At 37.9% G+C, this 72,089-nt stretch overlaps 1 pseudogene; it reads left to right on the forward strand.

The window, feature by feature from the left end:
- The first annotated feature begins 14,775 nt into the window (after positions 1 to 14,775).
- LOC101321774 (large ribosomal subunit protein eL8 pseudogene) lies at positions 14,776 to 45,113 on the forward strand (annotated as a pseudogene).
- The last annotated feature ends 26,976 nt before the right edge of the window (positions 45,114 to 72,089 follow it).

Consider the following 72,089-nt stretch of genomic DNA (forward strand, 5'->3'; position numbering starts at 1 on the left):
ATTGAATGAAGGAATTGAAAAAATTATTTGTAAGTCTTCTGACTTATTGCATGGCATTGAAGAAAATAATGTCAAATATCTTTTATTTTTAACAACTTCATTAAAGTATAATTTATATACCATAAAACTCACCCACTTTAAGTGTAGAAGTCAAAGAATTTTAGTAATTTTATAGAGCTGTACAACCATCATTACAATCAATTTTCACAAATACTTATTATCCCAAAAAGACCACAGTTCCATTTGCAGTCAATCCCCATTCCCAGCCCCAACCCCAGGTAACCACTAAATCTACTCTCTTTCTCTATAGATTTGCCTTTTCTAGACATTTCATATAAATGAATGCTATACTATGCAGACTATTGTGTCAGGCTTCTTTCACTTAGCATAATGTTTTTGAGATTCGTCCATTCTTTAGAGGTCTTTCCACATATACTTGAGATTCTTTAAAGGTGTCTTCATAAAGACATAATAGCACTTATTGACCAGTCCCTCCCATCAAGAAATTTGCACAAACCTCTTAGATAGCCTCATCCACCAGAGGGCAGACAGCAGAAGCAAGAAGAACTACAATCCTGCAGCCTGTGTAACAAAAACCACATTCACAGAAGGACAGACAAGATAAAACAGCAGAGGGCTGTGTATCGATGAAGGAGCAAGATAAAACCCCAGAAAAACAACTAAATGAAATGGAGATAGGCAATCTTCCAGAAAAAGGATTCAGAAAAATGATAGTGAAGATGATCCAGAACCTCGGAAAAAGAATGGAGGCAAAGATCGAGAAGATGCAAGAAATGTTTAACAAAGATCTAGAAGAATTAAAAAACAAACAAACAGAGATGAACAATACAATAACTGAAATGAAAATACACAAGAAGGAATCAATAGCAGAATAACCAAGGCAGAAGAGTGGATAAGTGACCTGGAAGACAGAATGGTAGAATTCGCTGCTGTGGAACAGAATAAAGAAAAAGGAATGAAAAGAAATGAAGACAGCCTAAGAGACCTCTGGGACCACATTAAACACAACAACATTTGCATTATAGGGGTCTCAGAAGGAGAAGAGAGAGAGAAAGGACCAGAGAAAATATTTGAAGAGATTATAGTTGAAAACTTCCCTAACATGGGAAAGGAAATAGCCACCCAAGTCCAGGAAGTGCAGAGAGTCCCATACAGGAAAAACCCAAGGAGAAACACACCAAGACACATAGTAATCAAAGTGGCAAAAATTAAAGACAAAGAAAAATTATTGAAAGCAGCAAGGGAAAAATGACAAATAACATACAAGGGAACTCTCATAGGGTTAACAGCTGATTTCTCAGCAGAAACTCTACAAGCCAGAAGGGAGTGGCATGATATACTTAAAGTGATGAAAGGGAAGAACCTACAACCAAGATTACTCTACCCAGCAAGGATCTCATTCAGATTCGATGGAGAAATCAAAAGCTTTACAGACAAGCAAAAGCTAAGAGAATTCAGCACCACCAAACCAGCTCTAAAACAAATGCTAAAGGAACTTCTCTAAGTAGAAAACACACAAGAAGAAAAGGACCTACAAAAACAACCCCAGAACAATTAAGAAAATGGTAATAGGAACATACATATTGATAATTACCTTAAACATGAATGGATTAAATGCTCCAACCAAAAGACACAGGCTTGCTGAATGGATATAAAAACAAGACCCATATACATGCTGTCTATAAGAGACCCACTTCAGACCTAGGGACACATACAGACTGAAAGTGAGAGGATGGAAAAAGATATTCCATGCAAATGGAAATGAAAAGAAAGCTGGAGTAGCAATATTCATATCAGATAAAATAGACTTTCAAATAAAGAATGTTACAAGAGACAAGGAAGGACACTACATAATGATCAAGGGATCAATCCAAGAAGAAGATATAACAATTATAAATATATATGCACCCAACATAGGAGCACCTCAATACATAAGGCAACTGCTAACAGCTCTAAAAGAGGAAATCCACAGTAACACAATAATAGTGGGGGACTTTAACACCTCACTTACACCACTGGACAGATCATCCAAACAGAAAATTAATAAGGAAACACAAGCTTTAAATGACACAATAGACCAGATAGATTTAATTGATATTTATAGGACATTCCATCCAAAAACAGCAGATTACACTTTCTTTTCAAGTGCATACGGAACATTCTCCAGGATAGATCACATCTTGGCTCACAAATCAAGCCTCAGTAAATTTAAGAAAATTGAAATCATATCAAGCATCTTTTCTGACCACAATGCTCTGAGATTAGAAATCAATTACAGGGAAAAAACCATAAAAAACACAAACACATGGATGCTAAACAATACGTTACTAAATAACCAGGAGATCACAGAAGAGGAAATCAAAAAATACCTAGAGACAAATGACAATGAAAACATGATGATCCAAAACCTATGGGATGCAGCAAAAGCAGTTCTAAGAGGGAAGTTTATAGTTATACAAGCCTACCTCAAGAATCAAGAAAAATCTCAAATAAACAATCTAACTTTACACCTAAAGGAACTAGAGAAAGAAGAACAAACAAAACCCAAAGTTAGCAGAAGGAAAGGAAACATAAAGATCAGAGCAAAAATAAATGAAATAGAAACAAAGAAAACAATAGCAAAGATCAATAAAATTAAAAGCTGTTTCTTTGAGAAGATAAAAAGAATTGATAAACCATTAGCCAGACTCATCAAGAAAAAGCAAGAGAGGACTCAAATCAATAAAATTAGAAAAGAAAAAGGAGAAGTTGCAACAGAAACCACAGAAATACAAAGCATACTAAGAGACTATTTCAAGCAACTCTATGGAATATAATGGACAACCTGGAAGAAATGAACAAATTCTTAGACAGGTATAACCTTCCAAGACTGAACCAGGAAGAAATAGAAAATATGAACAGACCAATCACAAGTAAGGAAATTGAAACTCTGATTAAAAGTCTTCCAACAAACAAAAGTCCAGGACCAGATGGCTTCACAGGTGAATTCTATCAAATATTTAGAGAAGACCTAACAGCCATCCATCTCAAACTCTCAAAAAATTGCAAAGGAAGGAACACTCCCAAACTCATTCTATGAGGCCACCATCACTCTGATACCAAAACCAGACAAAGATACTACAAAAAAAGAAAATTACAGACCAATATCACTGATGAATATAGATGCAAAAATCCTCAACAAAATACTAGCAAACAGAATCCAACAGCACATTAAAGGACCATACACCATGATGAAGTGGGATTTATCCGAAAGATGCAAGGATCCTTCAATATACACGAATAAATCAATGTGATACATTTGATACACTTCTTCATTTTAATAAATTGAAGAATAAAAACCATATGATCATCTCAATAGATCCAGAAAAAGCTTTTGACAAAATTCAACACCCATTTATGATAAAACTCTCCAGAAAGTGGGCATAGAGGGAAACTATTTCAACATAATAAAGGCCATATATGACAAACCCACAGCAAATATCATTCTCAATGGTGAAAAACTGAAAGCATTTCCTCTAAGATCAGGAACAAGACTAAGATGTCCACTCTCGCCACTATTATTCAACATAGTTTTAGAAGTCCTAGCCACAGCAATCAGAGAAGAAAAATAAATAAAAGGAATACAAATTGGAAAAGAAGTAAAACTGTCACTGTTTGCAGATGACATGATAGTATACATAGAGAATCCTAAAGAGGCCACCAGAAAACTACTAGAGCTAATCAATGAATTAGGTAAAGTTGCAGGACACAAAATTAATGCATAGAAATTTCTTGCATTCCTATATAGTAATGATGAAAAATCTGAAAGAGAAATTAAGAAAACACTCCCATTTACCATTGCAACAAAAAGAATAAAATACCTAGGAATAAACCTACCTAAGGAGACAAAAGACCTATATGCAGAAAACTATAAGACACTGATGAAACAAATTAAAGGTGATACCAACAGATGGAGAGGTATATCATGTTCTTGGATTGGAAGAATCAATATTGTGAAAATGACTATACTACCCAAAGCAATCTACAGATTCAATGAAATCCCTACCAAATTACCAATGGCATTTTTTACAGAGCTAGAACAAAAAATCTTAAAATTTGAATGGAGACACAAAAGAGCCCGAATAGCCAAAGCAGTCTTGAGGGAAAAAATACGGAGCTGGAGGAATCAGACTCCCTGACTTCAGACTATACTACAAAGCTACAGTAATCAAGACAATATGGTACTGGCACAAAAAGAGAAATATAGATCAATGGAACAGGATAGAAAGCCCAGAAATAAACCCATGCACATATGGTCAACTAATCTATGACAAAGGAGGCAAGGCTATACAATGGAGAAAAGACAGTCTCTTCAATAAGTGGTGCTGGGAAAAGTGGACAGCTACATGTAAAAGAATGAAATTAGAACACTCCCTAACACCATACACACAAAAAAACTCAAAATGGATTCGCGACCTAAATGTAAGACCGGGCACTATAAAACTCTTAGAAGAAAACATAGGAAGAACACTCTTTGACATAAATCACAGCAAGATATTTTTTGATCCATCTCCTATAGTAATGGAAATAAAAACAAAAATAAACAAATGGGACCTAATGAAGCTTAAAAGCTTTTGCACAGCAAAGGAAGCCATAAACAAGACGAGAAGACAACCCTCAGAATGGGAGAAAATATTTGCAAATGTAGCAGTTGACAAAGGATTAATCTCCAAAATATATAAACAGCTCAATATTAAAAAAACAAACAACCTAATCCAAAAATGGGCAGATCTAAATAGACGTTTCTCCAGAGAAGACATACAGATGGCCAAGAAGCACATGAAAAGCTGTTCAACATCACTAATTATTAGAGAAATTCAAATCAAAACTACAATGAGGTGTCACCTCACACCAGTTAGAATGGGCATCATCAGAAAATCTGCCAACAACAAGTTCTGGAGAGGGTGTGGGGAAAAGGGAACCCTCTTGCACTGTTAGTGGGAATGTAAATTGATACAGCCACTGTGGAGAACAGTATGGAGTTTCCTTAAAGAACTAAAAATAGAATTATGACCAGCAATCCAACTACTGGGCATATACCCAGAGAAAACCATAATTCAAAAAGACACATGCATCCCAATGTTCATTGCAGCACTATTTACAATAGCCAGGTCACAGAAGCAACCTAAATGCCCATCGACAGATGAATGGATAAAGAAGAAGTAGTACATATATATAATGGAATATTACTCAGCCACAAAAAGGAACAAAATTGGGTCATTTGTAGAGATGTGGATGCATCTAGAGACTGTCATACAGAGTGAAGTGAGTCAGGAAGAGAAAAACAAGTATAGTGTAACGTATATATGTGGAATCTAGAAAATGGTACAGATGAACCAGTTTGCAGAGCAGAAATTGAGACACAGAAGTACAGAAAAAACGTATGGGCCCCAAAGGGAGAAAGCAGTGGGGGGCGGGGGTGATAGTGGGATGAATTGGGAGATTGGGATTGACGTGTAAAAACTGATGTGTATAAAATGGATGACTAATAAGAAAAGTAAATATAAACATTAAAAAAAGATTTCATAGCACTTATTTTATTGTGATTCAGTTTCCATTGCAATTCAGTCATCCTCATTGGATTGTGAAATCGTTGGGGCAGGGACTTTATTTCATTCCTTGCAAACAATCGCAATCTAATTTGCTATATAACTGGCACTCAATTAGTGCTTGTCGAGTTACTGAATGAATGATGGAAAAGTTGATTTTTCACTTCTGCCATTTGCTCCTTGTTGCAGATCATTTGCTTGGGAAGCACATTAGGAGACAGAATTTATTGTGCAGATGTTTATTAGGGAGTATCCTTGGAAGGGAGGAGGAGGAAGTGGGATTAGGCCCAGGGAGAGTTGAGCTGTGATATATACTCCGTGATAACTTTAGCCAAACCTACAGGGAGCTCTGAAGCTGAAATGACCTGTGTCAGGGTTGTCCCATGTTAGGTTGAAATGGCCCAGCCTTTATAATTCCTTTCCATTAGTCAGTCACAGGACCTGGGCCAGCATGTGAAGGGTGTGGCCTGGGCCCAGTGGCTTTCTGCAGGAGCTGACAGGACATCCTTCATTGTAGGGGACCTGAGCTGTGCAACTCTGTGTTTACTGAGTTTCTACAATTTTTTCTTACCCAAATCTTAGTTAAGGCAATGTCATAATCATATTCTTCTAAGTGGTCTAGATTTTCTATTTTTGTTATAAAAGATCACTGTAATATATGTTAAATTCTGCTGTGCTGCTAAAATAGTATTTTTGTGTATAACAAATATTTTTTAAAGCTACATTAAGTCCTTGTCAGAAATGTTCAATAATTTTAGTTTAAAATTAAGAACGAGGCTTAAAAGACAAACGGATTTTCTAATCATTTTAGAAATACCCTAAAATTATTCTGTTTCATCTGTTTTGCTAGATAGTTCTTCCCCTGTCAACATATGTGGGAGAAGTTGTTTTAGATTATTGAAACTCTTGGATGAATAATTTATCAAATTGTCAGCAGCTGTTTTTTCTAACAATAGATTTTAATGCATCAGTCATCTTTCTTAAACTTAAAAAACTTTAAAAAATTTGCCGAAAACATATTCATGGGCCTTTTCCACAACTTATCCTGCAATATCAAATTTGGCAGTGGCCTTTTTAGTCTCTCTAAGTACAGTATCAGCACTAAAAGAATTTTTGTCAATATTTAATATTTTATTTTCAAAAAATAAAATTTCCATTTGCTGGCAGCCTCCTGACCCTTTGGCTCCCTTTTCAGCATTCGCCACTATTAGCTGTAAAGTACTTGTAAGCCAAGAAGCGTTGGGCCCCTTTGTTTGGATTCACATTGTGTGTCATCTGGGGATTACTGGAGGATCTCTTGTTGCTGCTGCTGTTCTCATTCAAAGGACTAATAGTAACGATAGAGTGCTTTCCACATCCTGGTCCTTTACTAGGTATTTTCCAGGAGGTGTAGTTAACCAACAAAGAGAAATTTTCTTCTCCTTGGTGCTATCTCAATGGTGATGCCGGCCATTTCCTATTTTTCCAAAAGCTCCATAAATTCTACCAACTTGAGGGACTTGTATATATAGGAAGTTTCATGCGCATTATCTTATATTAATCCTCAAGTCAGCTTTATAAAGACAAGTACTTCAGTTACTCTTTCGATAAGAAAAACATGAGGTTCACAGAAAGGTCAAGTGATTTATCGAGGGTCCTACAATAAAGAAAGAGCAGCCCTCATACACTAAATCTGAGGCCAACTCTCTAGTTATCATGTTAACAAAATTCGAGTTGAGGCAGTCGAGTTCCATTTAAGAAACGTATAAGTAGTGTACTTGTCACAAGCAGAGTGTACACGGAAGAACTAGCACTGGCTAATCCATTGACTGACTTTGAATTGTAATTTAGAGGGTTGTAACGATTATAAAAATAAATAAGTGCATTTTATTACTTAACTCAGTCCTCAATTCCCATAAGATCAATTCTCTTGTAAAACGCTATGATAGGGAGTTATACTTAAATAAGATGGACTGAATGCATACCTTTTTTCCCCTCTGAAAAGTCCACTACAAAGAGAGTAAAGAAACTAAAGGTATTAACTGCACTGGCCAAAAAGACTGGGATGGCATCCAGATCTGCTGTATCCATTACAGGTTCTATTACATCTGCTGGGTCATACAGTGCAAATGCCTGGGCAGCTTGCACGATAGTGTGGACCTGTCATAAAACTTACCTTACTCTGGGCCCCACTGAAACATTCTAAACTAGCCACCTTACAGAGTACTTGGTAAATGATTTGCTTCTTATTCAATATATATGAGTGTATGTTGCTTCCAGAATTCAAACAGTCCTTTAGACGTTGTGCCTCCTTCTTAGTGGAAGAAGATACTAGATGCAATAACTTGGCATCTAGTACCCAACTTTGGAGGATGTATCTCAACTTGCCTCAGACCTCTCAAGCCCCAGAAGTTTCACTGAGTTGGCGGACTGCTTAAATGTTGTTGGATTTATTTCGGACTCTCTGGTTTGCATGTATTTTGCCAGGATATTTGTACTTCCTCCTCGGCACATTCAATCAGCATGCTATCATCAATATGATGAATTAGCATCATCTCTTGTGCAATGTAAGATGAAAAAGTGTCTCTGGACTGGATTATAACATAGAGCTATAGGTTTGATGTATCCCTGGAGTAGTACAGTGAACGGGTATTACTGTCTTGCAAACTACTTGTTGTAGTATATATTAATATAGAGGAGAAAAGCACTCATTAGACCAATAGCTGCATACTTGGGAATAGAGACTGGGTTGATTTGCTCCAGCAAAGAAACTACATCTGGAATATCATATTCAGTTTAAGTTTGCCATCTGATTAATTTTTTTTTAATTGGTTGGGTCTTTGGCTACTCTTTGTTGTGGTGCGCATGTTTCTCATTGCGGTGGCTTCTCTTGTTGTGGAGCATGGGCTCTAGGTGCACATGCTTCAGTAGTTGTGGCATGTGGGCTCAGCAGTTGTGGCTCACAGGCTCTAGAGCGCAGGCTCAGTAGTTGTGGTGCATGGGCTTAGTTGCTCCACGGCATGTGGGATCTTCTGGGACCAGAGATTGAACCCGTGTCCCCTGCACTGGCAGGCAGATTCTTAACCACTGCACTACCAGGGAAGTCCTGATTAAATTTTCAATAATCCACTTCATTCCTCTTACACATAGGCTAACTAGGATAATTGAATGGGGATGTGGTTGGGATCTCTGCATTCTTCCAGAAAGGCAGTTTTGATTTTGATTTACTATTTTGACAGGCAGAGGCAGTTCTAGAGGCTTCCACTTGGCTTTTCCTACTACAATAGCCCTCACTTTTTTTGTCAGGAAAACAATATGGGGAATCTGCCAGTTGATGAGTATGTCTTTTGCAATAATGCTTTCCAGGACTAGAAAAATAACCATGCAGTGGGTTTAGCAACCCAAGAGACCTATTTTGAGCTGCATCAAAGGCAAACTCCATCATCACCTGGATTTCATTGGCCCCTACTCTGGACTTTAATGGACCTTAATCTTATTTGACCTTAATCTTATTTGAGTCCCTGGAATTAACAACAGTTAAGCCTCATAATTAAGCATAGTCTAGTCAGTTAAGTCAGTGTCTAGTAATCTACCCCCACTCCACAATTTTATGAGTATTTTCCTTTATTCAATTTACTGCCCTGTTAAGTTTTTCTGGGTCCCATTGGAGAAGACTAAGAAGAAAATCTATGCAAAGTTTTGGCATTGTATCAGGAGATTTCTTTAAGGGAAACCAGGCTTCCATTCAGAGGACTCTGAGTTAGTGAACTGGGTCATGTCTAGAAACTGGCTACGGCATCTTGATTCTTTTGTGGTGATTCAAGTCAGATTTCTGTTCACAAGGCTAAGAGTTCATCAGTTGTAGAAGTCAAGTAAGACTTCCATGGACTGCCCATATATTTCTGTCCCAAGGACATCACCAATAACTTTGCAAGTCAAACTATTCTGATTACAGCTTCAGTCCTGGTACCCATTACAGGAACCATGCCCACTTTGTCTCTATAGGTTAAGCCCAATCCCCTGGCTCCTGCCATTCTGGAATCCCATCAATCCCATGGAATTCACAAACCTCATTTTTACAGCAACATCTCACTCTTGTTCCTAGCTTAAAGATATCATTCACTAGAAAGCTTTTCATGGATTCTGGTGTTCCCCTCACAAATGTATTTCTTAAAACTCTGTGAAGCGGGGTAACTTCTGGAATATCCTGGGACCATGGTTAAAGTTTAAATAAGTAGGTGATGATAATAATATTACTCCAACATTCTTATTTCCCTAAGCTTTTAGATAGCTTCCTAAATCCTTAGATCCTTTCTTCTTGAGTATACCAAGGAATTTTTGGTATTGCAACTTCATTTAACAGAGGCCACTATTGTCTTCAAGAAAACTATTAGAACCACACCCTGCCAAACTACCTCATTGAATCTAGACTATCTGGATTGTGTACCAAATCAATACATTCAACCCAATCCAATATTTTCAATTTTCCATCATAGTCTATCTTTAGGATCCATTCTCATATCCATTATTCAGGTTTCTTCCAACATAAATTGTAAAAAGCTTAAATTGTTTTCATGTTTATGCAACCTCCAGCTAGCTCATACATTATTCCTGTCGTATTGGAGCTTGCTGGGATATGAATCTGGTTTAAGTCTTGAAACGAGTGGTGGTGAGGGTGAGTCTTAAGGATTATTCCTCTCCCTGCAAGTCAGCTACATTAAGACAGTTTAATATGAGTTTTTAAGACAAGAACGGCTAATGTCCTCAGATAAGAAAGGAAGGGCTGCTCCTCCCATCAAGGGTGGCCTGGTGGGTTTGAGTGTTCAAGGTATATCTTCATATAATCTCATTGTAATTTTCATGTATCTCATTTTAGTTTTCAGAATCTCATCCCTTTCTGATCAAAGCCCTAACCTCAACACAAAAGGCTCCACAAAATTCTGAATTTAATTTGTCCACCAGTAGGATCATATTTTGATTTTGTTTATCAGAAATTGTGGCCCTATAGCTACAGAAGATAAGGAATTTGTTCAGGCAAGTTATAGGATCACGCTGGTTCTTTATCTGAACCATGGCCTGGAAATTTTCAGTACTGAGCTCATCTTTTATTCTTATGCTCCATTTACTGGCTCACTCAGAAGCGATCAACCAACCTCACAGTTTTACACTCTAATTACTACTATAGTATTCTATTAAGTTAGCAATTTCATCTTTTAAGGATGAAAGCCTTCTAATTGGCTTTTCATTCCTGGTGACTAGAGGTGATAGTTTAACAGTCATTTTGCCTCTGCAGATCATATGACTTCCCATTTGCTACAAGACATAGGTCATTGTTACTTTTATTTTAGAATCTAGTCCCATCAGAGAACCACATCTAGATTCTCATCCTTGAGGCTCTATTTCCCTGGAATCAACTCCATTACCAACAACCATATCAGTCAGTGTTCAGGCAAGAAAACAGAAACCTCTCTCTGAATTCTGGATGTAGAATGTTTGTATAGAATCAGGAGGTTGTGGTACTGAAGGAAGAGCTGGAGCAGGTGGGAGAGAGCGATCATCAGTAAAACTGCTACAAAAAGTCAGGGGGCAGGGCTTCCCTGGTGGCACAGTGGTTGAGAGTCCGCCTGCCGATGCAGGGGACACGGGTTCGTGCCCCGGTCCGGGAAGATCCCACATGCCGCGGAGCAGCTGGGCCCGTGAGCCATGGCTGCTGAGCCTGCGCGTCCAGAGCCTGTGCTCTGCAACGGGAGAGGCCACAACAGTGAGAGACCCGTGTACCGCAAAAAAAAAAAAAAAAAAAATTCAGGGGGCAGCTGCAGAGAGTGGGAATGTGGCAGTTAAGATATGTCTGAAGCAGTTGAGTGACACCTGACACTTTTTATACACATGGCAGGGACCAGTCTAAAGCTCATGTCTGTACACACATCTGACCATTCTACCTTCCCAGAATAATCAATTCTGGTACATTTCTTACTTTTATTTATTTATTTTTTAAATCTAAGTATAATTAATTTACAATGTTGTGTTCATTTCAGGTGTACAGCAAAGTGATTCAATTATACATATACACATATTCATTCTTTATCAGATTCTTTTCCCTTATAAGTTATTACAATATATTGAGCATAGTTCCCTGTGCTATACAGTAGGTCCTTGTTGGTTATCTATTTTATATATAGTGGTGTGCATATGTTAATCTCAAGCTCCTAATTTATCCCTCCACCCCCCTTTCCTCTTTGGTAACCATAAGTTTGTTTTCTATGTCTGTGGGTCATGTGATGGCAAGCTCTAACCTGGACCACACAGGATATGTGACTTTGGAGAACATAGCTCTTGACCTTAAATGAGAATGGTAGTGGTGGTGTGAGCTGACAGCAGAAAATCCTGTATAATGTCTAAAGACAAACAAACAAAAAATAGCTGGGATATGAAAATGTTATTTGAAAGAGACAGCAGGATGCTGTGTATGATTTCCTTAATAGAGTGCAAAATGGAGGTAGAATGGAATCTGATAAGGTACTGCTGTTCCTCTTATAAGCCTATTAATACCATTTGGTTTTTTAAAGAATGTGCAAATATTACTTTAATTTAAAAAGAAATCTAGGGCAATAGTGTTAAAGGAATATCATTTTTCAGGTAAATTAGAAAATTTTACTGTGCAGATTAAAACATTCCTATGTAGATTTAAAATAATTTTATAACTTTCAAAAGAAATGGAATATTCTGGTTGGTTGCACTACTATATTTGGTCAAACTTGTCATTCTCAGACCTGGAAGAAACATAATGTCCTCTGATGGCCCACATACTAACTTGGTACATATTGCATATCAAGGATGTTAGTTTCTTTTGGTGAAGCCATGGCCAGAGTAAGCAGCTCTTTGGGGTAAAAGTCAGGTGTCAGTTTTACCTCGAACATGATCTTGGCTGGCTGTGCATAGGGCTGGGTAGAGAAGGGTGATTTCTTCTGTCCATGGCAAATTCTGGATCTGCCAGGGCCAACAGTATTTAGATGGAGATTAAGTGCTAAATGCAGCTGTCAGCTGGAGGTTTTGTTGGAAATCACAGCAAGGAGAGCTTGGCTTTGTATGTAAAGGATATAGAAAGAACTGTATGCGAACTTATTTAGATCCTTAAATGATAACTGCCAAAGATTGGAATATCTTTTTCTTAAACATTCTTTTGGAAGAAGGGATGTTTGGAATGGAATTTATTGAGTTTTATTGTTGTTGAAGGTTTGTTCCTACATATTAACCAAAAGCAGTCCATCCTAGAAATTAGAAGTCTTCCAGAGAAGCAGAATTACATAATGCATTAAACATGCACGCTTTGGAAGCAGATTCTTCTGGTTCAGGTCCCTTGTTCTGCCTTTTGCTAGCTAAATTTCTCCTGAATCATTCCATTGGTTTCTCTTTTTTAAAATGAAGTTGATACTCCCTACCTCACCATTTAGGAGATTCAAAGAACTGATAATGCATATAAATTGCTTAACAAAATTTCCAGTACATAAAATATTAGCTATCATTTTCATGAATAGGTTTAGGTGATTTTTTCAAAATACACCATACAAAAGCATGTTTCTACAATGTGAGGGAGTATGTATGTGTGTACAGTTGAGAACATAGGAAATTTCGAATCATGGCATGACAATATTCAGACTTTTAACTCTTGGTGTTCTTTGAAGGATAGATGATTAGAAACACTGTACAGATGTTGAAAGGCATACATAAACTTATGTAAATAAAGTCTCTTTATTTCTGCAGAGACGCTAACAATGTAAACAGATGTTGTAGAGTTGCAGCCTAAGAGAGCTGTAAGGGGCAATGGTTTCAGCATCCTTGTGTCCCAAGGCACTGAGAGAAGAATGCTATGCTCATAGAATGCTTCAAACAAATGTTACTCTTATTATTTTCATTAGCATCATTATAGGACAAAACAAAACAAGAGCAAGAATAAATATGAGTTCTCTTAGCCCAAGTTTTTAATTTTACTGATAAGTATATCAGACTTACTCAAGGTCACAAAAGGGGTATTCCCTGAGTCTGTAATGGAAAGGACTCTCTATTTCCAGTTTTTCCCTCTACTCCGTGTTGATGATAACCTACTGTATTAGTTTGTTAGGGATGCCATAATAGAATACCATAGAGTGGGGGGCATAAACAACAGAAATTTATTTTCTCACGGTTCTGGAGGTTGAAAGTCCAAGATCAAGGTGGTGGTAGGGTTGGTTTCTCCTGCAATTTCTAGTTTTGGCTTGTAAATGGTCCCACTGTCTCCTCACATGGTCTTTCCTCAATGCATACACATCCAAGATATCTCTTCCTCTTCCTATAAGACCACTGGTTATGTTAGATTAGGGCCTCACCCAATGACCTAGTTTAACCTTAATTATCTCTTTAAAGACCCAAGTATAGTTACATTGGCATTAAGGCTTCAACATATGGATTTGGAAGAGGGGGACATAAATCAGTCCATAATGCCTACCCATGAAAATATTATTTTTCTAATATTGTTCTATGTTCTTCTCCTAAGTTGAAACCTTGCTGGATATGTCTGTGTCCAGATCTATGTTTATAGACGTGTATGTTAAATGTTACACCTAATCATCCCATCCTGGTACTCAGCATTCAGAGATCAGGTCAATCTGCCAAACAGAATAAACAAAAACCACATTTTCAGAACAATTCAACATTTTAATTTCAATTGTAAATTATCAGCAGCTTTGTTATATTTAAGCGAGTAGGAAATGCATTTCAGGTTAAATGGGAAAAGTTGTTATTTATATTTCTTATCAAGGTTTTATCTTGAAACAAGTTTAACAGCAGTGACAAATGCTTCTGTCTAAGTGTTTTCTGCACTCTTAAAGTTTAGTTTTCCAGGTTGAGTCTTTTTTTTCAACTTATTTATTTTATTTATTTGGCTATGTTGGGTCTTAGTTGCGGCAGCTGGGCTCTTCGTTGGGCACGCAGGCTTCTCTCTAGTTGTGGAGCGTGGGCTCCAGAGTGCACAGGCTCGGTAGTTGTGGCAGGTGGGCTTAGTTGCCCTGCGGCATGTGGGATCTTAGTTCCCCGACCAGCGATCAAACCCGCGTCCCCTGCATTGGAAGGCGGCTTCTTAACCACTGGACTACCAGGGAAGTTCCCCCCAGGTAGAGTCTTTATCAGAAAAGAAAAAATCTGGATGGGGAGCATGACCTGCATGCTTCAAGGAAGTATAGCTGTAGATGGAGACAGAGGTTACAGAGATAGAGATGGAGGTGGAGGTAAGGTTAGAGATAGGGATGGAGATGGACATGGGTATTTCATAGATGTTTCTGTGTAGGGTTACACATTTTGTTGTTCGAGAAAACATTTTATTCCTATCCGTGAACCTATATGAAGGCAAAGCCATCTCTTTTCACAAACTTATGTCCCCAGTGTAAGACAACCAATTTACAGAGCCTACTGAGGGCACAGAAGTTTCAGACTCACTTAGAAGGAAATACATGTAAATGGTTGAACTGCTGGGAACCACTTTTTTGCATGAAAGAACACAGCAAGTATTTTCCATAAATGTAATAATTATTTTATATTATAGTTGAAAAGCATAGTGTTTTGATGACTCGATCAGAGCTGACACTTGGGGGCAGATGTGCCCAGGAACCAGACTGGGGCCCTGTCTCTACAGGTAGGCAGAGCTGCTTCTCCTACGATGCTTGGCTCCATTTTGTAGAACAGGAACCTGAAGCCCAGAGAGATGAGTGGTTTTTAAAAATTCAACTGATGAGGAAGTGGTAGAGATGAAATGGAAGCCAGGGAGCTTGATTCGCACTGAATGAGACAGACTACAGACTGCTCAATGTTCAGCATTGCTATTTTTGTTAGCTACCGGGGAAAAAAACAACAACAAGATATATTGTGATAAATTAAACATTACTTGGATTTACGCACTCACATCTCTACAGGCTTGCGGCCATCCTTTGGAGAGTAAGAAGGTCTAAGGGCACCCTACAGGTTTGGAAACAGCTGGGAGAGTTTGGTTGTCCGATATGGCTCTTGTGAAGACCCCACCAAAATGTTTGACCCGGGGATCCATCGTCTTGGGGATAGAAACTGTAAAGGTAGCTAGTGTACATGGGGTAGCCAGCAAGCAAGTGGTCACCCAGTTATGAGAGAGACCACACTTGACCATGGCCCATAATGGGGATCTTCATATTGGCTTAGAGTCCCACCTAAGGTATAAATTACCGCTTATCTCTCGCATAATCTAAATTCATCCCATTGAAAATAAACTTCTGAGAAGGTAACTCTGAAACTGGAAATTCTTTGTTTGGCTATGTTGCAAACCTTGGACATTTTCTCGTACAGAGCTGTCAGGTGGTACAGAGGTTCGAGTCTCTCCTTGTTCATCACATGCCACTAAAATATAAAATCAAAACCAAATTCTTGGGAATTCCTCGGGAGTCCAGTGGTTAGGACTCTGTTCTTCCACTGCAGGGGGCACGGGTTCGATCCTCGGTAGTGGAACTAAGATCTCACAAGCTATGTGTGTGGCCAAAAAAGCCAAAAACAAAACAAGTTCTTAGTATCTTTTCCTGAAATATGATACAATTAAGTGCCACTGATGCTGGTTTTTTAAGTCATAGAAGACAGATCTTTATTGCCTAGGTGAACAATGAGAGGAAAGAAAGAACAGTGGAGAATCTGTGACCACCTAAAGATACATTTTAGCCCTTGGATTTAACCTTCTCCAGTAAAACATTACTCAGAAAGGCAGTTTTTCACAAAGAACGTTAACTGATTTTTTTGCTGTTGTTTGTTTTTCCTTTTTTTTTTTTTTTTCCTCTGAGCCACTTACCCTCTGGTGGAGATGCTGGAGAATAATGAGATAGTCACAAGACAGTTTAGCAATTGGAAGAAGAGTTCTAGACGAACTGTAGATGGGGAAAAATGAGCATCCAGTGACTGGTCAGCTGAACTTGGATGTCATTTTACACACTCTGCTGTTTGCTCCTCTGCACAAGCCATGTAGTGTTTAAATGCTAATGGGATGTCAGTGTTTTCTTTAGTATTTAGACAACAGAAATCCTAAAGAGATATTTCTAAGCCTGCACACGAGTTTCCATAGCAATCTTTGGCTTGGAGTAAAATTAGGATAAAGAACCCAACATAACTTTAAAATCTCAACTAACCCACAGCAACAGGTTTTACCACAAGACAGACATTTCTATTGGGAATACTGATCTGATTAAGTGTCCACAACAGAGAACTTTATTTAGCGGTACCATCTGCAGCCATAATTAGTCTGAACTTGTGAAAATGAAGAGTTTGACAGGAGATATGACATTCATTTCTGAGAAAGAAGAACTTCCTTATTTTGCATGGATGAAAGCACAGAAATGTAATGAAAATGTATTCACTGAGATGCTACAGGAACTCGTTAGGAGCTTTTAAACAGAGAGAGGGAGAAAACTGGAAAATTACTTGCGACTGGAAGTTGAGTTAGTAGCCAGCTGACTTAACACTTCTTCCTACAAGCGAAGCTTCTTTTCTGGTTGGAGCCACAGTGGATGACTTTCATGCAAACCCAGAAGCTAGAACTGCCCAAGGATGTAGAGATGCTAACCAATTATTTAAGCCTCCATGGGCACCTGGACCCCCCAAGATGCAGACACCTGGGCAGTGTTTCAGAGAAACAACTGATGGAGACCCCCTGGCTCTCCAGGTCTTCTTGATTTTTAATGTGCACCTTATCACCTGGGATTCTTGTGAACATGCAGATTCTGACTGGTCTGGGATGAGATGGGGTTGAATTCTGCTTTTCTAACAAAGTGATGCTGGTCCCTACCTTGAGAAACTATCTAGACCACAGGAAATAGGAGAACATGGAGGCTTATCCACAGCATTCTTTCTCACCCCAGTCACAGAGTAGGTCATTTTTTTTTGCGGTACGCGGGCCTCCCACTGTTGTGGCCTCTCCCGTTGCGGAGCACAGGCTCCGGACGCACAGGCTCAGCGGCCACGGCTCATGGGCCCAGCCGCTCCACGGCATGTGGGATCTTCTCGGACCGGGGAACGAACCCATGTCCCCTGCATCGGCAGGCGGACTCTCTTCCCTGCACCACCAGGGAAGCCCAATGCTTTTGTCTTTTATCAGCTTCTTACTCTTTTTGTGGCTTTCTTGCCCTACCTCATTTGATGTTTTTGCCATTTTGAGGTTTTCTGGAAACCCAGGGGATAGAAGGGACAAGAGAGTATGAACAGATTGTAAATGGTGATTTGCCCAAGACCTAAAAGAACCCTCTGTAGGGATACTCACAACCCATTTCTTATCCCTTACCTGTGTCTGGGGACAGACATTTTTGTCCTTGGCTTTAATCCCACATGCCAGAATTCACCAGGATAACACTCTTGACCACTCCTGGTAGAAAGAAATTCTAGCTTTTCTTGTAATATGGAACACTAAATTTAATATATTGTATGCATTAAATCTAGTGTTTGTCTTTAAGATAAACCACTACTTTAGGAAAGACATTCTTTTTCCTTTTAAAATAATGGCTGAACCTGTTATCTAAGACCCTTATATATTAAACAGATAATCTAATTGACCTTCTACTGGATTGGAATTCAGAAGATCTGACCCTTATTCCTTGCTCCATCTATCACTTATTCTGTGACCTGAGGGCAAAGGATTGAACTTTTCTGGGTCTCTGTTGCCCTATTTTAGAAGGTGGAAGTTTGATGAGGCGATAGCTGAAGTGTCCTCTGAAGCTATAATTCTAGAGTCCTAGTAAATAGAGTAACTGAGTTAATAGACTGCAAGAGTAGATTTTACTTTTGTCACCATCGTATATTTTGGGAAATTGTTTAATTTTTGTCCCCTTTAGATTCCACATCCACGTTGAGGGCTTGATTAGCAGCATAGGTAGCTCAGTGAGAGATCAGTTCATTCTGGTCTTATTACTTGACCATTTCTTTCTTAGTATGTTAGAAATCTTCCACTTTGGGGGAGAAATATGCTGGGATAGGAATCATATAGTGCAATAATCTCTGTTAAGAATATTTACTTTTAAAAAATGGCAGCTTTATTGAGATATAATTTACATACCATATAATCCTATAATTTACCCTTGTACAGTGTACAATTGAATGGTTTTAAGCATATTCACAGACTTGTGTAAACATTACCACACTCAATTTTAGAACATATCATCATCCCACAAAGAAAGTGCATACCCATTAACAATCACTCTCATTTCTCCTCAGATCGCCCCATCCCCACCTCTAGGCAACCACTAATCTCCTTTTGTGTCCCTGGATTTGCCTATTCTAGACATTTCATATAAATGGCATCATACAATAGGTGGTCTTTGTGACTGACTGATTTCATTTAGCATGATGTTTTCAAGGTTCATGCATAGTGTAGCATGAATCAGTACTTTATTTCTTTTTATTGCCAAATAATGTTCAATTATATGGATGTACCACATTTCATTTCTCCATTGATTCTCATTAGGATTATTTTCATTTCTGGTTATTATGAATAATTCTGTTATGAACATACATACCTGTGGGTTTTTTTTTACATCTTTATTGGAGTATAATTACTTTACAATGGTGTGTTAGTTTCTGCTTTATAACAAAGTGAATCAGTTATACATACACATATGTTCCCATATCTCTTCCCTCTTGTGTCTCCCTCCCTCCCACCCTCCCTACATACCTGTATATTTATGTGGACATGTTTTTATTTCTCTTAGATACCTAGGAGTGAAACTGATAGGACACGTCATAAGTCTATGTGTAACCTTTTTTTTTTTTTTTTGGCCATGCCACATGGCATGTGGGACCTTAATTCCCCAACCAGCGACTGAACCCTGAACCCGTGCCCCCTACATTGGAAGTGCAGAGTATTAACCACCAGACCACCAGGGAAGTCCCCTTTATGGTTAATATTTTGAGGAATTACTAGACTATTTCCAAAGAGGCTGCCCCATTTTACATTCCCACCAGCAGTGTGCAGGGGTTCCAAATTGTCCACTTCCTTGACAACATTATTGTCTGACTTTTTGACAATAGTCATCCTGTGAGTGTAAAGTGACATCTCATTGTGGTTTTGATTTGTATTTCCCTAATGCCAATGCAAATAATATTGAGAATATTTCCATGTGGTTATTAGCCATTTGTATATCTTCTTTAGAGAAATGTCTATTATTCATTTTCAAATGGGGTTGTATTTTTATTATTGAGTTGTAAGTGTTCTTTATATATTCGATGTACAAGCCCCTTATCAGATGTATAATTTGAAAATATTTTCTCTTAGACTGAAGACTGTCTTTTCACTTTGGTAATGATGTACTTAGAATAACAAAAATGTTTAATTTTGATGAAGTTTTTATTTATTTTTCCTTTTGTTGCTTGTCCTTTTGATGTCATATCTAAGAAACCATTGTTCAAAATCTTACACCTATTGAGAACTCCTACTCTTGGATCGAAACATTAAAAAATATATCTAAAATAATTCAGAGTTCCAAAAACTTATATATTAAACACACAAGTTGAAAAACAATTTAAAGAAGTTTTGACAGAAGGACAGCTGGCCACTTGGGAAATTTTCATATCCATAGGCCATATGACACTTTGACCATTTCCTCTGTCACATCATTAGGCCAGATTGCAAAAACACATTAAAGATGCTTAATTATTTGGGGAACAACTTATCTCCTAAGGGATATAAGCCAGTTGGAAAACATGCTGAGCTCAAAATTCATAAAGCAGGCATCATGTGTCTTATTTGCCTGTGACTGGTTCACACTGAGACTCTATAACAGTATCTAACACTTACTGAATACTTTAAAGGACTCAATTAACTGACGAACAGCTGGATGCTCATTTAATCCTGTCCCTTCTCTCGAAATCTCTCAGACTTCTGTAAAGGGATAACCTATTAATTCAAATCACCAGCATTATATCTCATGGTGCTTTATGTGACCTAGACCAAATGAAATACTTTGAATAAAAACCAAAGTTGCTTTCTATTTTTCAAGTATTGAAAGCTTTTCTTCCTAGTTGTGAATGTATGCTTTGATACCGTAAAAGCCAAAAGTGGGTTTTCTTTACTCTAAAAATGTTATTATAACATTCAAGAGACAACTAAGCATTTCCTTATAGTACCGTCTGAATGAAAGCTTCCTTTGGCACATGCTCTTCCACTCTTTGCTTCGTACCTGTATATTTTACTCATTATAAACACAGTGAACATATTTTCAAAGAGCGTTTTAGGATATTGTCTTTCCAGTACACCGGAGCAAGGAGAGCCTGATATCTACATGGTTAAGAGGGTTACAGATTTGCTAAGTGACTTTGCTCAAGGTGGTGATGTCCTATTTTTAGAGATAGATTCAAAGCGAGAGCAGCGTCTGATGACCTCGTTTGTCCTCTGCATGATCTTTACACACCTTTAGGCTACACTTCCTATCTGCTGAATTTTCTGCCCTCCTCCCCTTTCACAAACAGGGAAAAATATGGCTGTATTCTTCCCTTGGGCTGTGCAATTCAGCCTCTGGCCACGTCTCAGATTTCTTCCCACACTGCTTCCCCCGTAGCTGGCTCTGCTCCAGACACCAAGGCCAAGAGCTTTCTTTCCTCCGAGCTTTTCACTTGCCGTCCCTTCCACTGGGAACACTGTGTGCCTGGATTTTGCGCATTTGGCTCCTTCTTAAACTTAGTCTCAGCTGAACATGACCTCAGGGAGAACTGCTCATCCTAATCGGAGGTTCCTCTCCCTCCCCTTTCTCCCCACTTCACATCACTCTGTCTTATTTTCTTCACAGTGCTTATTTTTGAGAATCTATCATCTAAAATCTGACATGTACGGGGACTTATTTGTTTATCGTCCGTTCCCCCTCTGCTGACAAATGAATATTTCATAAGGTGAGAATCCTGTCTGTCTTTTTCCCCAGTATAAACCGGTACTTACTACCACACTTGGCATAGTAAGTCCTCCATAAATATTTACTGCATGAATAAATGAGTAAAAGTGTATACTTAAGCAAAGCTTTTTTTTTTTTTTTTTTTTCCATACTGGTGTCCTTTCTTCCTTACTCTCCCTTCTGAACTCAGTGAAAGCAGGTTACTTTGGTTTTTATATTTTGTAATAGGTGTGAAAAACAACCAAAAAGGAAAGCATTCGAAAAGACATGGATGGTGGCACATGAGGTTAATGAGTATCATAATGTCTTTGAGCAGAAGCTCTGGTGTTACTCGTGACCCAAAAGCATTCCCTTGAGACACATTTTTCAATACCTCTAGTCAGGCAAAACTACAGTGTAATAGCAACTTTCTTGATAGGTGGATGATTTGCTTCCATTCTGCTTGTATAATATTCTATTTTGACATCATTTCGTGCATCTTCTGCCTGTGTTTGAGCCTGGAAACATTGTCCGATGATAAAAAGAAAGTGTTCTAGTACTTTGATTGTGAATTTGATGTCAAAAATAAAGACCAGTTGTGACTGGGTTGAAAAGGGATTGAAACACTAAGAGAAAGTAGATTGCTCACGCCATTTTATTCTGAAGTTGGATCTCATGAACAATTGAATTGTCACTTCTGCACCAATCCGAACCTCAAACTATATAGTTGAATGTGTTGTCATCCTAGATCAACCGGATCTCTCAGAAAACAAGTTAAATAAATAAAAAATGGAATAAAGTTGGCCTGGCCAAATAAAATGAAAATTGACTCCAAAAGTAAAATCCTTTTTCTTCGAAGAACTAGTTTTCCTTCCTTTCCCTGGGGACATGACTCACTGCCCTTTGAACAAAACAATCATCTTGGCATTCACTTCAGGAGCTCCTCCTAGCACTGAATATTATTCCCCAATCATCCTCTAAGCCTTTTCCACTGTCCTATTCAGTCTCTTCACCAGGATGAGGGACCAGTTGTAAGAGAATTCTGCAGGGGTCTATTTCATTTCAAAGTGGGAAATGCTTGGCACCAGGGAGCACCATGCTGAGACTGAAAAATAAAATGGGAAATTATAGGTCTACATGCCAGGCTCTGGGGTTCAGTTTTTGTCAAGGTGGCAGCTGGAGATCAGGGAACAATTTACCTGCGGGCGGGATGGGTGGAGGGCGAAAGGATGCTCTATCAAGAAGCAGCATGTAAGAGTTTCAGACTTAAGCCATTTATTATGTTCTTGATCACATAGTTTTATGGTTTTTTTGTTGTTTTTTTGTTGTTTCTTTTTTTGCGGTACACGGGCCTCTCACTGTTGTGGCCTCTCCCCTTGCGGAGCACAGGCTCCGGTGGCGCAGGCTCAGCGGCCATGGCTCACGGGCCCAGCCGCTCCGCGGCATGTGGGATCTTCCCGGACCGGGGCACGAACCCGTGTCGCCTGCATCGGCAGGCGGACCCTCAACCACTGCGCCACCAGGGAAGATGTTTTTTTAATGTCTTTATTGGAGTATAATTGCTTTACAATGTCGTGTTAGTTTCTGCTTTATAACAAAGTGCATTAGCTATAAGTATACATGTATCCCCCTATCCCCTCCCTCTTGCGTCTCCCTCCCACCCTCCCTGTCCCACCCCTCTAGGTGGTCACAGAGCACCGAGCTGATCTTCCTGTGCTGTGTGGCTGCTTCTCAGTAGCTATCTGTTTTACATTTGGTAGTGTATATATGTTCATGGCACTCTCTCCCTTCGTTCCAGCTTACCCTTCCTGTTCCCCGTGTCCTCAAGTCTATTCTGTAGGTCTGCATCTTTATTCCTGTCCTGCCCCTACGTTCTTCAGAACATTTTCTTTTCTTTTTTTTTTTAGATTCCATATATATGTGTTAACGTACGGTATTTGTTTTTCTGTTTCTGACTTACTTCACTCTGTATGACAGTCTCTAGGTCCATCCACCTCACTACAAATAACTATATTTCATTTCTTTTAATGGCTGAGTAATGTTCTACTGTATATATTTGCCACATCTTCCTTATCCATTCATCTGTCAATGGACAGTTAGCTTGCTTCCATGTCCTAGCTATTGTAAATACAGCTGCAATTACTATTGTGATACATGACTGTTTTTGAATTATGGTTTTCTCAGGGTAATGCCCAGTAGTGGGATCGCTGGGTCGTATGGTAGTGCTATTTTTGGTTTTTTAAGGAACCTCCATACTGTTCTCCATAGTGGCTGTATCAAGTTACATTCCCACCAACAGTGCAAGAGGGTTCCCTTTTCTCCACACCCTCTCCAGCATTTATTGTTTGTAGAATTTCTGATGATGTTCATTCTGATTGGTGGGAGGTGGTACCTCATTGTAGTTTTGATTTGCCTTTCTCTAATGATTAGTGATGTTGAGCATTCTTTCTTGTGTTTGTTGGCAATCTGTATACCTTCTTTGGAGAAATGTCTATTTAGGTCTTCTGCCCATTTTTGGATTGGGTTGTTTGTTTTTCGGATATTAAACTACATGAGCTGTTTGTAAATTTTGGAGATTAATCCTTTGTCAGTTGCTTCATTTGCAAATATTTTATCCCATTCTGAGGGTTGTCTTTTCGTCTTGTTTATGGTTTCTTTTGCTGTGCAAAAGCTTTTAAGTTTCATTAGGTCCCATTTGTTTATTTTTGTTTTTATTTCCATTTCTCTAGGAGGTGGGTCAAAAAGGATCTTGCTATGATTTATGTCATAGAGTGCTCTGCCTATGTTTTCCTCTAAGAGTTTTCTACTGTCTGGCCTTAAATTTAGGTCTTTAATCCATTTTGAGTTTATTTTTATGTATGGTGTTAGGGAGTGTTCTAATTTCATTCTTTTACATGTAGCTGTCCAGTTTTCCCAGAACCATTTATTGAAGAGGCTGTATTTTCTCCATTATATGTTCTTGCCTCCTTTGTCATAAATTAGGTGACCATATGTGCATGGGTTTATCTCTGGGCTTTCTATCCTATTCCATTGATCTATATTTCTGTTTTTGTGCCAGTACCATACTGTCTTCATGACTGTAGCTTTGTAATATAGTCTGAATCAGGGAGCCTGATTCCTCCAGCTCCATTTTTCTTTCTCAAGATTGCTTTGGCAATTCGGGATCTTTGCATTTCCATACAAAGTTTGGATTTTTTTGTTCTAGTTCTGTGAAAAATGCCAGTGGTAGTTTGATAAGGATTGCACTGAATCTTTAGATTGCTTTGGGGAGTATAGTCAGTTTCACAATGTTGATTCTTCCAATCCAAAAACATGGTATATCTCTCCATCTGTGTCTCATCTTTAATTTCTTTCATCAGTGTCTTATAGCTTTCTGCGTACTGGTCTTTTGTCTCCTTAGGTAGGTTTATTCCTAGGCATTTTATTGTTTTTGTTGCAATGGTAAATGGCAATCCTACCTCAAGAAACAAGAAACATCTCAAATAAACAACCTAACCTGACATCTAAAGCAATTAGAAAAAGAAGAGCAAAAAATCCCAAAGTTAGCAGGGGAGAAGAAATCATAAAGATCAGATCAGAAATAAATGAAAAAGAAATGAAGGAAATTATAGCAAAGATCAATAAAACTAAAAGCTGGTTCTTTGAGAAGATAAGCAAAATTGATAAACCATTAGCCAGACTCATCAAAAAAAAAAAAAGGGGGAAGACTCAAATCAACAGAATTAGAAATGGAAAAGGAGAAGTAACAACTGACACTGCAGAAATGCAAAGGATTATGAGAGATTACTACAAGCAACTATATGCCAATAAAATGGACAACGTGGAAGAAATGGAGAAATTCTTAGAAAAGCACAACCTTCTGAGACCGAACCAGGAAGAAACAGAAAATATAAACAGACCAATCACAAGCACTGAAATTGAGACTGTGATTAAAAATCTTCCAACAAACAAAAGCCCAGGACCAGATGGCTTCACAGACAAATTCTATCAAACATTTAGAGAAGAGCTAACACCTATCCTTCTCAAACTCTTCCAAAATATAGCAGAGAGAAGAACACTCCCAAACTCATTCTACAAGGCCACCATCACCCTGATACCAAAACCAGACAATGATGTCACTAAGAAAGAAAACTACAAGCCAATATCACTGATGAACATAGATGCAGAAATCCTCAACAAAATACTAGCAAACAGAATCTAACAGCACATTAAAAGGATCATACACCATGATCAAGTGGGGTTTAACCCAGGAATGCAAGGATTCTTCAATATATGCATATCAATCATTGTGATACACCACATTAAAAATTGAAGGAGAAAAACCATATGATCATCTCAATAGATGCAGAAAAAGCTTTTGACAAAATTCAACACCGATTTATGATAAAAACCCTGCAGAAAGTAGGCATAGAGGGAACTTACCTCAACATAATAAGGGCCATATATAACAAACTCACAGCCAACATCGTTCTCAATGGTGAAAAACTGAAACCATTTCCTCTAAGACCAGGAGCAAGACAAGGTTGTCCACTCTCACCACTGTTATTCAATAGAGTTTTGGAAGTTTTCACCACAGCAATCAGAGAAGAAAAAGAAATAAAAGGAATCCAAATCAGAAAAGAGGAAGTAAAGTTGTCACTGTTTGCAGATGACATGATACTATACATAGAGAATCCTAAAGATGCTACCAGAAAACTACTAGAGCTAATCAATGAGTTTGGTAAAGTAGCAGGATACAAAATTACTGCACAGAAATCTCTTGTATTCCTATACACTAATGATGATCACATAGAATTTTAATTCTACACTAGCATGTGGGGTAGAAATGTAAGAAGAGAGAAAATGGAAGAAGTATAAGAGAAAGAAAGAGTAAGGTATTAGGGGGCCATTGGTAGACTGAAATATTCACATAAAGGAAGACCGCCTTGTCCCACACCTCTTAATCCAGAAAATGCATTTTCTGATAAGTCATCCAAAACGTATGAGGGAATGTAAGCATACAATGTTTATATTTAAAGTAAATTTCTTCAGTTCTTGGAGGAATTTTCCAATGTTTACAAGAATCACTTATTTACACACCTCTAATTATGTAACTATAACCATAAAGTCCCCTAAATTAATGTAAAATATTTTAATATAATCATATTTAACTTTTATTCATTGTTCATTGTGCTGTTTTGAATGTCTTACTTTTATCCTCAGACCCTCCTCAGAGGGTCTTCCCTCAGACCCTCCCTATGAAGACATAATTTTCTTCCTCAGACCCTCCCTATGAAGACATAATAGGCTCTTTTACTATGTCTGTTTTATAGACGAGAACACTGAGCCATGGTGTAGATGAGGAACTTACTCAAAATGGTAAAGAAGTCTCAGGAATAGACTTGCAGATATGAATGCATTAGAAGATGGAGAACATTATTAGATCCAAGAAATTTGACAGTGCTACAATAGTATTATATAATACACAGTCCGTCTAAATAAGTGGGTGAACTTTGGGGACTTAGTAGAGTTTGTCCTTGAACTTGGTTAGGCACTAGATTTCTTTTTCTACTGTGATTGGGTTACTAGAAAGGGTTGTTTCTTAGAATAAACCACTTTGTCACATTCAGTGAAAAAGTTGACCATCCAGTTTTTTCTTTTAATTTTTTTTTTTGTTGTTGTTTTTGGTGAGGTATACTTGTTGGAAAAATAGACACTCAGAATACCCAGTGCTTGGTCACACCCATTCAAGAGCAAATGGGATAGCTCTTCACTTTAGAAAGAAGGACGTCAGCAGAATTTTCCCAGGGGTTCTAATCCAGGTAGGCTGAGCAGTGAGTGGTTCATTCATACACTTATTCGTCAAATAATGTTTGGATACCTATTATACATCAGACACTCTTTTAAGTATTAGGAATACAAATATGCATAACATTAAAACCTTTATAATTGCCATAGCCTGTTCCCTTAAAGAGCTCAGTTCACTGAGGAGATGAACTTGGAAACAGGAGGATGATCGGAGACGGAAGAATATGTAACGTTACCATGAGGGACTTCCCTGGTGGTCCAGGGTTTAAGACTTCATGCTCCCAATACAGGGGGCATGGGTTTGATCCCTTGTCAGAGATCTAAGGTCCCGCAAGCTGCCCTGGCGTGACCAAAAAAAAAAAAAAAAAAAAAAAAATAGCCTTACCACGAGAGCTGGGGTGGCAATGAGAAGTGGAAAGCATTTCAGGTAGTCTGGACTGTATGGGAAAAATGCACTGATGAAAAACTATGTAAAACGACTAGAGATCAGCTAGAAAGGATTCAGGGTGATTTTGGAGATGACTTATCTATTACTGACACTAGACATAACATTCTAGGGCCCCATCTGCTATTGTCCTATTATATATATTCAAGACAGCTTCCTTTCTCCAATACTCCCTACCACCTAAACAAACCTGGAACAGCTTCTTCCCTTTCCCACAGCCCCTTTGGTTAGAATATGCTATATTCAATCAGGGCTTACTATGACTCAGGCAAAGAGCTAAGCACTTTCATTCGTTACCTCATTCATCTTTAGAAAACTTCTACAAAGTGGTTTTCTTTATGATGACTCTTTCACCAACAATGCAATCCTAAAGAAGAACATTTCAAGATGTCTTAGTTAATAAATAGCGCAACTGGGACTCAAAACCACATCTATTTAACACTAAAGTCTATGTTCTTAAATTGTCACTCTTCTGCCCTCCCTAAGAAGAAGCTAAGCCTTTTGTGATATTTCCTCTTCCAGTCCTTGTAAAAATGCAAATTGTGACTATTACAGGTGAACGATTTCACAGAGTGAGTGGACAGCCTTAGTGTTGATGCTTGGAGAAGGTAACAAATTCTCTTTTCAAAAATAAACATGTTGGTTATTTCAAACCAATTTTATCTGGTTAAAATAAAAGGGGGTGCTCCATAGTGTAAATATCTTTGTATCGCACACCCCAATGAAGAGAAAGGACTCTGATTCCCATGAGTCCTCTTCACCCACAAGAATGCACATGACAATTTTTATCTCATGCTCCTTATTATCTAGTAGATATCATCTATTATTCTGTTGTAGAAACATACACATAAATTACAGATATAAATACAGATAGTCTATTTATATATATATATATGTATATATATATATAGTCTATTTTTATACTATACCTTATTATATGATAGACATATGCCAGAGACTCAAACAGCAATGCTTCACTTTTGGGTTATCTTGCAATTCAAAACCTCAAAAACTATTGAAGATTTGCAGTCAGCAAATCAGTATGGAAAGAAAAGGAGACCTGAGTTTTGGTTTCAGATCTTCAACTAACTAACTCTGTAGGTGGTTACTTTGAGCGTCAATTTCCTAATCTATGGGATGTGGAGAATACACAATTTCTAACGTCTTTTTCAATTTCCAGAGTGCAGTCATTCTAATGGTTTAGCGGTTTCCATGCCCTGGTTGTTAAAAAGCAACTCAGAGGCCTTTCTGTTAGTATAGCTGATGAGCAGTTAATTCTTTTCTTTAATCTTGGCCAGAATGGAGTAAGTCGCTAATGTCTAGTAAATCTGAAAGAATGAGAAACAAGACTGGGTTTTAATGGGTAAGGAACAACCTAGATGATCCAAGTCTGAATGGGTCCGGGAATAAGCTTCCTGGTGGTTAGGAAGAAGAATGAGGACAACAGGGAAAATTATAAAGCTCTGCATACAGTGACTTGGTCCCAGATTGATCCTGAAGCTTCCACTCGGTTGGTGAAACGACAGTGCTGCCTTGAGTAGCCAGACAGGCAGCAACCTGGATGTCTCCATGTGCCTGCAGAGATACTAAGTAAACTCATCCGTGGAAAATGAAAGGAAAATTCAATTTAATTGAATGGCAACTCCCTTTCAATGAAGAGGGAGAAAAGCAGACATCCTTAGGTCTCTCAGTCATATCCTGAGGGGAGGGTTATTTATAATCAGTCAAGGCAGGATTTTCTATCTTTAGGCTTTGGAAAAAGTGCAATGTAAATGAAAGATGAGCCTCCTTTCTGTCACGGGGATAATATATGCTACAGTTTGCAGAAGTTGATGGAGCAGTTTGAAAGAAGTTATAATTGACTTGAGCCAATAGCACACAAAGCACAGCTCCAGCTTCTACTGCTACCAGGTAATTATTTGATACATTTCAGGCTTGGTGAACAATCTTGGGGGCCATAAACAAGTACTGAGTTCAGTCTCATTCTCTGCAGAGCTCACAAACAGGGTTTATCTCCCCTACGTAAAAAATGTTAGACGTGCTTCCTTACCGTGTACAAAGATGTAATTCAGCAGCCTGAGAACACATGAAACTCAGGTTGGTGGCAGATGCTTAAGCAATTTATAAATAGCACCACAAATCCTTCCTTACATTTCAGCCTTTGCATTAAGGTAGGTTCTTGTTATTTTGTGGTGGTTTTAGAAAGTGACTATCATTTCCAAGTTAAGCTTTAAGGAGCACACTGGTCGATCATTTAGTTTAGAGTTCATGTTCAGGGAGATGAATTGATTCACTACTTCACAAACACTGGAAAGAAACAAAATGCTTTGGTAAAAACAGCAAATTACAGACTGTTACAGGTGAGTGATTTCACTAAGTTAAATGGAAAGTGAGTGCCCATGCCTGGTGAGAGCAACAAATTCTCTTGTTCCATCTTATGGAAATGCTTTGGTAAGCAAACATTTAAAATTATGCTTTTGTATATGCTAACTATGAAGAGTCTATCTGTCACTCCAAAATGATTTGAAGTTTACAACATAGGAAATAACAGTAAAATGAATATAGTAGACACAGAATGTGAGAACCAAGGGAGAAAGGAAAACTCAAATGAGTCAACTTAAGGGTCCAGGGAGTTAGTGTGACCAGCGTTAAGTTGGGCACTGAGCTTTCTGGCACCTGGGTAGTGTTTATTCACTGTCTACTCTAGACCCAGCTCTGAACTGGCTTTGTGCTACTGGGGAAAAGCTAAAATGCTATTAACAGCCGTTTAGCTCAAACCTTCTCTCTTTGTCTATGTGTAAACATTTGGCCATTTCACTCTTTATAAACACTTTCACTACAAAGAGTGTGATTGCAATAAACCATGCAGTGCACTAAACACTAAATATGTGTTATTTTAGAAAAATATTTAATTTTTTCAACGGTTAATACATGATATGGCACGACGTTCAAAAACATAGAGCAGCATGCCGCAAAACGTCCCCCTTACTCCTGTATACCCTTACCTACCCAGTTATCTCTCCAAGTACCAGGTCTTTTTTTTTTTTCACTATATTTCGCAGAAGTAAGTATATACATGTGTGTGTCTATAGTCCATTAATTATTTTACACTAATGGTGGAATCTATATACATATTCTGAACTTTGCCTTTTCCATTTAAATTTACATCCTGAGGAGTGCCAACTGCTACCTGGGGAGCTGCCTCATTCTCATTATAAGACTATTATATCATGGTGAGACAGCATAGTATGGTGGTCAAACTCTGAACTTGGAATACGTTTCTCCTGAATTCAAATACCAGTCCTGTCACTCAATATATGTGTCATCTTGGGCATGTTACTTAACTTCTTGTCTCATATGTAAAATGGGATAGTAGTAGTATTGTACAGTAGTAGTATTGTTGGGAAATTATGTGAGGTAGTATATGTAATATATATATGTATATGTAGAGCACTTAGAATAGTATGTGGTTCAACCAAAGATATATATAATTATTTATTCACTTAGACATTTTGAAATTTTTGTATTGATTTGTATTAATGTTCTTTAAACGTTAAGGGCCATACCTTATTGCTTAAAAAAATTTTTTTTATTGAGGTATAATTGACATATGACATTATATTTGTTTCAGGTGTACAAATAATGATTCAATATTTGTATATATTGTGAAATGTTCACAACAATAAGTCTAGTTAACATCCATCACCATATGTAGTTACAAAATTATTTTTTCTTGTGATGAGAAATTTAAAGATTTATTCTCTTAGCAAATTCCAAATATACAATACAGTAATATTAACTATAGTCACTAGGCTGTACATTACATCCCATGACTTATTTTATAACTGGAAGTTATAAACCTTTTGACTCCCTTCACCCATTTCACCCACCCCTCTGGCAACTACCAACCACCAATCTGTTCTCTGTATCTAGGAAGTAGGGGATTTTTGTTTGTTAGTGCTTTTTAGATTCCACATATAAGTGAAATCATATGGTACTTGTCTTTCTCTGTCTGACTTATTTCACTTAGCATAATGTGCTCTAAACATTCAAGACCATAGTTTATTACTTTTCTATATTTTATTTTTGTCTTTATCTTTATGATAATTTTTACCATGTAGACATTTTTGGGTTTATATATTTCAAATAGTCAGCTTTTGCAATTATTTTTCCTGGATTTTGTATCTGATTTAGAAATGCCTTTTCTACTAGTACACACACTGTAATTTCATGGTTCTACTTTTCACACTTAAAATTTGGGTCCATCTAAATTTTATTGCAGAGTGATACAGTGATTCAGTGTTGGTTAGATGGCTAACCAATTCCCTCATCACCATTTACTAAATAATTTCTATTTTTTCTACTGATAGAAATACCCTAAAACAAAATCCTTCATGTATTTGGTTCTATTTATATATTCTTTCTTTGATCTATCGATCCATTCACAATAAGACACTCTAGTAATCCATTAGGCTTTATAATGCAATTCATTAACCTCACTCAGATATTATGTGGATAGTTTTCCTTGTTGATTTTTCTGTATCAACTTTAGAATTTGCTTGTCTGTTTTTTTAAGGTCTAGTCATTTTCTTGGGAAAGTTATAAATTCACAGGTTAAATTAGAAAGAGTTGGTAGCTTGATGACACTGAGTTTTCTTATCTAAGATTATGATACATATTTTCTTTAAGTCTTTGGGTACCTAAGTAGTGTTTTAAAGTTTTCTTAATATGGGTTTTCATATCTCTTATAACATTTGGTCTTTGATAATTTACTTTCTTTTTTGTAACTGTTGCTTTCATTATACCGACTGGTTCTTGTTTTAATATATGATAGAGATATAGCTACCGATACATAGATTCTACTGATTTGATTACTTCTAATGATTTTTTGAGTTTCTTGAGTTTTCTGAGTAAATGATCATATCATCTGCAACTGATGCTACTTGTATCCATATCCTTTCCACTTTTTATACCTCAATTCTTTTTCCATTGATAGTGGTCATCTCAGTTTTCAAGAGGAAATTTTCCACTGCTTCTCACTTTGTGTAATTCAGGCCTTAATTTGATAAAGACATATTAAAGGCTTATCTTTCTCTTACCATCGTTTAAATTTTTTTCTTATAAATAATGGGTGTTGAAATTTTTACTTTTGAACAAATTATTATAGTGAATTATGTTAATATATTTTTATCAGTGAGCCATACTTATACTGCAAGAATAAAGACCACTAGATTATTTTGTATTATTGTACTCTTAATGTGCTGCTGAATTTCCTCCACTAATAGTCTGTTGAGAATTGTTTTGAATACACTTTTAGGTGGGTACTTTTTTGATCATTGCACATATATAAGTTAAATTCCTCCTAGACCTACCATTTTCAGGAGGCTCATGGGAATAAGGGCACTAGCCATGTTTTAGGCTAGCAGAAATTCTTTTATGATGTATAATTTTATATGAGAGTGAACTTAGTGCTATTCTTCCCAATCCCTCAGATTGGTAGCAGCAGCATTGCTCATCATGCAGTGTATGTCTACTCTCACTTCTCCATTGGCAGACCGCTTCCTACAAATAGGGTGTATCTGCGTGATGTCGCTTACTGTCCACTTTTCTTTTATCCTCTTTGTATCAGCGTGGATTCAGGGCAGCTTCCACCTCCACCACAAGTCTGCTCTCCTCCTTCCATTCTTCAGTTGTTGGTTGCTTTCTCAAGGTCTGCATCTTGGTCCTCTCTGCTTCCTCAGCAACCTTGTGTGACCTTCCCTTCCTCTACCCGCCCTTTCCTCATAGTTTGTTCTCTGGCGTGAAAGACGTCTCTTGGTTTCTTTAGCGGTGAATGTATGCACTGTATTTGTCCTCCTGGATGTCTGGTTAACATCATCTTCACCACCATGGTCAAATCTCAAGAGCAATATTTTTATTGTTATTACATCCTAATTCTGACAACCAATGTGGGTGTGGGCACATGACCCTGTGAAAGAAATATTTCCTTTTCCCTGTCGGTATGAGAAGCCAAGGCTCATCATTTCCCCTTTTCTCAGTCATATAATATTGTACATTAAAGAAAAAGATTGCCACATTCATCATTAAACAGTCAGCTCTATCTCCATCTTCTGCTCCTTTCCTGCCCTGGGACCTCTGTCAGGGGAGAAATCACCTCCCCTTGTCCTTCTTCACCACTGATTTGGCTATTTCTAGCCTGCATGCAATATTTATAAGATAAAATGTCAGTGGAATTTGATCTAACTCACCCTGTAAAGAATGTCACCAGAAACTGGACAAATACTTTCTCAGGCCCTTTCATGCCTGGCAGCATCTACATTGTCTGAGATGCACATCCACTCTCTTCCTTTTCCAGAGCTTCCTTATCTTTCAAAGCTCAGCAAACATCCTGTCCTTTTAAAAAGACTTCTCTGACTGCCAAGCACACAGAGAAGCCTCTCTTCTCTGAGTTCTTTAATTCCTTCTTTCCTTTCTTCTATGGTGATATGCTGAGGGAGCTAAAAACATGCATCTAGAGACAGACTGCATGCACTGGAGTCTCAGTTCTGCAACTCACCAGCTGGAGAACCTTGAGGACTAAGCTCTGTGTCCTAATCTAAAATAGAGGACAATTGTACAGTATTTCTTAAAAAAAATTTTAATAATAAAGATGGCTTTATACACTTGTTCTTAGCTTAATTAAATTAACAAATGTTACTGATAGATAGGAAGCATTATGTAAGTGCTAACAGTTATTTATAAATATTTATTTTTTGCATTTAGCATTTAGCACCACTATGTACCAAACACTGCTAGGTGCTTCAGCCAGTGCTTTTTCTTGGAGGAAGATGTGGTTCCAAAATTCTTTTTGATAAATTGTATGGTATGCCTATGTTTAAAAATAACTTTATTGAGGTATAACTTTTGTACAAGAAAAAGTACGTATTTAAAGAGCACAGTTTGATGAACATTGGTAGGTATATACTCCCATAAAACACCACCACAATGAAGATAAAAAATATTTCCATCTCTCTTAAAAGGTTCCTTGAGCCCTTTTGCAGTCCTCACTTTTTTTTTTGCAGTACGCGGGCCTCTCACTGTTGTGGCCTCACCTGTTGTGGAGCACAGGCTCCGGACGCGCAGGCTCAGCGGCCATGGCTCACGGGCCCAGCCCAGCCGCTCGGCGGCATGTGGGATCTTCCCGGACCGGGGCACGAACCCGTGTCCCCTGCATCGGCAGGCGGACTCTCAACCCCTGCGCCACCAGGGAAGCCCCTCACTTTCTTTCATCCATGTCTCTAGGCAATGATCTGCTTTCTGTTCCTATGGATTCATTTGCATTTTTTAGAATTTATATAAATGAAATTATACCATTCTCTTTGTATCTTTTTTTTCCATTTAGCACGACAATTTTGAGATCCACCTAAATTGTTGCATGCATCAATAGTTTGCCCTTTTGATTACTTATTATTATTCCATTGTGTGAATATACCACAGTTTGCTTACTCATTGAGCTGTTGATGGACACTGGATTGTTTCCAGTGTTTGGATATTACTAATTTAGCTGTTCTGAACATCCATGTACAGGTCTTTCTGTGGTTGCTTTCATGTCTACTGGACTGAAACTCCTGGGTTATATGATAACTATATATTTAACTTTTCGTGAAATAGGCAAACTGTCTTTCACTGCCCCTGTGCCCTTATTCTTCTTCCTCATATAACTTACCAATATTTGGCAAATAGATGTTGAAGGAATTCTAGGTATAAGGGGAAGCATGCTTCTGTGGCATACAAGAACAAAGAAAACTTTCCAGTTTTCCTTCATCTGTTAGGTCAAAGCCCAAGCAAATCATGATAAGCTCTGTAAGTGCAAGTTACTGGCCCTTCTCATCCACAATTAAAGCCTATGTCTTTCGGGCAGTGTCTGGTACATGAGAGGCTCACAGAATCTGTTTTTTGAATAACTGTTTGAATAAATGAAATTTGAACAAATATTTATTTTGTGGTCCACCTGTATGTTGATGTCTGAATTTGTTCCTGACAAACAAATAGAGTTGGAACTTGCTTTTAAAAACATAGGTCTTAGAATGATGTATTTATTGATATATGTCCTGTCTCAAAAGATAGCAGTGATACAGAAGCAATTGTGATTCTTACTTTATGTGTTGTCCTTACATTGGCTTGTTTGTGTTCTATACAGATGTGTCTAAAACCCCAGAGTAGAATATAACTTCTTATAATTCTTTTGAAGGCAGTTATTCTGTATATTTGTCCACCATAGCACTGAAGACACAACTAAGGAATTGCTCTAGGTTGTCATTTTATGTTTGCCAACAGATTGACCGGTAATATCTATGATTTCAAGGCTGTCTGAAATTCATTCATTCAACACTTACTTATTGAGTAAGCACTGTATTGCCAGGTACTCTTTTTGGGGATATGGAAACATCAGTGAACAGCAAAGGCAAAAATTCCCGCCCCTACTGAGTTTAAATTTTTGTGTCTGGGGGGTGGCAGGCAATAAGTAAAATAAGTAAATGAAACATCTGATCCACCACATGGCAACAAGTGCATTGAAGAGAAATGAAGTCGGACGGTGTGGTGATGGGGAAGCAAGCCACATAGACATTGGCAGAGAAACACTTCAGGCAGAGAAAGAAGCATCTACGAAAGACTTGAGGTGGGAGAGTCCCTGGCAAGGGGCATCTGGATAACATCAGGGAGGCCAGTGTGACTGAAGTCAGGTGAGGGGCAAGAGGATATGAGCTCAGGTCAGCAAAATCCCAGTGGATGAGGTCAGGTCTTCTTGGTCAGTGTAAATATATCGGGATTCTCTCTGAGTGAGCTGGAAAGATATGGGAAGATATGAACTGATGAGTGACATAATTTATCTTATTTGTTATCATGATCGCTTTGGCTCTAGTGTCGAGAATAGACTGCAGGGCAGAAATAGATCCTTAAGGAGACTGGTTGGGAGTCTATTGTAATTGTCCAAGGGAGAGATAGTTAGGTGGCATCAGCGGAGGAGGTGAGAAGTGTGAGAAGTCGGGTGATGTTTAAAGCATGTTATTGCAAAACCTCTAGACACTGGAGTAGCAGTGTGGAGTGGCCAATGGGATATACAAGTCTGGAGTTCAGGGGAGAAGTACAGAGTGAAGGTCTAAATTTTGGAGTCAGCATGTAAAGATGGGCCAGGGTGATAGTACCAAAGGAATGCAGTAGTTAGGGAAGATGTCCAAGGCCTGAACTCTGGAGGACTCTAATAATAAGAGGTCAGAGAGATGAAGACAAATCAGCAAAGGAGACTGAGAAGGAGCAGCCAGTGAAGTAGGAAGAACAGCAGAGTTTAGAGTCCTGGAAAGCAAAAAGTGTTTAAGGAGGACAGACAGGAGGTCAAAGCTGAGGTTTTAAGAGATATGGGGACATATGTATATGTATACCTGATTCACTTTGTTATAAAGCAGAAACTAACACACCATTGTAAAGAAATTATACTCCAATAAAGATGTTAAAAAATCAAATCAAATCAAATCAAAAACAAAAAAAGCTGAGGTTTTTAAGGATGACCAAGGGATGATGGTATGGAAGGGCCCATGATGAGCAAAGAGAGTGTCCACCCCACCTCTGTGGTTGCTAGCACAACCAGACATAAGATAAAAAGTCTGGTAGCTCTTGAGACAGTGAGGACTTTATTTTTAGTTGCAGATAACTACTACTAGAGTTGGCTTAATTAAGTCAGGGATGAGTCTTATCGACTCCTACCTGCTATAGCGCTAGAGGAGCAAGCAGTGTTTGCTGGGGCTGTCCATACATTTTGATTTAAAAATATGCTGTGCATAAAAACCACGGTGGTGCTTCAACTTATGAATAATACAGGTTATGAGTGCCTGGACAACCTGTTGAAAGGGAGAAGTACTGCATTGCTCCCCAGGTTCAAGTCTTACCCCTGTGGTCATGGACTTCAGATGACCTCTTTTGTCTGGTCAGTTAAGTTACAGAACCTAAACCAGCAAGGAAAGAAGACACAAAATAAATCTTCTGAGGATGTAAAAAAGATTTCCAAAATTTTTATTGAGTGTTCCTGGGATGTTTGGGAGTTTAAGGATCTCATGTCTGTTTTAAGAGATTATTTTTGGAATCATAATGAATTTAACTGTGGTCTTTAAAAAAAATATTTTTGTGCCCTAGAAGATGTATTCATCTGAAGAGTATAAGAAGGTCTTTATTTTTTGTTTTAATATTATTCATTTATAAAATAGCATTTGTGACAGAAATAAAAATATCATCTAATTCTATGTATTTTAATGTACATATCTCAAATAACAAAGGATCTGGACTTCATTGTGTAAGATACTCCCTTGCTCTGATATGGCACCTTTGTTCCATTTAATTAAGTTTTCAAAAAGTTTACACACATCAAATGTGATATGCTACCTATGTTTATAAGATACAGTTCCTGATTTTAATCCTCTCTTCAATTTTAAAATTTAATTGTGAAAACTCCAACATTCACAGTAAACAGAAGTAGTTCAAGTGTATCTTCCAAAATTTACTACTTAAAATGAAAAAAAAAGCATGGAAAGAATTTAAAGGATTCCCAGAAATTGCAAAAGGGTTGCAATTCTATTCTATGCTAATGAATAGCTCCTTGAGGAAAATCAGCTCTCTTATTAATATAATATCTGGCTTGCATCTTGCATAAATAAAAACACAAGAACAGGATAGTAGTAATGGAGAAGGGAAGAGGGAGGAAAGAATGGGGGTTTTCTAGCATAATAATCTCTAACAGCCAAGAAATCTAATTAGAAGAAATGTCATCTCATGAGACTCTCCTCAGGAAAATTCCACAGGAAAAGGCAAAGCCTCATGGGACCACAACAAAAACAGTGAATCAGGTAATTAAAAAAAAAAAAGACAACTAAAACAGAATGCATTGACTGAAGGACTCCATTCAGTCAAAACAGCGATTATCAATGGCGTCTCTGGGGACCATTTATGACTTTAACCACAGGAACTCCATTGCTTAGTTAATATGTTTTAAAAAGCACTCTTTTGTTCTCATCTGCGTGATCAGATTTCTGTTTTTTCCTTTGTTCATTGTCAGTCTGGAAGAAGAGAACATGGCTAATTAAAGACATAAACAGAAGCTAATTCTCATTCTATTACATGAATGAGTGGAATGGTTCCTCCTCTATAGGAAACGCCATTTCTGACAATTTTGTTAGCAGTCAGCTTGATACTAAAGTTGAATGTCATTGATTCTCCAACTAAATCTCGTGTGAGTTTTCCAGATCTGGAAACTGAAGCAATGAATTGAAATTAGGTAGTAACATTGACCAGTGTCAAGAAGTAAAAAATAAAATGGCAAAATTGTAAAATAATAATAATAAAAATGTGACTGAGGGCTTTTGGTGATATTTGTTCTTGTTGTTTAAGGAATCAGTTAGCTACCTTGAATTTGACAAGGTATACCTCGTGTTATCTTTTATGGTACTTTCTTCCCAGATACTATGAGAGGAAAGAGTGGCAAAGGGAAAGCCAGTTTCTTGTTTCTGTTCTGCTTAGTAAAATTTCCATAATTCTGGAGACATAAATTGGCCACTTAGTTGAGTCACACAAATAAGTCTATATAACAAAATAGATATATAAAAGAAAATATTAGGAAAGTGTGAATCAATTAAAAATACACACACACATATACATATATATATATATATACACACACACATACATACATACATATATATATACATACACATATATCTTTGAGTTAGCTGGTTTGTCATATATCATTAAATATATTTAAACATGTAAATGACTCTAAAATGACTCTAAACATGTAAATACAAATGACTCTAAAAGATGTAAATATAAATGACTCTAAAAGAGAATCTGAAACACACACACACACACACACACACACACACACACGATATAGCAAATAAGTAATTATGTTACTGCTATTAGGAACCAAGATTTTCAGTATAAGGGAAAAAAGGCATAAGATGAAAATGAAGTAAAAACTAGTTAATCCTAAATCTGAACTGGAAATAATAGTATGAATTCAGGATACATTTTTATGATTTTTTTGCTTATCTTTGTCCACTAAAAAAGCATGGAAACAATGGTCAATCTGTAGCAAGGAACACCTGTTGAATCCAGATTGTGATTTCTAAATGTCATTTGTCTCCACAAGAAACAGAAACACCATGGAGAGTGGCTGATTCCAGGTCTGGGACATAAAATGGACAAGATAAACCAAGAATAGCATGGCAAATGGCATTATTTTATTCTTTTTTATGGCTGAGTAGTATTCCATTGTGTGTGAGTGTGTGTGTGTGTACACACCTCATCTTTATCCATTCATCTGTCAATGGACATTTAGGTTGCTTCCATGTCCTGGCTATTGTAAATAGTGCTGCTATGAATATTGGGGTGCATGTATCTTTTCAAATTAGAGTTTTCTCTGGATATATGTCCAGTAGTGGGATTGCTGGGCCATATGGTAACTCTATTTTTAGTTTTTAAGGAACCTCCATACTGTTCTCCATAAGGGCTGTATCAATCTACATTCCCACCAACAATGCAAGAGGTTCCCTTTTCTCCACACCCTCTCTAGCATTCATTAGATGGAAACCTTTATAATGGATGAATCAAGCTGACAACACCCGAATCCACTGATTAATCTTAACCTTTAAAAAGTCTTAAAGTCTTGGAAGGGTGTGTGTGGGGAGAGAACACTTAAAAAAAAAACACTACATTGGTTCAAAAAATAACATCCAGAGTACGGAAATTCTACAAGACAAAAAACCTGGTTTCTTCAAATAATAAATTGCACCCAGGAAAACGAAAGAGGGAGAGACTGACAGAATTGAAAGAGACTTATGAGATATACCAAATGCCATGTGTGGAATCTTTTTATCCCAATTCAAAAGTATGAACTGTACAAACATTTATGTGACAATATTCATGAGATATTTGGGAGAAATTTGAACACTGACTGGGTATTTGAGGATATTACAAGTTTATTGGCGGTGATTTTGTGCAACAGCAATACGGTGTTTATGCTTAAAAAAAGGAAGTGCTTTTATCTTTCTATAGGTATTTTCTTAAATGTTTATAGATGAAATGATATGGTGTCTTGTGTTTGCTTCTAACTATTCTGGGGCTATAGGAGAAGTGGGTGGGGGGAATAAATAAAACAGGATTGACAACGTGTTGAAAGTTATTGAAACTGGATGATTGAAATTAATGTTTGGGATTTTCCCCTTAAAGTCTGTTTATGACATCCTGGCAGATTTAAAAACTGTGACTCTGTTTGACTCATGCGCCTTGATACTACGAAGCCTTTTAGGGATTATCTGGGTCATGATTATGTTGCTGGGTGGCTCCATTTTCCCTTTGTTATTTAAGAGAGGCTTTAATGTCAGCTAAAAAATATTGGGCCATTCTAATTACCTCCAGGAATCAGAATCTGTAATTAAAAGAAACCACTAACATTAGCCACAGAAGTAGATGGACTTTCAGAAACAAAGTGTGAATTAGAGATCAACCCAAACTGCCACATACCAGATACTTTCAAACTGTATCCACTTCTTCGTGCATCCAATGCTTGACATGTTAAATTAGGCTTTTAAAGTGTGTACTTTATTTTCATGGATCACTAATGAAAAAACACTTGCAAGCTTATTTTAAGCAGTGATCCAAATTTTGTGGGATAACCATACTCATTTTTCTCTTCCCTTAATATCTGGTCTTTGCAAAGCAGAGCAAGTGAAAGGGATTCAGTTTCAATTCTTCTACAGGTTAACCCCTTCCTGTTGCTGCTGACCAGACCCAGAGTCTAAAATGGTTGCCCTTCATGGACCAGGGAGGATTGTTATCATTCCAGTTATTTTCAGCATCACTGGAAATTATTGGACCTTCTTCTTAAGATGACACCTCTTAAAACAATTACAATCCCCCCATCAGCCAGCATATGCATTCCCACCTTGGTAAGTAACGTGTGATAAGCTTTTTAAAAATTAATTTGTATTTTATCAAAGTAGCAAGCCTATATACTTTCACATGTCCAAAAGTACTAAAAGAATTTTAACAAAACCCAGTGTTTTCCCTCCCCATACTTCCTATAAGGAAAGGCTCGCCCCCCAAAGACCACCAGGAACACACCTGTGGTTGAAAGAGTTGGTTTATTATTCATTGTCATGAGGGAGACCCCACACCATCTGTGGGAAGTCCGACTAAGTAGGTGTTAATTAAACTCACAGGATTTGAGCTTGTTTTAGGTGATTTGAGGGAAGGTTTAAGGAAGTGGGTCTTTGCTCGGGATTGGATGCTATCTGCAAGCAGGGGCAATTCTATGGCTATCATCATAAATTGTATATTGAAGAGGGGAGACTAGAGTGAGGCTAGAGCTAAATAGTAAAGAGGCAGTGATCACTCATATTAAACAGGAAAGGGGAGTTTGGTCATTCTGTGGCTTGAACAATCCTCATGTTCTGTCTGTGTTCAGATGTGATTATGGAGTGGTTTTCTTTTGTTTTGATCCATCACAGGCACAGAATGGCCTTGTCTGATGTTGATGCTCTGTGAAGTTTATGTTCGAGGGGAGGACATCATGCCCGCTAGCTCCCAGGTCTCCTCTCTGTCTCTCTCCTCTCTTCCTCAAGTCCCTATTGGAACATACAGATATCCATCTAGATCATATGTGCATATAATCTCATATTGATTTCCTTTTATGTTAGCTCTTTTACACTGCCATCCCACCCCCACTTCTCTTTACCCCCTTCCTAATAGATTTATATTATAATTTTTAGTTAAATGAATATCCAGTGTTTCTTTGATGCCTTTGCAAATATTATTCATGGTCGGACATCCAGTGGATCATGATGTTTTCCTGCTTTACTTTCTGTCTTTCTTGAGATTGAAGTAGTTGCTTTGTTTTTTTCATTTATCAGGTTGTCTTTGCACTTCTTGCTAATTCTTCTGACCTCCTAATAGCTCCATAGGACAGTTTTCCGTAAGGTCAATGAGATCAGTTGATCTACCCAGACTTTTCTTCCCCTGGAGACTTCTTTGTTCTCTCTGGGCTGGTTTTGCTCCAGGTCTTCTGAACGCTATCATCAGGTTACGTCTTATCTGAACTATTGTCCTTGGAATTTACTAATCTGGAGTTTGATGCTGTTTTCTGGATGTTATGCCTTGCTCTTTCTTGATTTACTCTCTTGGTGTGGAGCACATCCTCCAGTAATTTGATCAGATTAAAGATGGCATCTCTACAGAAGGCATGGAGTGGACAGCCCTCCACATGTCTGTTCCCTGTGTCACACTGCTCCAGGAATGTCTCTGTCTGGGGCACACTTGTCTCCCTGAGATCTCCCTCCACCATTATCTTGAAGACTTTCATCACTTCCCTCCTGGGTTGTATCTTTTCTGTTATGAATCCCTCATCACCTTTTTTTCTTGGTCTGCTCTTTTTTAAGGTGGAAATCATCTTCCAGCAGCCCCTTTAGCAAGAATGTAATGGAAGTAAATGTTCTGGGAACTTGGTTAAGAAAATATGCTTTATGCTACCCTGGCAGATGATAGGTAGTTGGAATATAGAATACACAGCTGGAATTAACTTTTCTTCGGCATTGTAGAGTCATGATTTCATTGTTTTGTTGTTCCTTTTGTTGCTATTGAGGAGTCTAAAGTCACCTGAGTTCCTGATTCTTTGTAGGAATTTTTTTCTTTTCTTTCTAGAAAATCATAGGATATAATAATAATGAAAAAGGTTGAAATATGGCAAGAATTACCAAAATGTGACACAGAGATACAAAATGAGCAAATGCTATTGGATAAATGCCACTGATAGACTTTCTCCATGCAGGGTTGCCACAAATCTTCAATTTGTAAAAAACACGCAATCTGCAAAGTGCAATTAAGCAAAGCCCAATAAAATGAGGTCTGCCTGTACTTTGAGGAGCAGCTCTAAGTTGGCAAGTGTGTGTTGACCTAGTTTTCAAAGATCCACCAGAATTTTTTCAATGTAAGAAATTTAAGAATAATTCAGAATTGTGATGGCATCTTAAACCACCCAGATCACTGATACACCTATACCCTTCTGAGTGGTCCTAAACACGAACTTGACAAGGAACTCGAGCATCACTCATAGTGTTGCCCTTTACATATCAGGACAGGACATCAGCCCCAAAGGGGCCTCACCCGCTTTGTCAAATGGCCTGACCACATCTGGCTGCAGCGGCAAAGAGCTATCCTCTGTAAGTGGCTGAAAGTGCCTCCCTTGATTAACCAGTTCACCCAGGCCTTGGACCACCAAAGAGTTACTCAACTGCTTAAGCTGGCCCACAAGTGCAGACTAGATATGAAACAAAAGAAGAAGCAGAGGTTGCTGGCTCAGGCTAAGGAGAAAACTGCCGGCAAAGGGGATGTCCCCACAAAGGGGCCACCTATTCTTCCAGCAGGGGTTAATACAGTCACTACGTTGGTGGAGAAGAAGCTTTAGCTGGTGGTGATTGCAAATGATGTGGATCCCATCGAGCTGGTTGTCTTCCTGCCTGTCCTGTGGCATAAGATGGGGGTTCCCTACCACATTAGCAAAGGGAAGGCCAGGCTGGAGATCCATTCCACAGGAAGAATTGTACCACTGTCACCTTCACACAAGTTAACTCAGCAGACAAAGGACCTCAGGCTAAGCTGGCAGAAGCTATTAGGACCAATTACAATGACAGATACAATGAAATCCACCATCACTGAGGAGGCAACATCCTGGGTCCAAAGTTGGTGGCTTGCATTGCCAAGCTGGAAAAGGCAAAGGTCAAAGAACTGGCCATCAAACTGAGCTAAGTATACACTATTGAGTTTTCTATACATAAAAGTAAAAAAAAAAAAAAAAAAAAAAAAATTCCTTCAAAAAAAAGAAAGAATAAATTAAGATCATTTGAAAAGGCTAAATAAACAGATAATTGGCTGATCCCCAGGATGTGTGGAAATAGGAAGAAAATATATTTATTGAACAAGAACTATGTGCTCACCACTATGTATAATGTCAAAATGACCCTGTAAATATTATTATCTCCATTTAAAAAGTGGAGAAACAGGCTCTGAGAAATTATATAACTTATTCAAGGTCTTTTAGCTGGTAAAATGAAAAGGGGTGAGTTAAACCCAGGCCTGTTGAGTTTCCAGTTCATTATTTCCATTATACCTTGAAATTGTCCTAGACTAAAGGAAATTAAATTTTACTATGTGGTATAAATTCCACAAAATGCCTGGTAATGTGATATGTTCCCTACCAGGGAAAATGAACTCTTTGATATGTAACTGAACCCATACCCTTTAAAACTGAAGAGAAAACAGTAGAATTAACCAATTAAAAGTATTAATTTAGTTGAATAAATTAATAAATATTTACAGAGCATTTGATATGGGTAAAAGGTAATATAATGGAGATTGTTTCTACTTTTTAATATGTCTTCAAAATGCAAGATACAAATATAAAAGAGAGATGTATATCTAAAGTTTATATTGATAAAAACTACATATTGAACTACATAAGCTATATCAATGTAAACTAAAAATACCATACACAAAAAGGATATGCAAGCTCCAGCATGAAAGGAAATTCTTGATATATAAACCAAAATTAAATCTCAAAGTTCTATCTAGGTTACAAAAATTTATATATATATATATATTTTTGTGTGTGTGTGTGTGGTACGCAGGTCTCTCACTGTTGTGGCCTCTCCCATTGCAGAGCACAGGCTCCAGACACGCAGGCTCAGCGACCATGGCTCACGGGCCCAGCTACTCCGCGGCATGTGGGATCTTCCCGGACCGGGGCACGAACCCGTCTCCCCTACATCGGCAGGTGGACTCTCAACCACTGCGCCACCAGGGAAGCCCTAAATATGTATTTTTTTAATCCTTGGTTTACTTAAGATAAATGATACAATTTTTTTTGGATGATGTTTTCTGGATACACTGTAATAGAATTAAGATATTTGAGTATTATGTCTTGCCTGAGTACTTAGAGAAGAATCTAGATACCCTTCTTCTCCTTCAGCCTTTGAAAATAGTTTCTAAAATAGATAAAATAAAAACTTTAAAAAGAAGTCATGGTTGTAGCAGATATGAAGAAATAGGACTGACCATACATTAGATAACGTATAATTTTACTTGAATGAGTTAATTATACAACATAGGACAGTTATGACTTGTCTGGACTAACACGTTTTGTCCTTAGTTTGTGCAAACAATGGTAGAAAGCACAAAGCCACACTTCATCCCAGTTGGCTTGTAACTACTATTTTCATTTGCAAGAGGGCTATGTTTTTACATTCTTGGCTCTGAAGCCAGCACAAATTATGTTCCTTGTGATTAAAAGATGATATTGGCTATCCTTCCCTCAGCCTTGGGGCCACCTTGTCTGGGCTATAAGCATGAGACAAAGCTAATACTCACTCTCTTTTTCATTTCACCATAACCAACAGATTTTATGTTCTCAGGAGAAAAATGGTAATTAGTCTCCCCACTAAGCTAAAGGATGATTAGAGATTTCACTGTTTGTTTATTTAAATACCCTTGAAATTTTTATTAGAGAGTTCCGATGGTTTTAGATTGAAATGAGTTGTGATGGTTTTTACTCTTGGTTGATGTATTAGTTATCTAGGTCTACCATTACAAATACCACAGGCTGGGTGGCTTGAACCACAGAAATTTATTTTCTAACAGTTCTGGAGGTTGGAAGCCCATGATCAAGGTGTCAGCAGGTTTAGTTTCTTCTGAGGCTTCCCTCCTTGGCTAGTAGATGGCCACCTTCTCACTGCACCCTCACATGGTCATCCCTCTGTGTGTGTGCACTCTTGGTATCTCTCACTAAATGTCCTCTTATAAAGACACCAGTCAGATTGATAAAGGCCCTCTCTAAATACCTCATTTCACCTAAATCATCTCTTTAAAGACTATCTTCAAATATAGTCACATTCTGAGCTATCAGAGGTTGAGACATCAATATATGAATTCTGGAGAACACAGTTCAGCCCATAACAGTTGGAATGCTCGTTTTTCAAGACACATAAGACATACTGGAACAAACTCACTTTGGACCTTTTTGACAAAATATTGGTAATTCCACTAAAGGTTAGTTGGTGAAAATATTTCTGAATATTCTCTATGTTTCCTTATTAATGATCAGATACCTATTCTTTTACCTATTCTTTTGTAGTGGATACAGTCTCCCAACAAGTTTGTCAGTTTTTATTTATACTTCTGCTCAATTCTTTCAAATCCCATTCCACCATTTTGTTAACACTGATTATTTTTCATTGCACTCCTACAGACACTTCTTTAAGATTATATGCATATTACTCTATATATCCCCTCATAGACAGCTCATTCTTTTTATGTTTTATAGCTACGTCACAGAAGTTATTTCCTTCAATGTATAGATATTATCTTTTTCAATAATAAAAACAACACAGTGGATTCCACTTCCATTTAAGATAGAATGAACGTCACTTCCGTTACAATAGCAAGAAAACAATGGATAAACTAAAAATTATACTTTTTAAAAAAACCACCAAAGTATGGACTAAATTTCAGACAGGGCTAAGCCTTTCCTAAAAGAGTAAAGAATAGTAGCCACGAGCTTCCCTGGTGGCGCAGTGGTTGGGAGTCTGCCTGCCGATGCAGGGGACACGGGTTCGTGCCCCAGTCCGGGAGGATCCCGCATGCCGCTAAGCGGCTGGGCCCGTGAGCCATGGCCGCTGAGCCTGCGCGTCCGGAGCCTGTGCTCCGCAGTGGGAGAGGCCACAGCAGTGAGAAGCCCGCGTACCGCAAAAAAAAAAAAAAGAATAGTAGCCATGTTCATACATGACACTTTTGCCTTAGTCCTAGTACTGGCAGAAGCTAGGGAGATACCTAAACAGAGACACTTTTCTGGGCAAAGAGAAATGAGTTAAAGTTTAATTAACAGAATGAACTGGCATGATAGAAGTCTGGAGAAGCATGAGTGCCAAAATAAATCCCTCATTCTGAAAATTCTCATGCTCTGGGAATCTTGCTGATTTCCCAGTGGGGAAATAGCAGGAGAGCAAAAGAAGATCTTGCATCACACCCAAGACTGAAATTTAATCTAGAGGTGAACTGGAACTCACCTATTTCCTCCCAGCTCAAATTCTAATAAGATTAAAGAAATGATCCCTTCAGAAGGCAATAAGGGAAATTCAAGAGTTGGGCTGAAATGCAAAGGGAGATTTATGTACAGTCGGCCCCTCCTATTGCGGATGTGGAACCTACGGATATAGAGGGCCTACTGTGCTATGAAATTTTATATAAAGGGCTTGAGCATTCCTGGACTTTGGTAGATGCAGGGATCGTGGAACCAATCCCCCACAGATGCTGAGGGATGACTGTTACCTCATTTGAAACCAGATATGAACTGAAACTAATTAAAGTTTCGGCCTGTGATGATACTTAAATGGTCAGCCTTCACACTTGCTGGCTGGCAGAGAAAAGTGTGAATTTTGTCAGGGAAAAGCAAAACAAAACAAAAACATACTTTAGTCTCTAGTGTTCCTTTATACAAAATATGTGATATATATTTTTAAAAATATGAGATTTACAAATAAACAGAGACATGTGAGCCATAATCAAAAGGCAGACTCATGGATTTCCTTGATTTTGGGATAAACAGAAAAGGAATTTAAAAATAATTATTATGAAGTGGTTAAAACATTTAGAGGAAAGATGGATAACACAGATGAACAGATAGAGAATTTCAGCAGAGAAGCAAAAATCTAATATTAAACCAAGTGGAAATTCTAGAACTGAAAATTAAAGCATATGAAATGAAGAAGCCATTGGATAGATTTAATATAATTTTGGACAGCTGAAGAAAGGACCAGGACGTCAGAGAGAGGTCAATAGAAAGTTAGAATAAATATAAAGAGACACATTAAAGCAAAACTGGTGAAAACCAAGGAAAAAGAAAAAAATCATAAAATCATCCAGAATAAGAAGTGATACCATGTTCAGATGAACAACAATAAGTATGGCAGCTGGTTTCTCAACAGAAACAATAGAAGTCAAAAGACAGTACAAAATAAAAAATCATGAACCCATAATTCCACATCTAACAAAGGGATTCATCATGAAGATAAAATAGAAACATTCTCAGGCTAACAGAATCTAAGAACATTTATTGTCAACATGTCTGTATCACAAGAAATACTAAAGGAAGATAATCAGAGTGAAGGTCAATGGTACCAGAGGAAAACATGGATCTCCAGGGAGAAACAAAGAGCACCAGAAATGGTGAAGGTTGGTAAGTAGTTAACATTTAAAATGGACCACGGGTTGTTTAAAGGTAAAATAATAAAATGCTGTGGAGTTTTAAAAAAATATAGAAGTAAAATATATGACAGTGACAGCAGAGTGTTCTTACTTCTTAAACTATAAACAGGTGTTATAATTTTATGGTAGAATGTGATAACCTGAGATGTATATTGCAATCGCTAGAAAAATCATTAGAATTATCACAAAATGGTAAATATAAAAAGCCAATAATGAAAGAAATACACAATTAATCTAAAAAAGGGAGGGAAGAAGAAAGGAACAGATAATACATGTGAAAGATAAGGAGCAAATTAGTAAGACAGTGGATTTAAACTCAGTTACACCTGTAAGCACATTAAATGTAAATAAACAAGTACTCCACTTAGAAGGCATGAATTTAAGGGATAGATTAGAAGTTACCCAAATATATGCTCTTTATACCAGAGACATTTTATTTTATTTTATTTTTTTTTTAACATCTTTATTGGGGTATAATTACTTTACAATGGTGTGTTAGTTTCTGCTTTATAACAAAGTGAATCAGTTATACATATACATATGTTCCCATATCTCTTCCCTCTTGCGTCTCCCTCCCTCCCACCCTCCCTATCCCACCCCTCCAGGCTGTCACAGAGCACCGAGCCAATATCCCTGTGCCATGCGGCTGCTTCCCACTAGCTATCTACCTTACTACGTTTGTTAGTGTGTATATGTCCATGACTCTCTCTCGCCCCGTCACAGCTCACCCTTCCCCCTCCCCATACCCTCAAGTCCGTTCTCTAGGAGGTCTGCGTCTTTATTCCTGCCTTACCCCTAGGTTCTTCATGACATTTTTTTTTTTTCTTAAATTCCATATATATGTGTTAGCATACTGTATTTGTCTTTTTCTTTCTGACTTACTTCACTGTGTATGACAGACTCTAGGTCTATCCACCTCATTACAAATAGCTCAATTTCGTCTCTTTTTATGGCTGAGTAATATTCCATTGTATATATGTGCCACATCTTCTTTATCCATTCATCCGATGATGGGCACTTAGGTTGTTTCCATCTCCGGGCTATTGTAAATAGAGCTGCGATGAATATTTTGGTACATGACTCTTTTTGAATTTCGGTTTTCTCAGGGTATATGCCCAGTAGTGGGATTGCTGGGTCATATGGTAGTTCTATTTGTAGTTTTTTAAGGAACCTCCATACTGTTCTCCATAGTGGCTGAACCAATTCACATTCCCACCAGCAGTGCAAGAGGGTTCCCTTTTCTCCACACCCTCTCCAGCATTTATTGTTTCTAGATTTATTGATGATGGCCATTCTGACTGGTGTGAGATGATATCTCATTGTAGTTTTGATTTGCATTTCTCTAATGATTAATGATGTTGAGCATTCTTTCATGTGTTTGTTGGCAGTCTGTATATCTTCTTTGGAGAGATGTCTATTTAGGTCTTCTGCCCATTTTTGGATTGGGTTGTTTGTTTTTTTGTTGTTGAGCTGCATGAGCTGCTTGTAAATTTTGGAGATTAATCCTTTGTCAGTTGCTTCATTTGCAAATATTTTCTCCCATTCTGAGGGTTGTCTTTTGGTCTTGTTTATGGTTTCCTTTGCTGTGCAAAAGCTTTGAAGTTTCATTAGGTCCCATTTGTTTATTTTTGTTTTTATTTCCATTACTCTAGGGGGTGGGTCAGAAAGAATCTTGCTGTGATTTATGTCATAGAGTGTTCTGCCTATGTTTTCCTCTAATAGTTTGATAGTTTCTGGCCTTATATTTAGGTCTTTAATCCATTTTGAGCTTATTTTTGTGTATGGTGTTAGGGAGTGTTCTAATTTCATTCTTTTACATGTACCTGTCCAGTTTTCCCAGCACCATTTATTGAAGAGGCTGTCCTTTTTCCACTGTACATTCCTGCCACCTTTATCAAAGATAAGGTGTCCATATGTGCATGGGTTTATCTCTGGGCTTTCTATCCTGTTCCATTGATCTATCTTTCTGTTTTTGTGCCAGTACCATACTGTCTTGATAACTGTAGCTTTGTAGTATAGTCTGAAGTCAGGGAGCCTGATTCCTCCAGTTCCTTTTTTTGTTCTCAAGATTGCTTTGGCTATTCGGGGTCTTTTGTGTTTCCATACAAATTGCGAAATTTTTTGTTCTAGTTCTGTGAAAAATGCCCATGGTAGTTTGATAGGGATTGCATTGAATCTATAGATTGCTTTGGGTAGTAGAGTCATTTTCACAATGTTGATTCTTCCAATCCAAGAACATGGTATATGTCTCCATCTATTTGTATCATCTTTAATTTCTTTCATCAGTGTCTTATAGTTTTCTGCATACAGGTCTTTTGTCTCCTTAGGTAGGTTTATTCCTAGATATTTTATTCTTTTTGTTGCAATGGTAAATGGGAGTGTTTTCTTGATTTCACTTTCAGATTTTTCATCATTAGTATATAGGAATGCCAGAGATTTCTGTGCATTAATTTTGTATCCTGCTACTTTACCAAATTCATTGATTAGCTCTAGTAGTTTTCTGGTAGCATCTTTAGGATTCTCTATGTATAGGATCATGTCATCTGCAAACAGTGACAGCTTTACTTCTTCTTTTCCGATTTGGATTCCTTTTATTTCCTTCTCTTCTCTGATTGCTGTGGCTAAAACTTCCAAAACTATGTTGAATAAGAGTGGTGAGAGTGGGCACCCTTGTCTTGTTCCTGATCTTAGTGGAAATGCTTTCAGTTTTTCACCATTGAGGATGATGTTTGCTGTGGGCTTGTCGTATATGGCCTTTATTATGTTGAGGAAAGTTCCCTCTATGCCTACTTTCTGCAGGGTTTTTATCATAAATGGGTGTTGAATTTTGTCAAAAGCTTTCTCTGCATCTATTGAGATGATCATATGGTTTTTCTCCTTCAGTTTGTTAATATGGTTTATCACATTGATAGATTTGCGTATATTGAAGAATCCTTGCATTCCTGGAACAAACCCCACCTGATCATGGTGTATGATCCTTTTAATGTGCTGTTGGATTCTGTTTGCTAGTATTTTGTTGAGGATTTTTGCATCTATGTTCATCAGTGATATTGGTCTGTAGTTTTCTTTCTTTGTGACATCCTTGCCTGGTTTTGGTATCAAGGTGATGGTGGCCTCGTAGAATGAGTTTGGGAGTGTTCCTCCCTCTGCTATATTTTGGAAGAGTTTGAGAAGGATAGGTGTTAGCTCTTCTCTAAATGTTTGATAGAATTCGCCTGTGAAGCCATCTGGTCCTGGGCTTTTCTTTGTTGGAAGATTTTTAATCACAGTTTCAATTTCAGTGCTTGTGATTGGTCTGTTCATATTTTCTATTTCTTCCTGATTCAGTCTTGGCAGGTTGTGCATTTCTAAGAATTTGTCCATTTCTTCCAGATTGTCCATTTTATTGGCATAGAGTTGCTTGTAGTAATCTCTCATGATCTCTTTTATTTCTGCAGTGTCAGTTGTTACCTCTCCTTTTTCATTTCTAATTCTATTGATTTGAGTCTTCTCCCTTTTTTTCTTGATAAGTCTGGCTAGTGGTTTATCTATTTTGTTTATCTTCTCAAAGAACCAGCTTTTAGTTTCATTGATCTTTGCTATTGTTTCCTTCATTTCTTTTTCATTTATTTCTGATCTGATTTTTATGATTTCTTTCCTTCTGCTAGCTTTGGGGTTTTTTTGTTCTTCTTTCTCTAATTGCTTGAGGTGCAAGGTTAGGTTGTTTATTCTAGATGTTTCCTGCTTCTTAAGGTGGGCTTGTATTGCTATAAACTTCCCCCTTAGAACTGCTTTTGCTGCATCCCACAGGTTTTGGGTCGTTGTGTCTCCATTGTCATTTGTTTCTAGGTATTTTTTGATTTCCTCTTTGATTTCTTCAGTGATCACTTCATTATTAAGTAATGTATTGTTTAGCCTCCATGTGTTTGTATTTTTTACAGATCTTTTCCTGTAATTGATATCTAGTCTCATGGCGTTGTGGTCAGAAAAGATACTTGATACAATTTCAATTTTCTTAAATTTGCCAAGGCTTGATTTGTGACCCAAGATATGATCTATCCTGGAGAATGTTCCGTGAGCACTTGAGAAAAATGTGTATTCTGTTGTTTTTGGATGGAGTGTCCTATAAATATCAATTAAGTCCATCTTGTTTAATGTATCATTTAAAGCTTGTGTTTCCTTATTTATTTTCATTTTGGATGATCTGTCCATGGGTGAAAGTGGGGTGTTTAAGTCCCCTACTATGAATGTGTTACTGTCAATTTCCCCTTTTATGGCTGTTAGTATTTGCCTTATGTATTGAGGTGCTCCTATGTTGGGTGCATAAATATTTACAATTGTTATATCTTCTTCTTGGATCGATCCCTTGATCATTATGTAGTGTCCTTCTTTGTCTCTTTTAATAGTCCTTATTTTAAAGTCTATTTTGTCTGATATGAGAATTGCTACTCCAGCTTTCTTTTGGTTTCCATTTGCATGGAATATCTTTTTCCATCCCCTTACTTTTAGTCTGTATGTGTCTCTAGGTCTGAAGTGGGTCTCTTGTAGACAGCATATGTAAGGGTCTTGTTTTTGTATCCATTCAGCTAGTCTGTGTCTTTTGGTGGGAGCATTTAGTCCATTTACATTTAAGGTAATTATCGATATGTATGTTCCTATTCCCATTTTCTATATTGTTTTGGGTTCGTTATTATAGGTCTTTTCCTTCTCTTGTGTTTCTTGCCTAGAGAAGATCCTTTAGCATTTGTTGTAAAGCTGGTTTGGTGGTGCTGAACTCTCTCAGCTTTTGCTTGTCTGTAAAGGTTTTAATTTCTCCATCAAATCTGAATGAGATCCTTGCTGGGTAGAGTAGTCTTGGTTGCAGGTTTTTCTCCTTCATCACTTTCAGTATGTCCTGCCACTCCCTTCTGGCTTGTAGGGTTTCTGCTGAAAGATCAGCTGTTAACCTTATGGGGATTCCCTTATGTGTTATTTGTTGTTTTTCCCTTGCTGCTTTTAATATGCTTTCTTTGTATTTAATTTTTGACAGTTTGATTAATATGTGTCTTGGCGTATTTCTCCTTGTATTTATCCTGTATGGGACTCTCTGTGCTTCCTGGACTTGATTAACTATTTCCTTTCCCATATTAGGGAAGTTTTCAACTATAATCTCTTCAAATATTTTCTCAGTCCCTTTCTTTTTCTCTTCTTCTTCTGGAACCCCTATAATTCGAATGTTGGTGCGTTTAATGTTGTCCCAGAGGTCTCTGAGACTGTCCTCAGTTCTTTTCATTCTTTTTTCTTTATTCTGCTCTGCAGTAGTTATTTCCACTATTTTATCTTCCAGGTCACTTATCCGTTCTTCTGCCTCAGTTATTCTGCTATTGATCCCATCTAGAGTATTTTTAATTTCATTTATTGTGTTGTTCATCGTTGCTTGTTTCATCTTTAGTTCTTCTAGGTCCTTGTTAACTGATTCTTGCATTTTGTCCATTCTATTGTCCATTCTATCTCCAAGATTTCGGATCAACCTTACTATCATTATTCTGAATTCTTTTTCAGGTAGACTGCCTATTTCCTCTTCATTTGTTAGGTCTGGTGCATTTTTATCTTGCTCCTTTATCTGCTGTGTGTTTTTCTGTTTTCTCATTTTGCTTATCTTACTGTGTTTGGGGTCTCCTTTTTGCAGGCTGCAGGTTCGTAGTTCCTCCTGTTTTTGATGTCTGTCTCCAGTGGCTAAGGTTGGTTCAGTGGGTTGTGTAGGCTTCCTAGTGGAGGGGACTAGTGCCTGTGTTGTGGTGGAAGAGGCTGGATCTTGTCTCTCTAGTGGGCAGGTTCACGTCTGGTGGTGTGTTTTGGGGTGTCTGTGGCCTTATTATGATTTTAGGCAGCCTCTCTGCTAATGGGTGGGGTTGTGTTCCTGTTTTGCTAGTTGTTTGGCACAGGTTGTCCAGCACTGTGGCTTGCTGGTCGTTGAGTGAAGCTGGGTGCTGGTGTTAAGATGGAGGTCTCTGGGAGATTTTCGCCGTTTGATATTATCTGGAGCTGGGAGATCTCTTGTGAACCAGTGTCTTGAAGTTGGCTCTCCTACCTCAGAGGCAGAGCCCTGCCTCCTGGCTGGAGCACCAAGAGCCTTTCATCCACACGGCTCAGAATAAAAGGGAGAAAAAGTAGAGGGAATTAGTAGACGTATGAGGAAAGAAAGAAGGAAAGGAGGGAAGGAAGGAGGGAAGGAAGGAAGGAAGGAAGGAAGAAAGAAAGAAAGAAGCAAAGAAGGAAAAAAGGCAAGAAGGAACGAAAGGAGGGAGGGAGGGAGGGAGGAAGGAAGGAGGAAAAGAAGGAAAAACAAAAAGAAAAAAGATACAGTAAAAATAAAATAAAGTATAATAAAGTTATTGAATTAAAAAATTCTTAATTAGAAAAAAAAAAAGGACGGATAGAACCTTAGGACAAATGTTGGAAGCAAAGCTGTACAGACAAAGTCTTACACAGAAGCGTACAGATACACCCTCACAAAAAGAGGTAAAGGGGGAAAAATCATAAATCTTGCTGTCAGAGACCACCTCCTCAATTTGGGATGATTCGTTGTCTAAAGGAGGGAAGGAAGGAGGGAAGGAAGGAAGGAAGGAAGGAAGAAAGAAAGAAGCAAGGAAGGAAAGAAGGCAAGAAGGAACGAAAGGAGGGAGGGAGGAAGGAAGGAAGGAGGGAAAGAAGGGAAAACAGAAAGAAGATACAGTAAAAATAAAATAGAGTATAATAAAGTTATTGAATTAAAAAAATTCTTAATTAGAAAAAAAAAAAAAAGGGACGGATAGAACCTTAGGACAAATGTTGGAAGCAAAGCTATACAGACAAAGTCTTACACAGAAGCGTACACATACACCCTCACAAAAAGAGGTAAAGGGGGAAAAATCATAAATCTTGCTGTCAGAGACCACCTCCTCAATTTGGGATGATTCGTTGTCTAAAGGAGGGAAGGAAGGAGGGAAGGAAGGAAGGAAGGAAGGAAGAAAGAAAGAAGCAAGGAAGGAAAGAAGGCAAGAAGGAACGAAAGGAGGGAGGGAGGAAGGAAGGAAGGAGGGAAAGAAGGGAAAACAGAAAGAAGATACAGTAAAAATAAAATAGAGTATAATAAAGTTATTGAATTAAAAAAATTCTTAATTAGAAAAAAAAAAAGGGACGGATAGAACGTTAGGACAAATGTTGGAAGCAAAGCTATACAGACAAAGTCTTACACAGAAGCGTACACATACACCCTCACAAAAAGAGGTAAAGGGGGAAAAATCATAAATCTTGCTGTCAGAGACCACCTCCTCAATTTGGTATGATTCGTTGTCTAAAGGAGGGAAGGAAGGAAGGAAAGAAAGAAAGAAAGGACGAAGGTAAAGTATAATAACGTTCTTAAAATTAAAATTGATTATTAAGAAAAAAAATTTTAAGAAAAAACCATGGACGGATAGAACCTAGGACAAATGGTGGAAGCAAGACTATACAGACAAGATCTCACACAGAAGCATACACATACACATTCACAAAAAGAGGAATAGGGAGAAAAATCATAGATCTTGCTCCCAAAGTCCACCTCCTTAATTTGGGATGATTGGCTGTCTATTCATGTATTCCACAGATGCAGGGTACAACAAGTTGATTGTGGAGCTTTAATCCGCTGCTTCTGAGGCTGCTGGGAGAGATTTCCCTTTCTCTTCTTTGTTCTCACAGCTCACAGGGGCTCAGCTTTGGATTTGGCCCTGCCTCTGCGTGTAGGTCGCTGGAGGGCGTCTGTTTTTTGCTCAGACAGGACGGGGTTAAAGGAGCCGCTGATTCGGGGGTTCTGGCGTACGGAGGCCGGCGGCGGGGAGGGAGGGGCACGGAATGCGGGGCGGGCCTGCGGCGGCAAAGTCCGGCCACCAGCCCGAGGCCCGCCGTGCGCTCTCCCGGGGAAGTCGTCCCCGGATCCCGGGAACCCGGCAGTGGCGGGCTGCACAGGCTCCGCGGAAGAGGGGAGTGGAGAGCGACCTGCGCTCGCACACAGGCCCCTTGGTGGCGGCAGCAGCAGCCCCAACGTCTCCCGCCCGCCTTGGGGTCCGCGCACCAGAGACATTTTAAATATAAAGACATTTACATTGAATGTAAAATTATGAAAAATGTCTATAGATCACGGAAACACTAATCATAAGAAAGCTGGTGTAGCTATTTTTAATATAAGCAAATAGACTTAAAGATAAGCAACACTATCATAAAAAAGGTAACTCTTATAATGATAAAAGGGAACTTCAGCAAGAAAATACAAAAATTCTAAATGTGTTTGTATCAAATAACATATTTATAAAAACTGAATCAGTACCTGACAAAACTAAAGGAAACATATGAAAATTCTACTTGAAACATTCACATCTCAGTAACTGGTAGGCAAATGTCTGTAAGAATTTGAACAGCATTTTTAACCAAATTGATCTAACTGACATTAGGAGAACACTTCACATCCAGAATACACAGTCTTTTTACTCGCTCACAGAACGTTCACCAAAGTAAACTTATGCTGGCTCATATAGCAGATTTCAAATTTCAAAGAATTGAAAACATGCCGATATATATTCTAAGACCAATGAAATTAAGTTAGAAATCAGTATCCAAAAGATAAGTAGAAAATTCCCAAGTATTTGGAAACTTAAAAACACACTTCTGAATAGTCCACGGGTGAAAGAAGAAATCCTAAGAGAAACTTAAAAAGGTTTTAAACGTATGATAATGAAAACACAGCTTGTTAAAGTTTGCTGGGTACAGTTAGATCTGTGTTTAGTGGGAAGTTTATAGTTTTTAGTGCATACATTGGTAAAGTACACAAATCTAAAATCAGTGATCTGATTTTCTACATCATGGAGATATAAAAAGAGGAAATTAAACCCAGTAAGTAGAAAGGGAATAAAAATAAGAGCAAAAAGCAACTAAATGAACATAAAGATGACACTGCAGAAAATTAAAAACAACTACAAGACCAAAAGCTGATTCTTTGAAAAGATTAATTATATTGGTAAACCTTTAGTGAGAGTGCTCCAGGAAGAGAGAGAGAGTGACCACAAAAATAGTTATATCTATAATGAAAGATGGACCTCACTACAGATTGCACAGATTTTAAAAAGAAAATAAGGAGCTGTTGTTAACACCTTCTTGCCAACAAGCTCAACGATTAGATGAAGTGAGCAAATTCGTTGGATCCACTTTATAAAACTAACACAAAAGGAAATGGAAAGATTGAATATTCTTATATGTTGTAAAGATATTACGTTTGCAAAAACCAAATCATTAATTGAAGAAAACTCCAGGCCCAGGTGACTTTGTTAAAGACGAAAATATATCACCAGTAAACATTTTCAGAGACAGAGTGGAAAAACTTTCCAGCCGTGAGGCTAGCGTAACTCTGATGCTAAAACCCAAGTAGAATACTACAAGAAAAAAACATTACAGGCCAACAACCTTATGATTTTAGATGGAAAAAATCCCTTTAAAATATTGTTAAACTGAGTCCAGAAACATATAAAAAGTGTAATATCTTAATGACCAAGTGAACTTTATTCCATCAATGAAAGATCGTTTGTTGTTTTGGCTTTTCACAAGGTTTTTTTGTTTTTCTTTTTAAATATTCCAAAATCCATTGGTTCAAATCACAACACACACATATACCAGAATAAATGAGAATAATGTTCAATTTAATAGATTAAAAACATCTATTTGACAAATTTCAGTACCCATTTATGATGAAAAACTCTCAGTAAAATGTAAATACATAGGAATTCTCTTACTCTGATAATGCATATCTATGCAAAACCTATGACTATTACCATGCTTAATGAGGAAATACTGAACATGTTTTTCCTAAGACCTTGAGCAACTTAAGGATATCTACTCCCACCAGTCACAACTAAAATTAAATTAAATTAAATTTGGGCTGGAGTTCTTAGTACAATAAAGAAAGTAAAAAAACTAAGTGTCCCTCTACAGACGAATGGGTAAAGAAGTTGTGGTGTGTATACACACACACACACACACACACACACACACACACACACACACGCAATGGAATATTACTCAGTCATAAAAAGTATGAAATAATGCAATTTGTAGCAACATGGATGAACCTAGGGATTATCATACTAAGTGAGGTCAGACAGAGAAAGACAAGTATCATATGAAATCACTTACATGTGGAATCTAAAAATAATGATACAAATGAGCTTTTTCACAAAACAGAAACAGACTCACAGACATAGAAAACAAACTTATGGTTACCAAAAGGAAAAGGATGGGGAATAAATTAGGAGTTTGGTATTAAGAGATACACACTACTGTATATAAAATAGATAAACAATGAGGTCGTACTCTATAGCACAGGGAACTATATTCAATACCTTGTAATAACCTATAACATATATATATATATATATCTGAATCACTTTGCTGTACCCCAGAAACTAACACGACATCGTAAATCAACTATACTTCAATAAAAAAGAAAATGAAAGAAGTAATAGGCATAGAAATGAAAAAGGATGAAGTAAAACTGTATTTATTTGCAGACCACATAATTGTATATGTAAAATATCCAAAATAATCCTCAAACAAGCTACTATCATAAGCGAATTTCATAAGGTCCTGTGCTACAAGGTCAATAGAAAGCATGCATTTCTATCATTAAGCAACTGGAGAAAGAACTTTTGAAAATAAAACCATTTACTGTAACATGAAAAAATATCAAATCCTAGGAAAAATATACAGAGAAATGTTACATCTCTACTCTGAAACTACAGAATATTACTGACAGAAATTAATGAAGGCCTAAAGAAATGATTTGGAAGAATCAATATCATTACAGTGTCAATTTGATTCAATGTAATTCTAATAAAAAACCTCAGCACTCTGTAGAAATTGATATATTGATTTTAAGATATATGTAATTCCAAAGGATCTAGATAGATAGACAAAAATCTTGAGGACAAAGAACAAAGTTAGATTTATTCCACCTGCTTTACTGTGTGATTCGTTTATACATGGAATAAAGGAGAAGTCAGAAGAATGCTTAGTTAGAGGAGGGATTTTCTGAAAAGGAAAAAAGAAAGATGAACTTCCCTGGTGGCGCAGTGGTTGAGAGTCCGTCTGCCGATGCAGGGGACACGGGTTTGTGCTCCGGTCCGGGAAGATCCCACATGCCGCGGAGCGGCTGGGCCCGTGAGCCATGGCTGCTGAGCCTACGTGTCCGGAGCCTGTGCTCCGCAACGGGAGAGGCCACAACAGTGAGAGGCCCGCGTACCGCAAAAAAAAAAAAAGAAAGAACATTGTGGGATGAGCCACATCAATTTTCAGTCTTGTCCAACTGAAATTAGCCTTTTATTCCTGTCTTGGACTAATCCAATAATTTTCAATGAAGTAAGGAAATAATGAATAACCACCATAAGGCATTAATCAATAGACAAGTTTTGAGTGAAATCCTTATTCTCTTTGAAACATATTCCTAGATTACTTTCTCTCTGCACTGACTTGGCCTTTTTAAATTTTCTTTTGCTTCAGTATGAGGGAGAAAAGGAGTTCCTCTAACTTTCTGAACCACTTCCTCAACTGACAGTTTCTAAAGCAAAGTAGGCTTTTGTGAATTTTCCTGATGAAAGCCCAACTGAAGATGAGTTTCATTTATAGCAGACTGCTGCTAGCGACCAGCTGGTGGCTGAATGCAGTATTTACAATAGTTATTATTCAGTTTCCTCAATGAGTAAATTAACTTACTCCATGTGCTTTCTCAACAGATAGTCGGGCCAAATATGAAGGCTTCCTGAAAGAGAAGGCAGAGTTTTTTAAGGTTGAGAGGTTCTTGACACATGACAGTTTGAACTATTAGACTTAAGAGTGAGGGCAGAGAGGTAGATAGTTATTTTGAGCAAAAAATATATTTGAAATTAACAACTAAAACTTATGAAATTTACTGAGGGATTATTTTTTAATGTTTTGTTTTTAGAAAAGAGTTTAGCAGAGTTAAAAGTTTATATTGGCCTGCAGCTGTGGAAAACTTCCTTGGAAACTTTTCATTTTTTAATGCATCTCATTGGTGGTGGTCAGATGTTATACATCACCACCAGCACTTTTATGCTTGGTCTGTGCCTATTTGTAGCAATATCCTTAAATCATAGTAATTGGGTACTTTGTGTTTTCCATCACAAGTCTTGTATAAGAGAGCACAATTCCCTTACTTCCACCCATATCTTCCTTTTGGCCATTCTTATCTCAGATTAGACTAGATAACTGCCTCAAGGACATTGTTTGAAAATTTTACTTTTTTTTTTTTGGCCAGGGAATATTTACTCTTTCATACCTTCCATGCTACTCTAATTTTTTTTTTAAGCTATCCAAGCCTATGTTTCAAATTAAGGATCACGTTTAAACATCATGGTAAGTTTTGTGTTTCATTTTTTCATGTAGGATTAATGTTGATATGAATTCTCGTGATCAAATTAAAGGAAATAACTAAATGAAAAGCCTCAAACACTGCTTATCTTGAATCTTAAATAATAGAATCCTTTGACAGATCCCATCTAATTCATGTGCTCAGTGAATTCCAAAAAGAGTAATCTATTATAATAGACGCCGAGTGAGTGTTAGGGATGGTATGTGTTGTAGTATGATTTCAATTTTGCATTTGCAGTACTTGCTAATTTATTTTCCCTAGTGGTATATTGTTTTCTCTCTCTGCACTTTGTCTTCAATTAAGACTGTAGAAAAGCTCCTGTCAGACAACAGGCAAAGCTCACCCTTTCTCTTGGAGATCGTGTAAGAGAGGGACAGAGGTAGAGCAGAAAAGTCAAATAATAACTAACAAAGTAATGCCTTTCGGAGAAGCCCACACCCATCCCCGTGGCCTTGTGCAGTCTGGCATGGGAACATTAATTCAGGGTTGCTGGGACGAAGTGGTTGACTAGGAGCCTGAGATAGGGCTTCTGGGAAATCTTGGAATTTAACATTTACTGACTGCCTGGTGAGAAGGTACAGAGAGCTACAGGGAGATGGCAGACCAATAAGAGTCTGGGCTCAGGAGAAGGAAGTCTCCACTTGTGAGAATTTGCAAGTGGACCACAGAATCCAGCAGTGAGTGGCTCCACTCACAATCTCAAAGGCCAGGAATGACCAGTTCCCCCAGGGCTCACCATTCCAGAGAGCAAACCAGACCAACTGCTGCACAGTACTCACCACAGAGGATCCAGAGAAGACCACTGGGAGGAGAGTTTGTTTGTACCCTTCATTCCCTGCCGCATGGAACCTCAGCCCTACTTTCCACACACAGCCAGACATCATCTGGGGAGGTCAGGGGGAGGAGAGAGAACCGCAAAAGACTGCTTTAGACTGAAAAGACACAGAGAGACTGATTACACATCAGACATTGAGATAGTACACACTGGCAGGTCTAACTTGTTTATTGTCCAGTGGAGTAGGAACTTGTGGAAAATATCAGGACAGTTAAATGAAATAAAGCTACATTTTCTTTGGACAGCTAAGCCCAGCAGGAGTGAATTTATGACCTGCCTACATATAAAGAGAAAACGAAACAAAACAAATTCCCGAATTGGAAAGCAAGTGTCCGTATTATTAATACTATGAGTTTTTGTGCTGAAGGTCAGTAGGATTTTTCTTAACTTTTCTTCTAGTGAGAGGCAGTGCAGCATGGGCTCTGGGGTCAGTTTCCTTCTCTGCAGAGTGAGGCTAAAAATGGTATCTATTTCATAGGATTTTTGTGAGAATTAGAGAAGTTAATGCACATAGAATGTAAAATGCAGCACCTCATTAGTCAGTACTCAATAAATATTAACTATAGTTATTTAGAAATATAAATGAAGCAAATGCTCTAGGAGTTTAGATGAGCGTGAAGCCACTGCAGAGTGAAATGACCCAGGAAGATTTTCTCAGGAATTGGAGCTTAAGCTGCACTTTAAAGAGGGGAAGACCCATGGGGTGGAGTTAGCAGGAGGCAAGGTCCTTCCATTCAATTGAGAGCTAAGACGTAGGGGCTGGAGTAAACAAATGACCTTTAAGAAAAAGACAAGTACTGTAGATATCTAGGTCTTCAACTACTTAGGTACACACTAACTTCTGGAAGAATGCAATTTTTTCCCCACCCGTTTGTCCTCAGAAAGCATGGCAATTCCTGAGATATTTCACCAGATCAACAGGGGCCCCAGGAAGCTACACCTCTGAAATGGTAAGATTCAGGCTGGATTCGCCCTAGATCATCCTAGGCCTTGGGATAACTGCAGAAGTTTCCCCATCCCTGGATTTTGTGGTTCTCACTGTACCCCACAATCTGGAATCTTACCTCTGTACATAAGCTAGGAGGACACGTCCACAGGCAACCACAAGGTCATCTTTTCTGACAATTCAAGGAATGCATAAAAAGGTTAGGAACAAAACTGGAATAAATACATTAAAAATAAGGTTAGGAAGAAAGAGATCTCTGTTGCCTCATGTTTCTTTTTCATCATTTTTAGTCTTTCAAATTATATGCCGGCACATCCTAATGAATATTTATTGAATGAGTGATTGAAGGAGCAGGAAAACAGAAAACAGAGTTTAGAAAACATAGTTCTTCTGAATCCAGTATGTTAAGTAGTCCTCAGAGTCAGTTCAACTCACCTTCATGAATACATACTATAGATATGGTAGATAAGATACACAGAGTTCTGACCTTCAAAGGTCTTTCAGTTTGCTCTGCTTTGGTCTTGGCACTTTAAGTGGAGGTCATCCACACTGGCAATGAGGTCTTTTTTCTAGGATTCAGCCAGGTGACTCTCATTAACCCTCCTGTTCTGCTGCTTCTTGAGTTCATCATTCTGCCCGTCCTGCCATCTTTGGTCTACTCTGGCTCCTGATTCACATCTGCTTCATAATCTTTTTGGACCTATGTATCTCAATTTTTGACTTTGTTTCCTCTGTACTCAACTGCTGCCTTTAAATGAAAACCTCCATCAAACTAATGAGGAGGGAGTGGAGGAAGTCATGCAAAACAATTTTGCAGGACTCAGAGATTGATTGGATATGAAGTATGAGCGTTACGGCATTAGCACAGGGGTGTGGAGCCTTATCGACAAGAGGATTTTAGTAAAAATAAGGAAAGGTGTTGGAGGTGGGAAGAGACCATGGCTGGGGAGAGACACAGAGAGAGAGAGAGGGAGGAATGAATAATAATCTGATGCAGGGAATGAATTATGTCTCACCTCATATCAATCATAATTTACTGAAACTTTTGATATGCATTAATTCATTTCACAACATTTGTGTGAATTAAGAACTGTCATAACTACTTTATAAAGGAAGACGCCGAGGTTCAGTGAGCTTAATGATTCTCTAAGATTCCAGAACTAGTAAATAATAGATACAGGTTTTATTTCACCTTGATTGAGTTGACTAGTTGACTCTAAGCTTCTATCCCTGTTCCAGCATTAAGTTACATATACCCTCCACCAATTCAAAGATGCACAAGGCTGTACTGGAAAGAATTAGGACACCTGGCTTCCTCTTTAGTCTCTGCCTCTAGAATATTTGGTCTTATCAGTTTATGTCTTGCTTTGAGTATGAGAATTCATATGTATGTGACATGGTTGTCCTAGACTCCCTTATCTCCAAACCCTCTTCCTGTTCTAAGAGTCCAAGATTCATTAAACATTAATGTTCAAGAAAAATTATATGTGAAAGAGCCAACTTACAAGACAGGAGAAGGGCTCATCTCCAGGGCTATGAAAGTCTTCCTTGTAGTTCTAACATTGTCAAAATGCTAATAAACTTTAGAAATCCTTAAATAATAAGGAAACTCATGAGAGGTGAATGACTTGTCCCAGATGACACTCCAGGTCAAAGGAAGGACCCGGCACACAACTCAAATCAGAAATCAGAATTTAGAATCCTGCTGTAACCCCTGGAACTTACTACCGCTGTTATATTGGCCATCAACATAAAAGCAGCTGGAATCTATTGATATTTGGACTCTGTTTGGAATTCCTTTGTTTCTAATGTATTCTAAAAGGACTTTTTGAAATCTTTCTTAATAATGCAGGACACTGAAAATGTTTTCTGTGGGCTGTTTGTAAATGTGGGTTGTGTGATACACATCTGCAAGCTACATGGTGAAGTATTTTATATTCTATGCTGCATATTTATCATTTTCTCAATCTGATGTTTTGGAAAAAAAGGACTGTGTACTGGGGTCTCAAGTGTTTGCCGGTGGTGCTCAGCTTGTTTAAATTATCAGATGTTTTTACTAAATTATAATTATCCTTTATTAAGAGCAAAACACTATTTGGCTTGCAGCAAGCCTCATCTGACTGGTGAATCATGAGGACATGTTTTTGTTTCAACAGATTACAGAGAAAGCATTCATTTATAGTCATCATAACTAACTAACACTTTTGGTATTTCCTGATAGCCCTGATAAGTTAAAATTTGCAGCAACTAACAAGGTGTTGATTTAACCAAACTTTAACTTGCTCTAACTTCAAATTATACTTGTTTTAAAAATCTAATGGTCTTTAGAGGTCGTAGTGGGGGAAATAAATCCATTCATATCCTCAACTGAGGAACGGTTCTTTAACTGAGAAAAGGCTTTTGTTTTTTTTTATGAAGACCAGCTTTCTGAGTATATAAACAGTGTAGTGGAAAAAAAAAGACAAAATCCTCTCTAGTCAGCTCAAGTGGCCAAGTGAGTCCTGGCAGTGAATGGACCCCCAAGTCCCAGCCTTTGAACTAACTCTTGTACAAACATGTGTACTTGCAGAAGGCTTTCTATCCTTGTTATGTAGTCTTTATTGCATGCATTTAGTAGACATCTTGAGAACAAACTATAAATAAGCAATAAGTACAAGAGGTGGAAAAGGTGTGAAGTATCTCCCTATTCTTCGGAGGTGAGCTGACAATGACTCCAGTAGGAAGCAATATTGTAACGGGCCAAAGGGGAAGGGAGAAAAAGTCACAGGACACAGCACCATCACAAGTCTGAAGTGCAGATTGATAAACGTTTTATTTTGCTAATAGATCTCAGTTTCTTTAGAAGCACCTATTCTAGCTCAGCAATGACACACTTTTCGAACATAATCTAGGGTAACTTCCATCTCAAGTATCTATTTTTTCGAGTCTACTTCCATCCACTGTTCAATTCCCAGCTCTCTCAGATCTGTGCTTGTATCCACTGTAGTCCCTCTTGTGTGGCTCAGAAAACATCTCATTTAAAAAGAGCTTCTGGCACTCAACCAGGCACCTATCAGCATCCTGGGTGTGTGCTACCACAGACAAAGAACTGTTTCTATTTCTTGTCCCCAGAAGAGTCCTTCCCATGGTTTCCTGAAGAGTTGTGGGCTGGTTCAGGATTTTAGCCGACTTCTGTCTGAGGCACCCCCTTCACCCATGGAAAGCTCTGAAATCCATGGGATGCTTGACAAACATAGCTTTATGGGAAGTGGGGCCTGACTTGGCCCTCTCCCACCTAGCTGTGCTACTCTTCCCCTGCTCTGCTATCTTCCCCTATAGCCGAGCAACACTGACTAGATCATCTCTGCATGTCCCACTACTCTGCAAATTTGAGATATGAGGCCACCTGAGTTTTGCATTCAGCATCCCCCCAAAAGGTCAAGGGAGAGTCTCCCAGTTTCCCTCCCAGACCCCTATCATCACTATATTGGGGAGGCCAGGCATGTGGTTTTCACTCTCCTTCACACATCCTCGTCTTCTTCTTACAGCAACATTTCCAGGGATGAGAGAGAAATCATTTTTGCTGATTTCACATTGCTGGATAGATCTCCATTAAATAGTGTTCATTCTTAGGTTTAAGCAGTCTCCATAGAAATCTATGCACATACAGCTTGTCCACCAGAATTAGAGTGGAGGTGGGTGGGGAGATAGAATGAGTGGTGGAGAGAAAGGGCCAACCTAAAACACAGGGAGCCAGAACAGGAATCCTCCACTGATATTTCACATGACTGTGCTACAATAGTAATTTCTTGGTGTTCAGTGGTTGGGTGACCTTACAGTTTGATTTGCCCAGGAGACATACAGTTTATGCCTTTCTTTCTTTTTCTTTCTTTCTTTCTTTCTTTCTTTCTTTCTTTCTTTCTTTCTTTCTTTCTTTCTTTCTTTCTTTCTTTCTTTCTTTCTTTCTTTCTTTCTTTCTTCCTTCTTTCTTCCTTCCTTCCTTCTTTCCTTCCTTCCTTCCTTCCTTTCTTCCCTCCTTTCTTCCTTCCTTTCTTTCTTTCTTCCTTTCTTTCTTTCCTACCTTTCTTTCTTTCTTTCTTTCTTTCTTTCTTTCTTTCTTTCTTTCTTTCTTTCTCTTGCTTGCTTGCTTTATTTTATCATGGTAAGAACACTTACCATAAGCTCTACCCTCCTAACCAAATTTCAAGTGTACCATATAATACTGTTGACTCCAGGGCCAATGGTATAGAGTAGATCTCTAGTCTTATTAGTCTTTCACAATTGAGAATTTATGCCCATTAATTAGTAACTACCACGTCCCCTTCCCCCCAGGCACCCCTCATTGAGCACCCCCAGTTAATAATTTACAAAGCTTTGATCCTTTGACAAACTGATTCAAAGAATATCACACTCAAATGGGGATTAATCCACAGGTACCCTAAGCTCAAATGCTAAAAATACACAGAGACAAAATTTTAGTCTTCTTTCCTACCACATCTAATTATGTATATCTGTCTGTCCATCTGTCCTATTATATGTGTGTGCATATATGTAAACATATCAATATTATATACATAATCAATATCTATTGATATCTATCTATCTACCTGTATATCATCTATCTGTCTATCATCTGCTGCTTTATATCTTCTGGTTAAGGGCAATAGAATTCACCCAGTTATGGAAGCCTAGAAATCTGTGGTTATTTTCCTCTGTGTCCTTTCTCTCATTCCCATGCCAAGATTATCACCATGGTCTGTGTATCTTTATTCACTCCTATATGTACCAAAACCTTATCCTCTATTATATACCCCTCAAAAACAGATCAAATTCACATCCTAATCATCTCTGATTTAGACTCTTGGAAAAAGCCTTCACATTAACCTCTTTGCTTACTACCCTTACAGTATCCTTCACACAATCTGCCACTACAACAATCTTTCATAACCCAAAGTTTTCTTATCTTAGCCCCCTGTTTAAATTTTTTAGAACATTGCAAATATATAGGGCAGTGGTTCTTAAAATATAGTCCTGGACCAGCAGCCTCAGTATCCCTTTGGAATGCAACTTCTTAGGCCCTAACCCAGATCTGCTATGAATCTGTATACAGGGACCCAACAATCTGTGGTTCAACAGGTTCTCCAGATGATTCTGATGTACACTGGTTTAGAACCTAAAATAGCTCCCTAGACAACTTCACCAAATTGTTTTTTCAGTCTCCTTTGATGCCATGCCAACTTTTTTTTACTCCATTCATCTCCTCACCTTGAGTCCCGTCTGTTTGCTATTTCTCCAGTGATACTTCTCCATGTTTTTACATGCTATTTCCTTGCTGAGGATGACTTTTCCTTATTGGTCATGACCAATAGGATGACTTATTGGTCATCTGCTACTATCCTTTCAGATCAAATACAAGTAGCATCTTCTCTAATTGTGCTGGCCTGGAAGAGGGGCGATGAGGTCAGCAAAATCTTTCCTCTTGCCCTTCTAATGCGGTCCTTCTTGGTCCCTGTGGTCCAGTGGGGTACTTCAGTTTCACTCCCAGGTTTGGGGATTTTCACATGGTGTCTTATCTATGGAGAGTTGCAAGTTGGTCTTCTTATGAAGGAGACTGAAGTTGGGAACGACCTCTGTTGCTACCTTGGTGATATCAGTTTGAGTCTCTTGCCCAGGACTTTACATCAGAAGCCAGTGAAGTAAACACATAAATCTGGGGAAGTAGCAGCTGTGGCAACATTTGTAGCTCAGGGTCATTGTGGCAATGGTGCTTGTGGGAGAAGCCATGCCAGGTGCCTGTAGCCCAGTGATGCTCAAGGTGGTGGCAATGGAGACCCCACGGGCTGGTTCTGTAGAGTGAATGAGGCTGTGCTTTGTCTGCCTGCTCTTCCTTTGTTCTTGCTCATTTTCTAAGCTTTTGCTCCTCCAGCCCACCCAGGGATTCTAAGTTTTCATACATCCTTTAATATCTTCAGTTGACCACTTATTTCCTGTTACTTGCAAATAAGAACACTGGCCAGTATGTTGTCTACTCAGTCTTTTAAGATATATACTGTTAGTTTGTTCCATTATTATTATGGTTTATCTACTTACTTTTTAAACTTTTAAAGTTTGTTTGGAAATCAGAAATAAGGGAGGAAATCCAGCTTCTTTTTTTTTTTTTAACTCTAAATAGCTAGATGTTGCCTCAGTTCCCCTTACTAAACATTTTATTTTCCCCCGCTAATTTTAAGTGCAAATTTAAATGTATATAAAATCCCAGGTGTACTTTTACACTTAATTCAGTTTCGTTCATTGCTCAGTGTATTCTTGTAAAAATATCTAAATTCTCTCTCTCACTCTCTCACATACACACACACACACACACACACACACACACACACACACACGCACGCACAGACTTTTTAGAATTATTCAGTTATTCTTATCAGCTTAATTTTCAAGATAGAACTCAACATCATGTTGCTAAATCCCTTACGAATTCACGTAGCTATTTGTATTAAATTGCATTCTCTTCATAGATTAAAATCATGAGGATTTGAAGAACTGACATCTTTATAAATGTTGAGTCTTCCTATTTAAGAGCAAGGTAAGCGTTATTATATTCTTCTATATAAAAACAAGGTAAGTCTTTTCGTATTCTTCTGTAAAGAACATTCTTCTCCATTTCCCTCTCTACCCTCCCTCTTTCTGATTATAACAATGCATTCATGGTTTTTTTTTTTTTAAATTATGTGTGTTGTAATCCATCATCGTCATTCTGTTTGATGCTCATATATTCCCCCGTTTGGCCAATGGGAGCCCCTGCAAGCCAGTTCCTATGTCCTTTTGACATGGTTCCATTAATCTTTAAACACTGATCCCATTAATCCTTCAGGCTGCATTCCTACTGTGGGTGGGAAGTTGAATTATGTATGATTAAATTACAGAATGGGATACAATGAAATTGGCTTCTCATGTCACTTTACCATACTGCATCTAATTCCCCGTGCATGTTCCCCAAGACTGTTTTATTCTATTCTTCCAGAATAGCATCAGCATATTGCAGGCTTGAGAATACTTCTGTTCTTACTATGATTCACTAGATCTAAACATTCAACAATGACACGAACTGTTCATTTTAAAGACCATTGTGACTTTAAAGCCTCACTTGCCTGAAATTTCTCCTGATTTGGGGACAAACCGTATTATGTTCTTTGGATTCTCTGAGAGGTTTCAGCTTTGATAAATTGAAAGATGTAACTTATACTTGTATATAGTGTAGAGATCTCTTTTACAAAGACCGACACTTGGTTACATAGAATTTGACCTTAAATATTGACCCCCGAAAAACTTTGAAGTGACTATTATTTTTAATTCATTTAAAAATTAGTTAAATTAATATATGCCATAGTTTAAAATGTATTCCTACAGAAAAACTTTTAATCAAAAGCAACTATTCCCTGTCCCATCCTTTCCCACCCTCATCCTGTCCCCAGAGGAAATTAATTGAGTCTGTTTCTAATAATTGAGAAAGTTACTCCAATCTCTCTAAACATGTGTTTAATACCACTTTTTTATTCATCAATTTCAGATACTCTCTCTTGCCTTTTTGCTTTGATAGAAGAGGATGAAGTGAATGTAAAGCATTTTCTCCTTTCCTTCCTTTCCCCCATATAGGGATATAAATATTCCCAGGTTCTCTATTGGATAAATGTATAACTTTAACCTATACCATTCTATTAATTTGCTATGGCTGCCATAATAAGGTACAACAAATTGGATGACTAAAGCAACAGAATTTTATTTTCTCAGAGTTCTGGAGGCTAAAAATCCAAAAGCAAGGTGTCAGCAGGGTTGGTTCCTTCTGGGGGCTGTGAGGGAAGAATCTGTCCCAGGCATGTTCCTTTGGTTTGTAAATGGCCCTCTTCTCCCTGTACCTTTTCTCATAATCTTCCCTCTGTGCATATCTGTCTCTCTGTCCAAATTTCCCCTTTTTATAAAGGCACTGGTCATTTTGGATTAGGACCCATCCTAATGGCATCATTTAATTTGATTACCTCTGTAAAGACCTTATCTCCAAATAAGGTCACATTCACAGGTACTGGGGGTTAGGACTCCAACACATCTTTTTTCGGGGACACAGCTCATCCCATAACAATGATTATATCTTTATTCTCATTTCCATCAATATTAGAAATTCCCTTTGGACACTTCACTTTGTAAGATGACACTGTTAACATCCTGGGCCTTAAGTTCTTCTAAACCCTCCATCTCTCATAATCTGTCTTCTCTTTTATATCGACGGGGTGACCAAGTTTATATCCTGTTCTATAAACATATTTAAGCCTTTCATGTTATGTCTGTAGCTTCACTCCAAAATTTGAAATTCCATAAACAGTATTTTTATTATTATGATCATATAAATGTTATCCACTGTAGAACGAGGTGATATAGTAGGTTTACATTTCCCTTTTGTTTTTCCTGGTTTTCATAATTGATTTTGTATTACCTGCCCTTACCGCATTCTGGTGTATTCTAGAGGTCTTTCAGTATAACATCATAATGAGTATACCAGGATCAGGGTACCTGAGTTAAAATCCCAGCTTTAGCAAATACTAGCTATGTGTCCTTAGGCTATATTTAAATCTTTCATTTCTCAATTTATTCATTTGTAAAATGAGTATAATGCTGATAATACTAACTGACTTTATAAGATTAAATGTGTTACTACTTACATAACTGTTAGAGCTGTACCTGAAACACACTACACTCTTAACATGCTTTAGCTGGTATTATTATTGTAACTTTCCAAAGAAAGTATCAAATTTCTAAAATTGCCCTATTCTGGACTGAGTTGTGTCCTCCAAAATTTATATGTTGAAGCTCTAACCCCAAGGT

This window comes from Tursiops truncatus, chromosome 7, assembly GCF_011762595.2.
Source record: "Tursiops truncatus isolate mTurTru1 chromosome 7, mTurTru1.mat.Y, whole genome shotgun sequence".
In the NCBI taxonomy this organism is placed as follows: domain Eukaryota; kingdom Metazoa; phylum Chordata; class Mammalia; order Artiodactyla; family Delphinidae; genus Tursiops; species Tursiops truncatus.